This window comes from Phocoena sinus, chromosome X, assembly GCF_008692025.1.
Source record: "Phocoena sinus isolate mPhoSin1 chromosome X, mPhoSin1.pri, whole genome shotgun sequence".
Lineage (NCBI taxonomy): Eukaryota > Metazoa > Chordata > Mammalia > Artiodactyla > Phocoenidae > Phocoena > Phocoena sinus.
In genome coordinates this window covers 126,188,614-126,254,703 of record NC_045784.1, presented here as the reverse complement: position 1 = coordinate 126,254,703, position 66,090 = coordinate 126,188,614, and the positions used below count along the sequence as shown (strand labels likewise).

At 47.8% G+C, this 66,090-nt stretch overlaps 1 protein-coding gene across 2 annotated transcripts; it reads left to right on the top strand.

Moving 5' to 3' along the window:
- Positions 1 to 9,108: 9,108 nt before the first annotated feature.
- On the top strand, positions 9,109 to 32,252 carry IDS (iduronate 2-sulfatase). Of its 2 annotated transcripts, XM_032619323.1 has the most exons (9): positions 9,109 to 9,340; positions 9,738 to 9,874; positions 10,468 to 10,645; positions 13,340 to 13,428; positions 15,081 to 15,281; positions 16,767 to 16,937; positions 22,219 to 22,345; positions 24,202 to 24,375; positions 27,306 to 32,252. In XM_032619323.1, exons 1-9 carry the CDS (start codon positions 9,256 to 9,258, stop codon positions 27,776 to 27,778), a joined length of 1,635 nt encoding a protein of 544 aa, XP_032475214.1. In that variant the 5' UTR covers positions 9,109 to 9,255; the 3' UTR covers positions 27,779 to 32,252. The 2 variants fall into 2 exon arrangements, with proteins under 2 accessions (XP_032475214.1, XP_032475215.1); XM_032619324.1 differs by lacking the exon at positions 24,202 to 24,375.
- The last annotated feature ends 33,838 nt before the right edge of the window (positions 32,253 to 66,090 follow it).

Genomic DNA, 66,090 nt, shown 5'->3' with positions numbered 1-66,090 from the left:
TCTTAACCACTCTCACCCGAACTGCTCTCTCACGGGCCCTCTCCATTCGCTCTCACTCCTGTCCTGCTGCTGCTACTGCCCGGCAAAAGAATAATAATAACAAAAACAATAGAATTATGCCAACTGGTACATGTAATTTTCTATCTCAGCTTACATTCTGCACAGCCCAGCAATCTCACTAAATTTTGAAATGTTTTTAAGTTGTATTTCTCTGCTAGGGCTGATGTGACAGTACCACAAACGAGGTGGCTTAGAACAACAAAAATTTATTCTCTTACAATTCTGGAAGCAGCAAGTCCGAAATCAAGGTATTAGCAGAGGTGTGTTCCCTCTGAAACCAGTACGAGAAGGATCCTTCCTTGCCTCTTCCAGCTTCTGGTGGTTTACTGGAATTTTTGCCATTCGTTGGCTTGTAGATGCATCATGGCAATCCTCCATTTTCACATGGGCATCTTCCTTCTGTGTGTGCCTGCCTTCTGAGTCCAAATTTCCCCTTTTTATAAGGACATCAGTCACATTAGATTAGGTCCCACCTTAGTGACCTGATTTTTTTTAAAGGTATTTTTAAAAATTTATTTATTTTATTTATTTATTTTTGGCTGCATTGGGTCTTTGTCGTTGTGCGCGGGCTTTCTCTAGTTGCGGTGAGCAGGCTTCTCATTGTGGTGGCTTCTCTTGTTGCAGAGCACAGGCTCTAGGCGTGCGGGCTTCAGAAGTTGTGGCTTGCAGGCTCTGGAGCGCAGGCCCAGTAGTTGTGGTGCACGGGCTTAGTCGCTTCGCGGCATGTGGGATCTTCCCAGACCAGGGCTCGAACCCGTGTCCCTTGCATTGGCAGGCGGATTCTTAACCACTGCCCCACCAGGGAAGCCCTAATGACCTGATTTTAACTTGATTACCTCTGTAAAGACCCTATTTCCAAATAAGGTCACATGCTGAAGTACTGGGGGTTAGGACTCCAACAAATCTTTTTCTTTTTTTGGGGGGTGGGGTGGGCAGACACAATTCAACCCCTAACGGAAGTCAAAGAGAACAAAAGGCATATAATACAAAGCAAAGGTCCTGTGCTCTGCCCCTCAGCACCCCATTCTCTTTGTAAATGTTTCTAGTTTCAGTTCGTCTGATAGTTTGCCTCTACCTTTGTAAATACTATGCTTATGTCTGTATCAACTTTTTTATGTTGTCAATTTTAGACATTATCTGCCGACTTCCTGCTATGCTAGATGAGATTATAGTTCAGTCATCCTTTCATCTTTTTGCCTATATTGTTAACTTTTGATTATGGTAATTGATCAAACATATACAAAAGTACAGAAAATAGTATAATAAAACTCACATGCTCATCACTGAAGTTCATCAGTTATCAACTCATGACCAATTTCCTTTCATCTCTCTCTACCATTATCCCTTTTCCTCATAATATATAGATATATCACTATTTTCAGGTCTTCTATTGGCTACTTTTATATCTTTAAATAATATCCCTATACCTCTCTTTCTCTTTCCCTCAACTAGGGACAGTAACTTGATTTTCTCCTTTGTAATGATGTTAATGTACCTCCATTTCCCCCCACTTCTCTTCCTCCCTTCCTCTTCCCAACTTTCCGTCAATTGTTGTTGCAGGTTGGATTCCCACAGAAGCAGGCTCTAAGGTGAGATTAATATGCAGGAGTTTCTTTGGGAGTTCTCTCAGGATCAACACCTGTGGAAGGGAAGGAAGGGAAGAGAAAGGAAGGGAAGGAATCAGGATTGGGTAGATGGAGAAGGTGGGCTGTAATGCCATCTCAGAAAAGGCTTCAGCCAACCCTACAGGGATTTCTGAAGCTGGGATGGTCTTTCAGAGATAATTTGGTTTTATATTATATTAATTATGTTAATAGATATAATTTCCTAATATATATGAATATATAAGTTATGGTGGGGATAGCAATGGTGGTGTTCTTCCATACTTCCTTTGGTTGCTAGAGTACATCCTTAAGTAACCTCCTAAGAAAGGGTCGAACAGGAAGTAAGTTTTTGAATTCTCGCATGTCTGAAAAAGTCTTTATTCTATTCTCATACTTATTTGACAGTTTGGCTATGTATAAAACTTCACTCTGAAATGTTGTATAATTTTTCCATCTCTGCAAGCTTTTAGAATCTTTCCTTATCCTTGGTGTTCTGAACTTTCACAGAACTATGCATAAGCTTGGGTGTGTGTTTATTCATTGTGCTAGGTACTCAATAAACCTTTTCAGTATGAGCTATTTTTTCTTTAGCTCTAAAGTTATTTTTCTACTATACCTTTAATTTCCTCCCCTCCGTGTTTTCTCTTCCATTTCTATAACTTAGGAAGATGTTAGTCTTCCTCATTGTCTCATATTCTGTTTGCCTATGTTATTGAGTAATAACTTAATTTGTTTTCGTATGTACTCACTCATATAATCACTAATCAGATAAAATACTAGAACATTTCCAGCATCCGTGAAGACTTCCTCATGCCCCACTCCTGTTCCATACCTTCCCCCAAAGGTAACCACTATTCTGACCTTATCACCACAGATCTGTTTTGCTGTTCTAGAACTTCCTATAAATGTCATTGCACACCATGTACTCTTTGATGTCTGGCTTCTTGCAATTAACATTATGTTTTTTGAATTTAACTATGTTGTTGCATGTATCAGTAGTTTGTTCTTTTTACTGCTGCATTGTATTCCATTTTGTGATTATATCACAGTCTATCTATCCAAATTATTGGATACAATTGAAGGACCTTTGGGTTGCTTCCAGTTGGGGGCTATTACGAATAATACTATGAACATCCTTGTCCATGTCTTTTGGTGGCTAGAAGTCTCACATCTGTTGGGCATATGCCTTGGAGTAGAGTTGCCAGTTCTTGGGGCAGGCACATGTTTAACTTTAGCTTCGGCAAATTCTGCCACAGAGCTTTCCAAAATGGCTGTATCAATGAATGCTCCTACAAGCAACGTGAGAGAGTTGGAATCGCTCCACATTCTTGCCAGCCCTTGGTGGTGTCCTTTGCTATATTTCTGTTCAACATTTGAAAAGTTTCTCTCTACTTGACTTTTCAATTCTTTTATTGAATGTTGAACTTTACAACCATAGTTTTAATTTCCAAGTGGTCTTTAATGTTCTGTTGGAATTTTTCCATAGCAATCTATTCTTGTTTCATATAGTCAATCGCTTCTCAAGTCTTTCTGATGATCTTAATAAAGGGTATTTTTGTTTGTCCTTTAAAAATTATTCTTTTTGGTGCCTTAGTCATCTCTTTCCTTTAGGGCCAGCTTTGCTATTTGTTTTTCTTGATATTTCTCTGTCATCTTGTATGCCACCTTCAAATGTTTGGCCTTTTTTGTTGTCCGATTACACTTAAGAACGAGGCTGACTGGCAGCTCTGAGTACATGGGCGAGAGTTATTGACTTGCAGGCTTTGTTTTTAAGATGAAGAGGCAGTGTGCTGATAGTTTTGTTGGGGGTCCTCAAAAATGTCATAATATGGAGAAATTTTTTTGGTGGTGGTGGTTTCAATACTGACTCCAGTTTTCCTAGCCCTCCCCCAGACAAATTATTCAATTTCTTTAGAGAAGAACCCTTCTTTTTTCCATTCTTGTGTTAAAGACTGGCTTTGGGGCCTTCTGGGGGAGGTTAACAGCCATATAGAAACCTTCAGTTAATCTGTCTGGGTTAAGTCCCGTGTCTTACACTGCCCACTGTCATACCTGCTGTCTCAGAATTGGGAGACTGTCTAAGCTAAGTTTGTTCCCTCCTTAGCTGAAGTCCCTTTGTAGGTATTCTAGGCTGTGGCTTCATCAGTCTCCACTGTGGCAGCTTCCAGGAATCTGGGGAAGTTTTTAAGCCATTGTAGGTCCCCCTCCGTTTTTTTTGTTTTTTTTTTTTTACTTTTTAAAAATGGAGATAAAATTCACATGATGTAAAATTAACCATTTTAAAGTAAATAATTCAGTGGCATTTAGAGTGTTGTACAACCACCACCCCTATCTAGTTCCAAAACATTTTTATCATCCCCGAAGGAAACCGCGCACACATTGAGCAGTTGCTCCCTATCCCCTCTCCCCGGACCCCTGGCAGCCACCAATTAGTGTTCTGTCTCTACAGATTTATCTCTTGTGACTATTTCAGATAAATGGAATCATACGATATGTGACCCTTTGTGTCTGGATTCTTTCAGTTAGCAGGATGCTTTCAAATTCATCCATGGTGTAGCAGCATCCATGGTGTAGCATGCGTTGGTACTCCATTCCTTTTATATGGCTGCGCGATATTCCATTGTACGTATCTACCACGATTCGTTTATCCAGTCATCTGTTGATGGACATTTCAGCTTGTTCTACTCTTGGCTATTGTGACGTGCTGCTATGAACATGCATGTACATGTATTTGTTTGGGTACCAGTTTTCAGATCTTCAAATCTTCTACCTAAGAGTAGAACCACTGAGTCAAATGGTCATTCTATGTTTAAGTTTTGAGGAACTGAAAACTGTTTTCCACAGTAACTGAATCATTTTACATTCCTAAGAGCAAAGGTATAAGGGTTCCGATTTCTCTACATCCTCACCCATGCTTGTTATTTTTAGTTTTTTGATATTAATCAGTCTAGTGGGTGTAAAGGCTACTTCACTGTGGTTTTGATGTACAGTTCCCTAATAACAATTGAATATGAGCATCTTCTCCCATCCTATCTTGCTGTCAGGTTATATTATTTTTGTTCCTTCATGATGATTTCAAAGGGCAGAAGAGATGTGAACACAGAGATGTGCCACTTAAGCCCCCTCTCAGTGAAGGCCTTCTTGCCCCAGTGGCTGAGAGGGCAGCCCTTTAGGGCCATCTACCCCTTCAGGGCTTGCCTCAGCTGCAGAGAGCCACTTTGCCCAAGATCACAGCCCTCCAAGGGTAGCCACATTCAGTGACTTATCCAGGTGATGTACAAATACCTGGCCATCTCGGCCTAACTCGAGAGAACTCTGAAGGCCTATGCTAGCTCTAGACTGCCCCGTGGGGTTGCCAAGGCCTGTAGCACCGCTCGACTGCTCTTTCTGTCCATTCTTACGCCCTTCCCACCCTTTCCACAGGTATTTCTCCTAAAGGCACTCCCTAATAAACATCCTGCACGCTTAACTCTGTTTTAGAGTCAGCTTTCTGACGAACCCAACCCATAAGAGACAATAAATGCATGTGTCTTGTTAGTCAATTTGAGCTGGAAGTTGAACCAATTATTATTTCTTTAATATTGCAGAAATATAGTTAAGATGGGCTTGTATAAACTACTTTATATTGAAAGATCGGGACTCTGTGCTCTGGATGCCCCTATTAAATCTCACGTAGGCATTGAGCTACAAAGTGGTGCCAATCTTGAGACATCCAAGGCCTGATTTTATGATGTTTCCAGTTAAATATTTTAGTTTTTAGTGAACTAGGTTACTCCCTTAACTGTTCAGTGAATTGGAGCCACTGTGTGAACGCAGCTGATCTTGAAGAGGGCATTCACATTCTGGTCTGTTGGGAGGTTTAAGTACTTTTTAAAAACTCAGCTTTGAAATTTCAATCGTGGGAGTCATTAAAGTCCAGGGTATCTAGAGCAATCAGGGCTGCTTTGTGTTCCTGAAATTAGACCACGTGTCCAACAAAGTCAGTCTTCAGTGTTTGTTTTCACTTCTCCTCCACCGTGATCTCCCTCTACTTCTGCATTTCATCTTTCAAGCCTCACCGGTTGCCCTCCAAGTTCAATCTCAGCTGTGCCTGTGGCCTCTTGGCCTTTGTTGGAACATTGAAGGCCTCCCCTCTTCCCTCAGTCTTTTTTAAAATTAATTAATCTATTAATTAATTAATTTATGGCTGCGTTGGGTCTTCGTTGCTGCACACGGGCTTTCTCTAGTTGCGGCGAGCGGGTGCTGCTCTTCGTTGTGGTGCGCGGGCTTCTCATTGCGGTGGCTTCTCTTGTTGCGCAGTACGGACTCTAGAGTGCAGGCTCAGTAGTTGTGGCACACGGGCTTAGTTGCTCCGTGGCATGTGGGATCTTCCCGGACCAGGGACCAAACCCGTGTCCCCTGCATTGGCAGGCAGATTCTTAACCACTGTGCCACTAGGGAAGTCCCCCCTCAGTCTTTTCTTTGATGATGGCCATAGCAAGGTTGAGGACAGAGAGGCCATCTTTTCTGTCCAGGATTGTGTGGCCTTCACACACCCTGGCGGAGCTGGTGGATTGGTGTTAATCGGCAGGGTTTCTGTGGAACCATTCCAACCTGCTCTCATGGACTCTTATGGCATCAATTCTTTCATAACCATAAGAAGACTCCCTAGGAAGGGATCTGACCTTGCAGTCAATGGTCTATTCATTTTGTGAATGAACAAAGCTGTATTCACCTTGCATTGCTTCATGATAAGTTACCACCAATTTAGTAGCTTAAAACAACACACATTTGTTAGTTCACAGTTTCTGTGGGTCAGGAGTCCAGGCACAGCTTAGCTGGATCCTCTGCTCAGGGTCTCACAAGGCTGCATTCCCTTGTGGAGTTCAGAGTCCTCTATCAGGCTCTTGTGGTTGTTGGCCAAATCCATTTCCTTGTGGTTCTAGGACTGAGTTCTCTTGGCTTCTCAATGACTGTTGGCTGGAGGCTACTCTCAGGTCCTAAAAACCGCCCACAGTTCCCTGCCACGTGGCGCTTTCTAGGGGGCAGTTACAATATGGCTTTTCCAAGACCAGCAGGAAATCTCTCTGTGCTAGCAAGATGGACCCTTATACACATCATAATGTAGTCACAGGTGTGACATCCTGTCTCGCCTTTGCCAGATTCTATTGGCTAGAAGCACAGGTTCCACTCACACCCAATGGGAGGGGATTATACACGGGCATGACTCATTGATGCTCACCTTAGGGGTGTGTACACCATGTCTGTCAATGGATGCTAGCTGTGCACCTTTATTCAAATTTAAACTCCTCCAGAAAGATGCAGCTGAGACTGCGTGCTCAAATGCTCATAGGCCTCATGTCTGGTCTCTCATATCTGTCATTAGAGGCCCAGCTGTTGTCTAGACGGGCCCTCCAGCTGCTCCTTCTTGGTGTACCCCAACACCTCGGCAACAGGTCAGGGGCTGCTTAGATCAGTGTTGGACTGGGTGAATTTGTCTTCACATCTGATTGCTTCCTCTGGAGAAACTCTCTTTTTGACAAATCAGAAGTCCACCTCTGTGATGGTGATCAGGTCGTGCTGCTGTCCCTCCTCCCCACAGGTGGTACATGCCTGGGGGACTGCAGGCAAGGACCCGTCTGCCTCCTGATTCCTCATGCATCCTTCCCACCTCCCGCCCCAGGGCCTGGACGGGATGGTGCTCCGGAAATGTTTGTCGACTTGAATGGAGTCCACAAGAGAACTACAGACATTTTTAGAGGTGGGAACTGTGTGTGGCTTTTGCCTCATTCCCTTCCTTGGTCAACCCTGGGGTTTACTGAATGATTTTGTGTTAATGGCTTTTTGATAATGACAAGTATGATATCATTTGCTCCTTAGTTCACAAGCTCGCAGGAGATACCCGTTGCTATGAGAAAGTATCACAGATGCCAAGGAAAGAGGAAATAAGGATGAGAGTAATTTTCTAAATAGACACTGGAGTCCTTGTTGAGGTTGGGCTCAGAGTTTCCTGAAACATTAGGGGCCATACTTTTGGGAGGGAAAAGGCAGCCACCAATACAAGGGAAGTGTCTGGATGAGGAGGGACAGCTGAGGTGCCTCCTGAAGCCTGGCAGCTTGGGCACTTGGCTGGGGCTGGCCCACCCCGAGGGACTCGTCCTATGCTCTGGTCTGGGGAGTGCAGGTGGAGGCTGGCCCTTCCCAGGGAAGGGAGCGTTGCCAGCCAGGCTGCGGTGTGAACAGCCAACCTGCTGGGACCCCAGGATACAGCAAATGAGGTGCAGCGGCAATGGCAGCAAGCCTCCTGCGATGACTGCGCTCTGGCTGCCAACCGAGGACGTTCCCTCTCACGGAAACCCACCCTGCACCTCCACTTCCTGGCTGTGTGCCAGGTCAAGTGACTTGGCCTCTTTGAGTTTTAATTTCTGGATCTGTAAAATGGGAATGATAGTAGCATCTAGCTCACAGTGTTGGTGGGAGGAGAAAATTAGCATGTTGCCTGGGTATAGGAGACCCTCAATAACTATACTAATATTTATGTGTTCCTGTATGCAAAAAAAGATCTCCAATCTGCCTGGCATTGTGTTAGGTTATTTCACTAGGAGGTGGAAGTGAGTCAGAGACAGAGAGAGAGGATTGTGAGGTCCTGCCTAACCCTCAGCCCCAGGCACCCAGTGAATGATTCTTGCCACCAGAAGAGTTATGACCCTCACTCCTCCCATCTTCTACCTGCTCCCCATCTCCTGTTTCCCCACCAGCCACACCAGCCTCTGTGCCATCAGCTAACACTGTCAAGCATGCTCTCCACAATGCCTGCTCCCTCACCTCCTTCAAGTTTTTGTTCACATATCACTTTACTAGTGAGGCTTTGCCTGGCCACCCCATAGAAAATAACATGAAATTCCCCATGTGCCACCCACGCCCCCATATTTTTTTTTCCAGACCGCGCATGCCCACTGCTATTCAATGTTTATTTGGTCATTTATTGTCCACAAGCTCCACAAGGGAAGGAACTTAGAACTCCCAGCCGCCAGAACTTCCAAGCTGCCAACCGTGCTCGGTATACATATCTGATGTACTTAATAAGTATTTGTTGAGCAAATGCATAGGAGAGGGGTCCCTTTAGATGGAGGAAGGCGAGTTCTCAAAGGGCCTCATGGAAGGAGAATGGCATTTGGGCTGGTCTGCAAGGAAAAGTATGACTTTTATAGAGAGAAGAGGGAAGGGAAGGGCCTCCAGGTGAAACGCATAGCACGAGCAAAGGCGAAGTGGCGGGAAACTGCTGGTTGAGGACAGTGGTTGCAGCGCAAATCTTTGGAGAGACCTGGGAAGACTCCCCAGGTACCTGCCCGACGGGGGAGGTGAGCCCCAACCAGTGAGTCGGCCCGGTGGGCGGGGCAGGCGCTGCGCGGGAGCCTCGGCTCCGCCCCCTGTGGCCCGGATCTCGCGCAGGCGCACTCGCGCTCGGGCCGGGGCGCCGGCCTCTGCGGCCGGCTGCGGCCGCGTCGGGCAGGGTGCCCGGGTTTACGACGCGCGACAGGCGGCGGGGGCGGCCCTACCCTCCTGCCAAAACCTGTCATCGTCTCCCCGGAGCGGCTGCGCCGGGGCAAAAATGCTGCCGCGAGGCGGGGGCCTGCTCTGGCTTGGCCTGGTCCTGGGCTCCGTCGGATCCGCGGCGCTGGGCAGCTCGGCCACAGGTGCCTCCGGCGCCCTCGCCCACATTGCGGGGCTCCCTCCTTACTTCCCTGCCTACCTCCATCCTTAACTCCCTCGCTCCCTCCCTCCTACCATCCCTTCTTCCATCGATCCTTCCTCCCTTCCCTCCCTCCCACCCACCCACCATCCTTCCCTCCCTCCCTCCCTCTTTTTTCTCTCCCTCCCTCATCCAGGCTTGAGGCCATGGCCAAAGCCTAACCCTGCCACCCCGGACTGGGGCTTCTTCTGTGCACCCACTCCCACCCTCCCTGGCGTAGCTGGCTGGGTTGTCAAGGTGCTGGGGCCAGCCTTGGACCTCTGGGTACCCTAGCACCTACCCCGGGTGGGGGTTGGGTGTCAGTGCAGGTGATCTCACTGAAGCCCCTCCTTCCTGTGCAGATGCTCTGAATGTCCTTTTAATCATCGTGGATGACCTACGCCCCTCCCTGGGTTGTTACGGGGACAAGCTCATAAGGTCCCCAAACATGGACCAGCTGGCCTCCCGCAGCCTCCTCTTCCAGAATGCCTTTGCCCAGGTATGTCTGGGCACCTCTGGGTGTGGTGTGTGCCTCGTGCACTGAGGGCTGGGGGATGGTACTCATTGTGCCAGGCATCTCTTTAGTAGAGGGGAGCACAGTTTGGAAAATGGCGGCTGAGAAAACCTGGTTGTCCACTGGCAAGGAAGCTTGTGCCTTTCAGGGGTGCTTCTCCTTGGGTGGAGGGTGTGCCCTGGTATACTGTGTTCAGGCTGGTCCTGCCCACCTTTCTTCCCCCAACTGGAGGTTGCCTGGTGCTGAGAAGGAGGGGATGCTGCCACAGCGGCCCTCCTTCCTGTGCCCCTTCATGGGGCCGCTCCCTAGACCTTTGCCTGCTCCGGGCACCCGTGAGACGCCATCATGCAGAACGACACAGTCATCTGCTGGATGGAGGGGCTGGGGCCTTCCTCTCTCGGGGAAGACTTCTTGCTGGCGGCTGGGTGAGGCCCAAATCCTGCTGGCTGGCTTTGAGATCTGCATGACTCAGCCGCCAAGCTGTTAGCCGAGGACCTGGGAGGTTGCCTGGTTACCTTTTAGCTCCCAGACTTTGTTTTCCTCTGAGGACGCGTCCCTCTGCTTCTGCTCCCTACCAGCAAGCCGTGTGCGCCCCGAGCCGTGTGTCCTTGCTCACCGGGAGGAGGCCAGACACTACCCGCCTGTATGACTTCAACTCCTACTGGAGGGCACACTCTGGAAACTTCTCCACCATCCCCCAGTACTTCAAGGAGAATGGCTACGTGACCATGTTGGTTGGAAAAGTCTTTCATCCTGGTACTGCTTGCCCCTCCGAGTCTGGGCTCTCTCCATTTTCGTGTCTGAGGACGGGGGTCCCCTCCTGGGGCTGGGGCTCGGTGGACACCTGGTTAGTCGCTGCCACCTTCGTGCAGGATATCACTTCTCAGCTTGGCTTTGTGTTCTCACCAAAAGTGAAAAAGGGTAGAAGGGCTTTTTCTTCCTTTTGGAAACTAGTCACGGTGCTGTTTGGTTCCTTTGGCTGCGTGGGGGGAAGGAAGGGCACTGGCTGCGGGGGAGGGGGAGTGGTGGCTGGGAGTCCAGCTCTGCGCCTGACCCCCTGTAACCCGGGGTCCCTGGCAGTGAAGTGAGACCAGGGCAGCTCTGCTGACTTGCCCAGTGAAGAGGCTGTAATTTGGCAGGGGTTGCCTGCCCGCTGTCTGTGAGTTAGGTCAGAAAGAGGAGGGTAAGCTGGTACCCAGGGTCTCTAGGGTGCCAGGGGCCACCCAGTCCTGACCTTCAACACTGCCAGCTAAACTGGCTCTCTTTAATGCCAGAATGAGGATGCTGAAGCAGGGAGTTTAATACTTTTTTGTTTTTAACTTGAAGTAAGGCATTATTATTTGACAGAAAGTTGGGGGAGAAAAAGGGAAGTATAAACTAGAGAATATAAATTGGGAATTCCCTGGCAGTCCAGTGGTTAGGACTCAGCGCTTTCACGTCTGAGGGTTAAATCCCTGGTCGGGAACTAAGACCCCGCAAGCTGCATAGCGCGGCAGAAAAGAGGAAAAAATATATATAAATTGCTTGTATCTGCACCACTAAGGAGAGCTGTATTGTGATGACGTCCCCTGGTTCTGGGCATGTTATTTTTCCGATTTGAGATTTTCCTGGATATACAACTTTATATTGTGCAAGGCAGCTGTGCTCACCACTGTACCACCAGTGGTGCACAACTACCTTGTGAGCGTTTTAGACATAAACATTTTCCCGCACGGTGACTCTTCGTGCCGTCATTTTTAATGGCAGCACGGTGGTCTAACAGAGAGACATGTACTGTAGTTTAGTCCCACTTGTTTTCAGGTCTCCTCTGCGCCGCATTCCGCCGGGATGAGCACCTCTGGAGGCAGAGTGAACCGCTGACGGGCAGTGGCACCGGGAATGCTGGCCCCTGGGTTCTAGTCCCAGTTCTGCCACTTCTTAGGTGTGCATTGGACCTGGGGCAAATCATTCAACCTCTTCGAGCCTCCGATTCCTCCTCTGGGAAGCTGGAGTGGCAGCTGCCTTGATTCCCTTCCCAGGGGAGGATCCCAGGGCAGCGTGGCGGGGTGGGGGGGGTGCCTTGAGAGCCCAAGCTCTGTCCCGAGAAGCGCTTATCACGAGGGGCCGCAAAGTTGGGCCCAGTTTGGAAGGCAGATCTGTCAGGCTGTGCGGCCGAAAGGTCGCCAGCAAGTGCAAGTAGAACTTTCTGCAGTTGGTGCTCACATCTTGACACTCTGGCCTGAGCACAGCTGGAGAGAGAGACGGAAGCAGCAAACACAGCAGAGGGGAGATCGTGCCTCAGGAAGGGAGGCCTGACGGGGCCCGAGGGGTGACGCCTGGCCTCCTTACCCCTGATAATTAGATTGTGGGGTTGTCTTAGGCCGAGAGCAAACACTTGGCCTGCAGCCCTCCTGGAGACACATTTTTCAAGCGGGTCTTTGTTCTCAAGACCCAGTTGTGTCGGGGAGGGGCCTGCTTGAGGCTGACGGCAGCCACCACTGATTGAATGCCAGGCGCCTGCTGGATGCTGTGCCAGCTGCCCCCGTAATCCTCTCCCCAGCAGCAGGCAAGGTGGGTTCTTCATCGGCGTCATTTCCCGAGGAGGAAACGGAGGCTCGCGGAGCGTGCCCGACATTGCACGGGCACGTGGGGCAGCGCGAGGGTTTGGACCAGGTCTGTCAGCCCGCTCTGCGCTTCCACTGTGCCTGCGGGATTGAGAAGCCCTCCGCCCGCTGTCCCTCTGCCTCCAGTCCTGCCTGGCCAGGTGCTCGTCATTGGAGTCCCCGTGTGTCCCCGTGCTGGCGACGCCCTTCTCCCGTGGCGCTGCCCACGCTACCCTCTCAGCTCCTCCCGACTCATCTGCACAGGCGGTTCCTCCTTCCAGAGCCCTCACCGCCAGCCCTCCCCGGACCTACGTCCCCTCTGTGCCCGGGGCTCCCTCACTCACACAGCACTTCTCCTGTCCGGACGGCTGGCAGTCCTTCCTCGGTGTCGCACGTTGTTATTTTGTCTTCCCAGGTAGACTGTAAACGGGTGGGTTTCTGCGTCATGAGAGAGCACTGAACCTGGCGTCCTAAGGCAGTGTCGGGGTTCGAACCCCGGCCCCCTTGTCTCGTGTCTGGTTGGCATCCGGCAAAGCACCCCCCTTCGCGGAGCCTCCCCTTGCCCAGCCAGCCATGGTTGTGCCCCTGCCTCTGCCGCCTCCTTTGTAGGGTGGGGAGAGGTGCCAGCAAGGGCTCTTTGGGGCCGGGTCAGGGGCTCAGTACTCAGATAGAAGCCCAGAGGGTCGGTTTTCGTGGGGACTTCTCATCATCTGGCCTAGGCTCCTGATTTTATAGATGAGGAAACTGAGGCCAAAAGAAGGGGATGGCCCTTTCCCAGTTGTGTACAAAGTGCACATTTTGGTGGGGGAGGGCATTGAAGGACTCGCCATGCTTTATTTAATGACTTTCCTTCTTTTTCCCCCGCAAGGAGTATCTTCCAATCACAGTGACGACTCTCCATATAGCTGGTCTATTCCACCTTATCATCCGTCCTCTGAAAAGTATGAAAACACCAAGGTAAGGCTGTGAAAGGGGTACTGGTCTGAAGAGGAACCTCTTCTTCCCTGTCTAGCAAATTAAGGTTAACTATTGTGTGTGCAGCCTGTGCGTCCTTTCCAGCTGGTTATATGGTGGGCTTTGTGGGTTTGGTTTGTGATCATGACCTGGCAGGGATGAGTGTTGGAATCTTGAGCATTAGGTCCAGTGGAGAGGTGGCTGCATTTTAGAAGCTGGCAGGGATGCCTTGCTCTAGAAGCTTATGCTGTAGTGTGCAATACTCACTTAATGACTCCTTCGTGCTCACTCTGGATAAGGCTCTGTGCAGAGGGTCCGTTATAGGAGATGCCGAGACACGGAAGGACGAAGAGAGACCTGTGCTCTAAGCACCTCAGCCCAGATTGGGAGAAAGGCTTTCCGTCTATCTGTCTGTCTGTCTGTCTTGGGCCTAATGGATATGTTCAGGTGTTGAGACCTTTGATAGGGGCTTTAAAATTTTAGAGCATTACGAAAAAAAGGAATCTATAAGGAAACTTAATCTCGGTTCAGAAGAGCCCCCGATGTATAAATGCAACTAAAACTTACATTTAAGAAATTCAGGAAAACAGCTGGAGTGTTGAGAAATGACATGTTTCTCAGAGGATTTTAGAGCCATCGTGTGGAGAAGGGTGTGGATTTGGGGAGGTTGGTGGGGTGCAGAAAAGTGTTCTCAATTCATGACAACTTTCATGTCAGAAAACAGTGAAAGCCAGCGGGCTCTGGCCCTTGGCTTGTGGCTTGAGTATTAAGAGAATGAGATCGGAAGACCCCATCTCAATGCTTCTGTTCCCTGAAGTCATCTTGCTACTTTTGGTAGCCTCACAAATGCCAGGTCCCTGTGCCCATGTCCCACGTCATTCTCAAGACGGTGGGTCTGACTGCACCAAATCCCTGGCGGTGCTGCAGACCATGTGAACGTGAGCAGGTACTGGGGGGCAGATGGCGGCTGCCCTGCCCAGGGCGGTGTGGACAGGGCAGAGCTGTGAAAGGATGCTCCTCGGTGAGATGCCCCTGGGTATTTGTGAGGTAGAAGTCGTGGTCAAAGCTGAAACTGGCCTTGTGGCTGACGTGGCCACTTTAAGAAACGAAGCGGTAGGTTCCATCCTGTGCATGGTGGAGTTGAGGATCTGGAAATTCTATGAACTGTCACTTTATCTAGTTAACTGTGACCCTGTCACTTATAAGCTTTAGTCTGTCGTTGAAATTGAAAACAGCTTCTTTTTTCCTTTCCCTAATGACTAATGATGTGAAGTATCTTTACATGTGCTTATTGGCCATTTGTATATCTTCTTTGGGGAAATATCTATTCAAGTCCTTGGTCTACGTTTTTTTATTGTTGAATTAGAGACAGATATTTTTTGATCGTGAGTTTACTTCGGTTTCCTTTAATTAATTATGACCTAGAGACAGAGAATGAACAACGAGAAGCGAACTAAGTTCTGCTGGATTTCCGGCCTCTGCCTGGAAAAGAAGAAACGCTTCTCTGTTTCACTTCTACTTCTATGTGCCCGTGTAGTCTGGATGACTAATACTTAATGTGCTCGAAATATAAACGTTAAATCCATTGTGGGGAACTTTCATGACTTCTATTTCTTGCGCTTAAAAAGCTGACTTCGTATGTTTTGTTTTGGAAGACCTGCAGGGGACCAGACGGAGAACTCCATGCCAACCTGCTGTGCCCTGTGGATGTGGCAGATGTGCCCGAGGGCACCCTGCCTGACAGGCAGAGCACCGAGCAAGCCGTACGGTTGCTGGGAAAGATGAAAACGTCTGCCAGTCCTTTCTTCCTGGCTGTGGGCTATCATAAGCCGCACATCCCCTTCAGATACCCCAAGGTGAAGAGCTGGCTGACGGCTGATCCAGCACAGCTGTGACAGCTGTGTCATAGTGAAGGCGGCCACGTCCTGCCGTCCCTTGCCACCAAGGACGCCTGATGGCACTAGTATACTCAGTGGTATGAAGATGGGTTTCAGAGGTCAAGGCTAAGAAGTAGACTTAGGCCACGTAAGAATCTTGTTAGAAACGCCTGGCTCCTACTTCCTCCACTGGAGGGTTTTTCCCTAGAAGTCAGTGAGTCATCACGGAAAAGGGATGCAGAGCTGGCCACCGAAGCCTGCAGTAAGTGGCGGTCCTTGGTACAGAATTCCAGGAGACGTGAAGCCCTCTTCAGTAACTGCCTTTCCCCCTGAGCCCTGAAACACAGGGCACCATGTGACTTGTTGGAGGCGCGAATCCTGCACTTGCGTGTGTATCATTTAGAGTATGTAGTCTCTTCTTTTTCAGAATATTTTTCAGTTTTTTCCTATCATGTTTTCCCCGGGCCTGAGCAGCCCACCCTTTTGACTTTGCAAAGCATGCCCGTCACTTGCGATGGGCGTGGAGACCAGAGACGCGCTCTTTGATGCTGTGAGTGTCGCGCTTTGATTGGCCCAGGGGATCTCACCTTCCTAGCAGGAGCTGTCAGCCCCGCTTGATGGAGTGAGACCAACTTCTGTCTCTCGTGCAGAAGGAGTTAACCTACCAGGCCTGACTGTGATCCGTTGAAAGGCCTGCTCCTGAGGTTGACCCTTGGCCTGGCCTCTGGGAACCTGGATCTCGGGAGTGTTCCCACCATTCCCAGAACTGCCAAGTGGCTCCCTAGGCCTGAACTGTTCACGGAAACCCCTCCTTTCCTGCTTCGAGTCTGGGATTTTGATGTGTGCAGGCAGAGGGTGCCTGCGTGACCAGCCCCAGTAAAAATCCTGGGTGCTGAGGCTTTCACGAGCCTCTGCTTCCCTGGCAGCAGCGTTGTACACATGCCGTCACACGGCTTGTTGCTGGTGGAATTGCGCGCATCCTGTGTGATCTCACCGGGGGAAGACTCTGGCAGCCTGTGCCTGGTTTCCCCCCAGATACCCCCTGTGACGATCCCCTTTGCTGACTGTGGCTGGTATCCTTTCTCTGCAGTAATTGCAGCCGTGAGTAGGGCTGTGTGTGGACTCCTGTGTGCTCTCCCAGCGAATTTCTGAGCGTGAGGCTGATTTGGGGAACTGGCCACACCTCTGCACACCTTTTCTAGTTGGAGGGGAGGTGGCAACGGGAAGAGGAGGGCATCGGTCTCTATGAGGGAAGAGAGCTGTCGCTGCTCGGTTTGTAGGAAACCAGCCGACTCATTTCATTACCACTGGCGTCTCGTGAGAGTGACTTTCAAGTGGGGGAGATACTTGTGTAAACGCATCACAGGCTTAGAGAAGGGGCAGCGTAAACACCAGTAGAGGCCCAGCCTTGTGCCTTTGCCAGAAGAGTGACGGCCTGGTGGCTTTGTGTGCTTTTCCCCCAAGGAATTTCAGAAGCTGTATCCCTTGGAGAACATCACCCTAGCTCCTGATCCCCAGGTCCCTGCCGGCCTCCCTCCTGTGGCCTACAACCCCTGGATGGATATCAGGCAGCGGGAGGATGTCCAAGCCTTAAACCTCAGCGTGCCCTACGGCCCGATTCCCGCCGACTTTCAGGTATCAAGGACGGATTTGGGGGAAGTATTGGGCACTTACGGCATGATGTCACGAGTGATGCTGCTTTTCTCGGTGGACATGCTCTGTCCCTTGTGTCTTGCTGAGAACTTTCTCTGTGTGAGGCGGCCTGTGGAGCACCAGGGTTGGGGCGAACGCGCTGGGTGGATAGAGAGTCTCCCCTTCAGCATCTCCGCTTCCAAAGAAGGGGGCGTCTGGAGATCTGGGGACTTGCGGGCTGTGGGCCCGGCATGGGGAGAAGCCCTGGGTGACCCTCACTAACTGATAGGAGATGCTGTTGAATCCAGGTGACAGTCTGTCAGGTGTAGGGTGGTTGGCGACTCCCGTGCCACCCAGAACTCTCAGTTTGCTGGTCCTGGCGGGTCCCCTGTGGGAAAGCCGACACGGGCATCCATTACTCTCAGGAGGTGGCTTGGTGAGCGGGGCCTTGGCACAGAGGGAGCTGGGGCACCAACACGGCCAGCCCCGTCCAGCTGCAGTGTCTGGGGTCCGTTTGCTGCGACGTGGGGGTGACTCGTCAACCCCACTCTCCCTGGCATGCAGAGCGCACGCTGAGCAGCACTCTTTCTGGAATATTCCACACGCAGCCCTGCCTTTCTGTTAGCACGCGAACACTCCAGCAGCCCGTCTACAGGGGAAGGAAGAGGACAGCGTTTTCACAGTGCTTCCTGGGCCACCTGCGTCAGAACCCCCACGAGGGCTCGTTAGAAGCACGGCATCCTGGTTCCACTCAGAGTCAGGGAGTTGGAGGCTGGGAGTGGGGCCCGAGAACCTGCATTTCCAAAACCACACACCTGGCGATTCTAATGCAGGCAGAAGTTTGAGAACCGCTGCCGTAGGCTACGTGTCGAGACAAAACAAAACCAGACAGACTGCCCAGGTGTCTCTTGCTCTCTGGCCCCTGTGTTCGGCCGGCAAGGGTTTGAGCGAGGAGGGCTACGCAACCCTGCGTCTCGGGTGGCAGTGGTGAGAGTTTGAGAAGCAGTGGGCCCGTCGGTCTGTTGGGTTCCTACTTCCCCCCGCAGGGGTTCTGAGAGCGGGGTTTGCTGGAGCTGCAGCCCCGAGGCTGCGCCTGGACATCGCGTTAGTGACAGTCACTCCCGATGACCCTTTACATTTTGGACTGCACACCGGGAAGGGTGCTCAGCGTTTTGTGTGTGCTCTTTGGTCCCCGTGGGACCCTAGCGGGGGGCCTGCTGTCTCTGTTGTCCAGGTAAGGACACTAGAGACTTGCCCAGATCACGCGTTACTGCGGAGGAGCGCCCCCTGGGAGGTGTGATGCCAGAGCCCCCGCGTTTGTTTCGCTGGCTCTGACCAGTCTGGGTTCGAATTCCAGTTACCCCACACCAGCTGCATGGCTGCTGACGAGTCATCCTATCTCCCTGAGCCTCGGTGTCCTTATCTGCAAAGTCGACACAAGATGGGGGAAGGTTTTCCGTGATGACAGCTGCTCTGGAGGTTTTCAGCGGGGACCACAGTGAATGTGGGGGGGCGGTGTCTAGGGCAGTGTCGGCTGCACGGCGAGGGTGCCTTCCCGGTTGTCTCAGCCCCTCCTCTCACCACGCCCACTGGTGGTGTAGCTGCCCGGTTGGACACACAGGTTCACAGCGACCCAGAGGACCTCCCTGGTGTACTCGTGTGCTGATCCCCGCCCCACATTCACCTCGCACTTGGCCCTGCTCATCATCTGCCCGTAGCTCTGGGTCTCGAGCCTCTGGGTCCTGCGCCCCCTTCAGCCGTCAGCCCTCTAACTCAGTGCCGCGTGCGTGAGCCTGGGGCCACGCGGGGATCGCTGGAGTGTGGCCCCCTCTCCCCCGTGTCCAGCTCCCCTCTGGGCTTTGCTCCCTCCCTGGATAGCTGAGGCCCCGTGGCCGGTCACTTACTTTTCCCGCCAGCTCCTGAGCACGCGCGTCCCTCTATCCTCGTCCTGACTGCAATACCCTGACCACAGGACAGTCCGGCCACCCTGTCTGCTCTCAAGCCCGCGTCCTGAGGCAGGGACATGCTCGCATGCCCAGTCCTCTGCTCGGCTCCCTCTTGCCCTCTGCAGCTGCTCTGAACCCTCACCACTCCCCTCCAGCCCCTCACGTCCCTCTGCCCCCCCGCCCTCCCCCCCGGCCCCCCCCCCCCCGCCCTTCTGCCCCGTCTCTCAGCAGATGACTGTACTTCCTGTTTCAGAGGCAGAGGCTGGTTACCAGTCTGAGGAAGGGGAAGGCACAGGCTGAACGTGGGTACACATCCTGGCTGTGCCCCTTGCCAGCTGTGTGTCTCTAGGCAAGTTAATCAACCACTCGGAGCCTCGGAGTCCTCCTGTGTAAGATGGAAGTGGTAATGCTCAGCTTCCGGGGTGGTTCGGAGGATCAGATGGCACCCAGCAGGTACTTGGTAAACGGGAGCTGTAAATAACCTCCCTCACTTGCAGCCAGAATTGTGCGTGCCTGTGTGCTGAGCCTGCGGCCTTCTCCCTGGTCTCAGGAGAAGAGCAGCAGGGACTCGGCCCCTCCCTACCCCGTTCCCCCTCCTTGCCGTCTCCTCCCAACTTCCGTGCAGCCTGTACATCCGCTTCCGTCCATCCCATCTTCAGAAGTACCGCCTCCCTGGGCCCTGCCTGTTTCTTCCCCTTCCTGCCCCTTCGCCCGCCCTCCACGGGGGAATGAGTGCGACGTGCTCTGTTCTGCTGCGTCTGTGGCCTCACTGCCCTTTCATTCTTCGTCCACCTCTGTGCGGCCTCCTGCCTCCCCATCCCACTAAGCGTTCTCTCATCTGGGTCAGCCCTGATCTCACTGGCAAATAAAATCCAGCCTCGGGGGTCCTGACCTTCCCTGAATCCCTGCTGCCCTCTCACTGTTGAGAGAGCTACGCCTTCTGGAAATGTCTGCTTCCTGGGCTTCCTTGCCAAGCCTCCTGGGCCCCCTCCACTGCAGGCCCCAGGGCAGGCGCCTAGTTCTGTGTCAGCTGCTTAGGAGGTGCTGCCCTCCGGGCTCAAGCCCAGGGCCGCCCCCCGTGTTGTTTATGCTCTTCGCGCCCAGCCCTGCCCGCCGAGCCTGCTGTGGATGAGACCCGGAACTGCCTCTCCAGCCCCACGCTCCTGATTCCAGACGCGTCTGTCTGTCCACTGGTTGGTAGAGGCCCCGTGTGGCTGCACCGCCGTTCCTGCTCTTCCTTTTCTCCTCCTCCTGTGCCCCCGCCCTCTCCGTGCCATTGAATCGTGCTGCCAGCCTAGCGAGAAACCTGGCGTTCCCTTTGGCGTCCTCAGCTCCTTTCCCTCCCCCGCTCCTACCCCATCTCCCTAAATTCCTCTTCAGCACCACTTTGTGGACCACCGCAGTGGTCTGGTCTTGGTTTGGCGCTTCAACGAGCGACCGTGGAGGTTGCCCCTTGCGCGCAGCGCTGATCTGTTGCTGGTTCCCCTCGAGCCCCTGGCGTCTGCTTCGGGCTCTCGGTGGGGGGCCCTCATTCGCCTGCAGCCCAGATTGTGTCACTTCCCCTCCTCGGGTGACCTCGGTGCCTTTGTTGGCCTCCAACCCGAGACCTCCACTCCGTGGATGGACCCTCTGGGTCCGTATCATCTGGCCGTGGCCTGCCTTTCCAGCGTCCTGTCCTGCTCCCGGGCGCTCCCATGTGACTCTCCAGCCACACTGGTCAGCTTGCTGGCCCAAAACGTGCCCTGGCCTGCGGTGACTCCACACTGTTCCACGCTCTGCAGCCCCTGCTTAGGGCATCCGACCCCGCTTGTCTGACTGCCAGCTCCTTTCCTCAAATGCTAACTCCTCTGTGAAGCCTCCCCCGATTTCCCCAGGCCGACTCGAGGGCTCATCCTCCAGGGTCGTCCCTGGGCCCCACCAGTAACGCACCTTTTCTTGTCTCTATTCCTGTCCTCACTGGACGGGTGGCTCAGTGAGGTTGACGACCACATCTGCTGCTTCTCCTGTCTCCAGGGGCCCGCATAGGAAGGAAGGCTTACCCTTGACTAGTACACAGCCATCCTGACAGGTGTCTTTGGTCCCCAGGAGGACCGAAGTTCCCCAAGTTACAGACTGGAGAGTTTTATCTACCAGAAGATAGAAGTAGCCAGGGTTCAGCATAATCCTTCTAGAAGGTTAGATGGATATCCATTGTCTTCACCACCTGGGGAGAGGGGGCGAGTCTCATGACTGTTCTCACCGCGGGTCCGGCTGGGAGGACCAGCTGGGACACACGGAAGCTGGGGCTGGTCTGATGGCTCGGCGGTTCCCTCGCTTCTCCCCTGTGGCAGGGGTAGGGGATCTTTTTCTCTAAGATTTGTGAACAAGGCGGCGGAAGAGTCAGCCCAGCAGAGGCTGCAGCTCTTTCACGGAGTCTATCTGCTCCGGAAGCCACTCTGGGGTGAGGGGTCCGTGGGGGGTGGGCTGCTCTCCCTCCTCCGCCACCGTTGTCCTGCCTGTGGGCAGTTTGTTGGGACGGAAGCGCACGTGCCAGCCACAGGCTGTGAGGGAAGCAGCTGCCATCCACTGGGTTACGAAGAGCTCAGGGGAGAGGCCCACTCACGGCCGTTGTTAGAGTTGAATTGCGTCCCTCAGAAAGATCCGTGGAGGTCCTGACCCCCAGGGCCTCAGAATGTGGCCTTGTTTGGAAATAGGGTCATTGCAGGTATGACTGGTCAGGATAAGGTCATGCTGCCGTGGGCTGGCCCCTGACCCAGTATGGCTGGGGTCCTTGTGAGAAGAAGCGCCAAGGATTGTGGCCACCACCAGAAGCTAGAATGTTCCTCCCCTGGAGCCTTCAGAGAGGCTCTGCCGACACCTTGAGTTCAGACTGCTGGCTTCCAGAACTGGGAGGCGATCTGTTTCTGTTGTTTGAAGCCACCAAGTCTGTCATACTTTGTTAGAGCGGCCCAGGAAATGAATACAGCTATATGGTATCTTTGGTATGACCCTCAGCGGACTTTGGAAGGCTGAGGGGTCAGTTTCTGTGTACATGGTTGTCTCCTGGGACCCGCAAGAGTATGTGAAGGAGACAGAAAGGAATAGTTAGTGGCACATCCATGTGCTGTGATCTGTGCCCTAAAGTGAAAACTGATTTGCTTAGCAAAGAATCCTCCTTGTGGACGTGCGGGTTTCGCTGTGGCTGTACGGGTTTGGGGGGGAGGTGAGATGGCAGGGAATGGAGTGTTCCGTTTTGGCTAAGAAGGTCATCAAGGGCACCCGAGGGCTGGGGCCCGGGAGGGGTGCTCAGGCGAGCACTGCAGTCACTCTCACTATTCTTCTTCTTCTTTAAATTGCAGCGGAAAATCCGCCAGAGCTACTTTGCCTGTGTTTCGTATTTGGATACGCAGGTTGGCCACCTTTTGAGTGCTCTGGACGATCTTCAGCTGGCGAGCAGCACGATTGTGGTGCTCACCTCGGATCACGGTAAGCGTTTTGAAATGCCCAGGTGAGCCGCTCAAAGCATTGGACCTTTTCTGTGGAAACTTTCCTAGACTGCCTGAAATAGGTGTGTATTCTCTTTTGTGAACCAGCAGTGCCCTGAGTCTGGAGTCTTGGGTGCTTTTATGGCCACCTTGTTAGTCCTGGGACTTCTCTCCACGGAGGCGGGCCCTCTTTCGGGTCAAAGAAGCATCTTGGGGGCTTGGGTGGTGGAGCTGGGTGGGTGGGGGGACCTTGTAGTAACTGTTGTTTCTTGGTGAGCTCAGCGGGAGCCGTCCATTTGTGTGGGGAGCCCCTTTGACCCATTTCTAACCTAGAGGGTTGGAGGAGTTTTAGTTTCTCTTACGAAGATACAGAACAATCCTGGCAGAGCCCAACAAGGCCCTCAGACCCGACTTACCCCTTCCACCCCCAGCCGCGCTGTCCTCTCTGCCAGGAGCCTGGGGTTCACAACTCTGTGTCTCTTCTAAGGCAGTTTCTCACTTTTTCCAAAAGTGGAAACATCTTCTTAAAAAAATTCTTTTTAATTTTGGCCAGGGTGTGTTTGAGGCCAGTGAGCCCCGGTTATCCTCCCTCACCCCCAAACTGTTTTGAAGCCAGTCTCAGGTGGTTTAGTTTTCTGAACAGTATTTCTAATAAGTTGAGCTCTTTTTTTTTTTTGCGGTACGCGGGCCTCTCACTGTCATGGCCTCTCCCGCCGCGGAGCACAGGCTCCGGACGCGCAGGCTTAGCGGCCATGGCTTACGGGCCCAGCCGCTCCGTGGCATGTGGGCTCTTCCCGGACCGGGGCACGAACCCGTGTCCCCTGCATCGGCAGGTGGACCCTCAACCACTGCGCCACCAGGGAAGCCCAAATTTGGCTCTTTTGAAGTTTAACCACACTGCCGTCATCCTACCTAGAAACAGGAAAACAGTTCTCTAATATCGTCGAATATGAAGTGGGACAGTGTTAGATCATAGCATGTGCTCGCTGCAGCAAGAAAGAAGTATGCAGAGCACGTCATGTAGGGCCAGAGCACCCTGCCCTTTATCCCACCTGCCCAGAGCTAACTGGTGCTGACAGTCGTGCATACACATGGGGCTATATGTCATGAGTGTGTATGTGCGTAACGTATCGTCGTGGAATGTGGCAGGATTGATTGTGCTTGTGTCCTGTTTTGTTGCCTGGCTTGTTTTTTCCACTTAATGTCATAGACAGTTCTCCGTGTCATTTCTCACAGGCCTACCTTGCACCTTGTAAAGACCCGTATTGTGAAGTGCGGAGGTGTAATTTTTCACCGTTTGCCTAATGATCTGCCATCCCCTTCCGGGCCGTCTTCTCAGCGCCCAGTTTTCTCCCCCGGTGCTTCCACAGTCCACTGCACCCCCGTGAAGGCAGGGTCACTCGAAGCTCGCTTTGGCTCGGAGGCAGCTGTAGCTGATTACAAATGGCCCTTCTCAAAAGGCCCTCCTGGGGCTGCCTACATCCGAACCACAGAAGCCTTCTTGAACCCATGCACAGCAGCTTTTTGTAGTTTGGGTTACTTTTTAATACGAAATACTCAACATACGGTCTCTTTTATATTTTTCATATCAAAAAGGGCACTCAAACATGAAGCGATTGGAAAGTTCCATCTTGGGGTATTCAAACTATCTTTTGCTTTAAATGAGGGTTGGGGGTGGTTTTCAATCAAGGTTAAGGGTCTGGAATCAGAAGTTAGGTTTTCTTGGTCTGTGGTATGCTTAAAAATTGAGCGATTGTGCCACAGTCTCCCAGGGAATGAAACGGCGTCTAACTGAAATGAGCAAGCCACGAGGTGATTATTCTTTTTCTGTCATTCTGTGTGCTTTTTATGAACCAGGGTGGGCTCTAGGCGAACACGGAGAATGGGCCAAATACAGCAATTTTGACGTCACTACTCGCGTGCCCCTGGTGTTCTATGTTCCGGGAAGGACGGCTCCGCTTCCGGCGGCAGGCGACAAGCTTTTCCCATACCTCGACCCTTTTGATTCCATCTCAGAATCAGTGGAGCCAGGTATGAAAATTCAGGAGTAATGCTGCTTGACTTGGCCTTCCTGTGCGCGGAAGGGGACTGGCAGGCCCAGAGCTAACGAGTATGGCCCCTGTCCACAGGGGCTTGGAGAGGGGGAGGGACAGAGGAGCAGCTGGCACCCCCAGGATGGGGAGAGCTGTCGTAGAGGTGACGGCAGTGTGTTCTGAGATCAGAGGAGGGGGTAGCAGACTCCACTGGGGCAGGGGCTGCCTGCTTACCGGTGAGCAGAACTCCGTTACCTGCTCACTTCTGGCCGGGACTCAGCTCGGCAGCGTCTCCATCTGCTGAAGCACCGGCTCTGTCAAATCAGTGCTTCTGCTTTTGCCGTCCCCAGGAGTGAAGGGCAAGTTTACTTTGACCTCCGTGTCCCAGTCCTCCCAAGCTGGTCCTCTCCAGGTAGCGTCAGGCCCCTGGCTATCCTGGTCTTTGTCTTCCAAACAGCTCCAGTTTGAGAAAGCACTTCTGGAAACATCACTTGGACAAGATGGCCGTCCCTGCCATGGGGGTCGACCTGTGTGGGTTCTCTGTGAGTTGTCTCCTGACTCGATCTGCTCAGCGCAGAGATGAGTCGTGTACTTCAGGCGGCATTTGCCCTTTCTGGAGCACTTTAGCTGTGACCTCTACTAGACCAGCTTGCTCCCTTTCGGGACTTCTGCATTTAATCCATCTTGTTAGCGTCTAAATCCTGCACTTTCTGTCGATTCTTGTGTAAATTTTTCCTGGTTCTGGCCCATCATTCTGGCCTTGCTGGATCTTCCCGAGTTTGTTTTTATTTCCCACACATTTAATTTCTGTGCGCTGCACGCACTGTCTTCTTTCACGTCACTGATAAAAATGTGAAGCAGTTTCAGGGCATGATTATAGCCCTTTATTTGCTGGGAGAAATCTTCTGACAGGTTGAGAATCCTTTTTGAAACTTCAGTTGGGAGGTGTTCAGGTTGTAAATTGATGTATGTCTTCCCTGATCTTCGGACTTGGATTTCCAACAGCCTGTCCCAGTTGGCCAGTCTAACGTGCCCAAAGCTGAACATTTGACCTTTGACCTTAAGCCTTTCTTTTGACGCTCTTCCCCGTCTCAGGAAATGGCAGTGGTTGCCCAGGCCACAAAACCATGGGGCCATCGGCCCCTGTCTTTCTGTCATAGTCTGTACGCGATTCGTGGTGTGTCAGCAAGCCTGTCACTCTCCATTCAGAGTATGTCCACACCACTTCCCCCCACCGACCGTCACCACCGTGGACCACACTGCCACCATCTCTTGCTAAACTCTCCTTGCGTGTGACCTTGATCCCTGGAGTTTTTCCTCAGTGATCCTGACTTTAACAGCCACAGTGAGCCTGATAAAACCCAAGTCAGGTGGTGTCACAGCCCTGCTCTGGGGCCTCCCACACTCCTGTGTCAAGTCTGAGTAAAAAGTCCTTACAGTGGCCGACAAGGCCTGTCGTCCTCTGGGACCCCACATCTCCCTGACCTCGTGTCTTTCAGGCGTCCGGGGCGGCTGTCTTGTACAACGACCCGCAGCCTGGATTTGTCTGATTGCTTTCTCGGGACTAGATGCAGGGTGAACACTTCGGACGCGTGCACACATGTGAGGCTGTGGCTCCAGCCGTATCCCATCGGGGGCACTTCATGGCGGCCTGTGCCATCATTAGTGATGCCAAGCTTGACGGCCTGGTTAAGGCGGTTGTGTCAGCCAGGTCTTGCCCTTGTAAAGGTATCTTTCAAAAAAGCTTTCTTCACCTTTTTTCTTTTTCTTTTACTTACAAATCAAATGCGTCAGAAATAAAATTGAGCCGCATAGAGCAAGCGCTTAATGGTCCAGAAAGGCTAGAATGATGGTCCAAGGTCACAATAAATTTTAACGGGAGTCAATGTAAAGTGTAGGATTTAGACTTTAAAGACAAGTCACCCATAATGAGATACCATTTCACACCCATTAGAACGGCTGTTATCAAAACAAACAGCAAACAACAGTACCAGCAAGGGTGTGGAGACGTTGGAGCCCTCAGACATTGCCGGTGGGAAGGTAAAATGGTGCAGTCGCTGTGGAAAAGAGTTTGGTGGTTCCTCAAAAGGTTAAACATAGAACGGTCGTGTGGCTCGGCAGTTCCACTCCTAGGTATATAGCTTCACAGAACTGGAAACAGGCATTCAAAGAAAAACGTGCAGAAGAATGCTCATAGCGTTAATTAATAGCCAAAAGGTGGGAGCAACCTGAGTGTCTAGCGACAGATGAATGAATAAGCATGGGTGGACTCTCTGAAGACATGCTGCTAAGTGAAAGAAGCCAGGCACAAAAGGACACATACTCTAGATGTGTCCGCATACACATGCCTAGAGTAGTCGACGCATAGAGACAGAAAGTAGCAGGTGGGTGCCAGGAGCTGGGGGGTGGCGACGGGGAGTTGTGCGAGGTGAAGAGAGTTCTGTGATGGATGGTGGGGCTGTACTTAATGCCACCGACCCAGACACTACAAAATGGTTAAGGTGGTAAACTTTATGTCGTGTGTATTTTACAATAATAAAAGGGCGATGGATCAAGTGCAGACTTCCGAAAAGGAGTGATCCGCGGGGTGATGCTACTGTGAGGCTGGGAATAGCCTGTCCTCGACAGACTTCTCCCCAGCGGCCTGGGCCTCCACCGATGACCCTTGCCTGAACCACTTAAACGCTGGTGGGTCCTAAATTCAAATCGCGTTTAAAAGTGCCAGCAGGCTGAGGGCACCTTCATTCTGCCCTGCTATCGGGTGAGGTGCCGAGTCGGCTTTGTTCCTAAAACTCTCGGGCTAAGAATAAATGCTGTAAGAGAACGGAAGTCGGCGTGTAGGGCCTGGGCGCGCGCTCTGCTCGTGTTGCCTGGCTGCAGCAGGCTTCTGCGCTGTAACCCCCTCCGCCGGGCTGCTTCCTCTTTCAGGCCGGCAAGCCGGGGACCTCGTGGAACTGCTCTCTCTCTTCCCCACGCTCGCGGGACTTGCAGGGCTGCCCGTCCCTCCTCGCTGCCCCATCCCCTCGTTTCACGTGGAGCTGTGCCGAGAAGGCCGGAACCTTCTGAAGCATTTTCAGGTCCGTGACTCGGAAGAGGATCCGTACATCCGTGGGAATCCCCGTGAGTTGGTGGCCTATAGCCAGTACCCCCGGCCTGCAGACTCTCCTCAGTGGAATTCTGACAAGCCGAGTTTAAAAGATATAAAGGTCATGGGCTATTCCATACGCACAGTAGACTATAGGTATACTGTGTGGGTTGGCTTCAATCCCCGGGAATTTCTGGCTAACTTTTCAGACGTCCATGCAGGGGAACTGTATTTTGTAGCTTCTGACCCTTGGCAGGATCACAATATGTATAATGACTCCCAAGGTGCAGCCCTTCCCCGACCGTTGACGCCTTGAGTTTTGCCAGCCGCAGAGGGCATATATAACGCTCTCCTGTCCAGCTGGTGAGAGAAGGAGTTACACTGGTCATTGCGTGCTTACCTGTAATATTGGAAGCCACCCCAGGGGTAGGCAGTCAAAACAGGCGTCAACAATTTGGCCTCAGAATACGTAACAGCCGAAACTTTTGATTTGTCTTTATAATTGGTAATTGGACTGGGCTGAACCTCTTCTTTCCTTTTTTTTGGAACACTCATAGCTTATTTGTTGAATGAATAAGTACAGAGTGAGCAAACTAACATTGTCATAAGTTTGGCTATCAAGACCATAATAACTGAACATAACACTGTACTCAAGAAACACTTTAAGTATTTGGGAAATTTAGTGCATTTCAAAAGGTAACCACATGTCAAATCAGGTGTGACACAAAGTTCCTAGTTCTTTCGTTTATAATTTAATAACATATCTTATTTAGCCCAATATATTCAAAATATTATATCAACATGTAATCTAGGTTTCTTTTTAAAATGTAAAATAATAATGCTAGATGCCAGTGCCTTAAAGTCTAGCTTCAGTTTTTCTACGATCACAAATTTTCAAATCCCAAAATAAAATATGCATGAAGTGAAGTGATTAATATGGAATTTCTACATCAAATAATAAATAATGCTCACTAAACTAGAGGCATGAGATGTATGAGAAATTCAGTTGAAATTTTTCAGAGACTTTCTGGCCCAAATAATAATGTGTTAGCAAGTAATATGACCTTTGAACCCAAAGGCATCTATTAAAAGGTATCTTTATTCACAGTGGAAAATAGTTACAGGCATAACTGTATCCATGAATTGAGTCATTCAAAACCATTAATGTTCTCCTTCTCTAGAGATGGTTGGTTGCAAACATCCATTTATCCCGGAGACAGTCTGCTTTTTAAGTGCTGATTAAAGACAACATTAATTTTGTTAAATTCTAAATTATTTGGAGAACTGTGAAAATTTTTCATTAATATAATATTAGGTGGTTTCTAATCCCCCAGAATGTGGTTCTGTATTCCCTAAATATGAAAGTAACCAGAAAGGCAGGTGGTAGTAATAAGCTTAGCCTACGTCATCTTAAAAATGCTGGCGTATTCACAGGTCATATTCACAGCACGTTGAAGCTGATTAATTATCAGTAGTCACCAGAAGAGTCAAGCACTCTCTTAATAGACATCTAATGTAGTCCTGTATCAAAGTAGCCTTTAGTAATTCTTTGTTTACAAGTGCTGCTTTGGTATTTAAATATTTGTGAAACAAAGTACGGCCAATTAAGTTACTGCACTGTGTTAAATTGTAAACAAAATGGCAAGATATTATAAGATTACTTCAGATCAGTAAAATTTCGAATACAGATTTGGTTTTACTAATTAGCCTACAGTGGAGGCATATACGGTAACACGACAATCTTCTAAGCGATTAAGTGACAGTGTTCTGGCAGCAGGTTCTGCTTGAGGAGTGGAGGGCCCTATTCCTCTCTCCTGATCCCGAAGCTCGAGTCTCTTCTGGGAAGCCTCAGCTTTGTAGATGGTTTCCTTCAGCCTTTTCTTGCTCCTTCTTCATCCTATCTTCTTTGTCACTCACATCGCTTCCACTAAGAATCTTACAATCCGGTCAGATTCCTCATGATGTATTTTCAGCGTATTTAGCTTCATCTCCTACTGCACGGTTACAACGAGAAGTTTTCACCCAGGCTTTTATTTTGCATTCATGGTTGACTGTTATATGTACACTTCATCATTTTTTTCTCTCTTTATTTCTTGAAGCACAGTTTTAGTATCAAAAATCTCCAAATTTGGGCTTCCCTGGCGGCGCAGTGGTTGAGAGTCCACCTGCCGATGCAGGGGACGCGGGGTTCGTGCCCCGGTCCGGGAAGATCCCACGTGCCGTGGAGCGGCTGGGCCCGTGAGCCACGGCCGCTGAGCCTGCGCGTCCGGAGCCTGTGCCCTGCAACGGGAGAGGCCACAGCAGTGAGAGGCCCGCGTACTGCAAAAAAAAAAAAAAAAAAAAAAAAAAAAAAAAAAAAAAAAATCTCAAAATTCTACTCTTGCTGAAGGCGTAATTTGAACCGTGCCAAAGAGAGCAAAGTGACATGCATTCTGGCCGTTACTCACCCACGTGACCGAAGCCACAGCTGGGGCTGGGGCTGCTTTGGGGTGTTTCGCGTGTAGATCTGGCTCTGCTGGAAGTGCTTCTGTGTCCTCTTTTCTCCGCGAGGGCGTAGCCTCAGAATGCTCCTTAGGTTTTCGCTTTTCTTGGCCTCTCTTTATGAGTCTCTCCTTTTAGAAGCGCGGCTGCATTTCATGTTCAGGGGCGTGCTCTTCTAAACCATCTCACGGGCGACGGCCGCTTTTTGTGTTTTTGACACTGAACCCAATTTAGAGCCACTTGTGCACGTCTGCAGCGTTCACTGGGATGAGCAGCTGCTCTCTGGTTTTCACACTTCAAAGCCAACCACATTCCTTATCTTGAATCGGCTTTGAGAAACCACGTCTTCGTTGCATCATGTAACTTTTCTCTGATCCTGCTGAGCTGGACACGTTTTATTAATGGTTCTCGAGTCACTCTTTGTAGACTTGAGCCGGGGGTTCTTTAATGCAGTTTAGTTGAAACCCGGACCAGTAATCTCAGAAGTTTTGAGTGGCCCTAATCCAGTGGCTCAGAAACACGAGGGTCCTGCCTGCAGAGCTTCTGCTTCAGGGTGTCTGGGCTGGGGCCTGAGAGTCTGCACTTCGGACACATGACACTGCTCCTCCAGAGAGCGCACTTGAGAACCACTGCCCCTAGGTATGTGCTGACCACTAGCCACTAGGCACATGTGACTATTTCAATTTCAATTAATTAAAATGAAATAAGCATTTCAAAAGCACAATCTCTGTCACACTTGCGATATTTCATGTGCTCAAGAGCCAGTGTGCGTCGTGGCTACCGTGTCGGACAGCACCGATCTACAGCCTTTCCGTTGTGCCAGAAAGTGGACGAACGGAGCTGCCCTAGATTAACTCTGGGCCGATCCACCCGGCTGTTGGCGGGTTCCTCCTATGGGCTGATTCTCTACTCTGTTTGCCCACGAAGACTTGTCCGGTAGTGAGCCACATACGTTTGGTTTAAGCTTAGCGCAGGGAGTTCCCTCTGGCAATCGGTCTCTTGCCCTCCGCTCCCACCGCCATCATCCTAGCCCTTCGCACCTCCTTCCCACGTAGTTTACCTCCCCCTCCTCTTTCCTCCCCTGCTCCCAAAGAATCCATGTGTCTTCCTGAAATCCTTCTTTGGTCCTGCCCTTTAAGAACACCGTTAGTGCCTACTACTGGGTCTACACAGACCTCCGCTGAGCAGTCAGAGTCTTCCCTGACTCCACAAAGCCCCTTTCCTCGGCTGACCAGTTTGCACGCTGGTCCCTGACTGTCCCTTGCCGATCCCTGCCTCCCTGCCCACCCTTAGGTTGTCCCGTCCTCCCTTCACCACCCACCCATCCATCCACCCACCCATCCATCCATCCATCCATCCATCCATGCATCCATGATCACTCTCCACCGCCCGCTCCCATGCCCCCACTTCCAAGAGGCTGAGGGGTTTGAACTCTCTAGATTGCATCATGGGATGAAATAAACATCGCTGAGGAATCTTGTGGGCACCTTACTTTAAAAGTATTTTTTTCTGATTGTAAAATTAACATGTTAATTTTAGAAGAATTGGAAAATGCAAATGTAGTAAAAGGTAAGAAAATGCATCAGTATTTTACACCAAGAGTCACTTAATATCTTGTCTTTTTTGGGATGTAAATTTTTTACACTGTTACGATCATACCGTGTGCCGTATCGTGCAGTTTTATATTCCTATTCTTTCACTGTTACGTGTGGTTATTACAGGTTTTTGCAAAGATACTTTATACTGGTGGTAGTATATTTTATTGTGTAGTTTCATCATAATTTACTTAACCTTTCAGTTATTGGGAATTTAGTCAATTTCCAAATTTTCAGTATTGTAAATAGTGTTGTGATGAGCAACTTCGTGAGTGAAATGATTTTGTGTATTCACGTTACTCCCATAGGACGGGCTCTCAGTGCCAGATTGCCAAAAGCATCTCGATTTCAGTCCTTGCCCCACTCTCCTGCTCCCTTAAGGCAGTAAAACTGAAAATAAAGCAAACAAGCATACAGAGTATACAAACCTTAAAAACAAACAAAACCCCTAACCCTCACGATAATAGGTGAAAGTGGCATCCTGTATGAGCTTTGAATTCTTTGCTTATTAATGACCTTGATCCCTGTTCTCTCTGTACGATTGTTGGGCATTTGTATTTCTAGTTGTGTGAATTTGCCTTTACATTTTAGGTTTCACTTTTATAAGTAATCAAACAAATTGCTCTTTTCCTACGTGATTTTTTTCCTGTCTTTTCCTATTAAACATGGAGACCCTTGCCGATCTAGAGATTTAATAAATATTCATATGCCTTAGCTTTTCTTGTGGTTGGTTTTTACACTTAATTCACCCTGTCTCTCCACCCCATTATCAGAATAGTATATGCTCATCTTGTAAAATTTGGAAGACGCAGGAAGTGGTGAGGATGAACAGAAGCGCGCATCCAGAGCGTGGCCACTGCTGCCGTGGGGACGTGGCTTTCTGCTCTTTCTCCTGCCCACGTCCACGTGCACAGATACGAACACGTTCACCTTGACATAGCTCACATCTACCATGTAGAATCCCTTGTCCAGCTGTTTTGGTCTAAAGTAACGTTAGCCTGCTTTTTCACGTTGTTGACAGTTCTTGGTTTGCAGTTGTCATGACTGCACCACCATTCCTACGTTAATCTCTTTTTTTGACTGAAATTCTCAAATTTTTGCATGCATTTTATAAAAATTGTGGTAAGATACACATAACATCAAATTTACCATCTCACACGTTATTAAGTGTGCAGCTCTGTGGCGTTAAGTACGGTCACATCACAGTGTCATGCCGCTGCTGCCAGCATCCATCCTCAGAACTCTTCCTCTTGCAAAACCAAAACTCTGTCCCCGTCCAACAGTCACTCCCCATTCTTCCTCTCTCCCAGCCCCTGGTAGCCACCATTCTACTTTCTGTCTCTCTGAATTTGACTACAAACCTCGTATAAGTGAAATCACACACTTATTTGCATTTTGTGTCTGGCTTCTTTCACTTAGAATATCCACTAGGTTCACCCACGTCATAGCAGGTGTCTGAACGTCCTTCCTTTTAAGGCTGAATAGTGTTCCACGGTGTGGATAGACTGCACTGTTTATTCATTCATCCCCAATGGGCACTTGGGGAGTTTCTGCCCTTAGGCTATCGCAAATAATGCTGCTCTGAACATGGGTGTACAAATACCTGTTCGAGTGTCTGCTTTTCATTCTTCTGGGCAGATACCCAGCCCATGCTCATCTCTAATCACTTAAAAATGGTGGGGAGGGGACTTCCCTGGTAGTGCAATGGTTAAGAACCCGCCTGCCAGCGCAGGGGACACGGGTTCGAGCCCTGGTCTGGGGAGATCCCACATGCCGCGGAGCAACAAAGCCCGTGCGCAACAACTACTGAGCCTGCGCTCTAGAGCCCGTGAGCCACACCTACCGAAGCCCGTGTGCCACAACTACCGAAGTCCGCGTGCCTAGAGCCCGTGCTCCGCAACAAGAGAAGCCACCGCAATGAGAAGCCCGTGCACCACAACGAAGAGCAGCCCCCGCTCGCCGCAACTAGAGAAAGCCCACACGCAGCAACGAAGACCCAATGTGACCAAAAATAAATAATAAATAAATTTTTTTAAAACTGGTGGGGAGTGTGCTGAGAGATGAGCAAGGTGACTCACCCCGGCTACAGAGGGCAGGATTTCTCTGAACTCTAGCAAGGGGCTGGCCCTTCCCCCTCAGGCCAACCTCAGTGATGCCGGCCAGGCGCCCCAGCTGTCATACCTCACTGTGTGAGAATTTGGGGGCACACTTTCCTAAATGAGGCTCAGCCCCTTCTTGCCCAAGTCCAACCTGCAGGTTATAGCTCCTCTGAGGAGTCTCAAGCTCTGGCCTGGGCTCGGGTGTTGGGCTAGAACCCGGCTGCTCCTTTCGGCCTCCACCCAGTGTCTCTTTGGGCCTTAGGTACAGCCCGTTGTGGTCGAACCTGCTCTCAGCCTAGCCCCTTCCCACCCCGATGCACTCGGTGTCCCCTTGGCTCTTCTGTGAACGAGACCTTGAAGCTGAGAGGGCTGTCACTACTTGGGGCCCTCGGGTCACCCACACTGTTGCCGTGATGCTCAGAGCCCTCACTGCTGTCAGGACTTGCCCTCCATGTGCTAAGGAAGCTCCTGCTGGGGCAGGGGCTGCCTTCCTGTCGAGCGTCTGATGTGGTAGGGAGCCCACCTTCAAGGGCTTTTCTTTGGGACAGAGTTTCCTGCCCAAGATCCCTGGCAGCCAATGGCACCAGTCACCGGAGGATGTCCTTGTTTAGCGCTGGATTCCAGGCGATGGTTTTAGGCCTCTGATGGGGAAGAGTCCAGGCTGGAGGAAACAAACGTGGCTTGGGTTGGCTCTGACTGAGGTGTCTGGGAGACCACCTGCGGGTGCCCGCACAGGATCACAGGCAGGGGAAGCAGAGACCCCCTGCCGGGGGGAACAAAGCCACGAGGTCCAGTGTACTTGGCACCTGCTAGGAAGCAAGAGTTAGGATGCGGACAAAGGGAGGGGCAAAGGCCAAGGGTTAATAACCGCTTTTGCTTTTTCCTGCCTGTGACAGTCAGGGACTGTGATTTATGCCGGTAAGATGGTTTGCAGCGGGACCGAGGCTGACATTTACAAAACCCTTGTCCTAATTTATCGTCGTTTCGAGTGTGTTTTGGAAAGAAACTTTTGCAGATGATTTGTATTCAAAACGCATTATTTACTTAACAGGTTTTATCAATTAATCTCTTCCACACTATTGAAAAGGTGGCCTTGTATGTGTGTTAAGTGCCACATGAGTTATTGTATGAATAAATCATATACATTTGCCATTATCAGTGTGTGAAATTCTTGCTGCTACTTCAGGACTGCTCGCTGCTGCCTTAAAATATCAATAAATGGAGGCTTCTAGCAGGTCTTAGTGCCGCAGTCCAGGTGTGCAGCCGGGTGAGGGCGGTGCAGGTGCGCCGTGGGGCGGGCGGAGGAGCTGGGTTCGTGGTGGTGAGGGTGAGTTGCACTAGAGCGTAGAAGCGCCTTTCCGCGTGGTGATCCTTGCCCTGCAGTTAGAGACTCCCCAGAAAGGAGGAGGTAGAGTGGCCAGTCAGGTGAGCCTGTGTTTAGGGAGACCAGATACACAATAGCGACTGCTTAGAGGAGGGCTGACCTGTCTTCTCGAAGAGAATGGGTGAGTTCCTGGGGTCCCAACTGGAAAAGTCACCCTTCAGTACCTTGACTTAAAAGTGCCTTGGTGAGGCTTGCCTCGTGGACGGCCTTCAGTGAAGATTTGGAAGGTCTTTGGGGATGAAAGTGAGGATACTGGAAGACACGTCATCCATTTCCAAATGGGTCAGGACAGGCTGGATGGATTGGGTGACCCTAAGCAGGTGAAGTATGTCCCATGTATTTATTTGCCGGCTTGTTTACTGTGACCAGGTAATACACGTGTGCGGTACAAAGTTTTAAAGGCACAGACGTGTGCAATGAAGAGTCATTTTCTCTTCCATCCCGTCCCCAGCCTCTCCCCCCCACCCCGCGCTGTCCTCTGAGGCAAGCATGGTTACAGATTTCTTGTGAAATGGTGCAATTTGAGAAGGATGAACGTAGTTAGTCCTAACAGAGGGGGCGGGGGTGCAGATCCAAGGTGCTGGGTTGGGGGGTGACCCAAGAAAGCAGTCACACAGGCAAACCTTCAGCATTTTGGCCAGCAGCTTGGTATGGGGACCTGGTGTGACATAGCTGTGGGCTACGTAAATGGGCGTCCAGGAAGAGGGAGGTGGTCACCCCACGGCCAGCCAGCACCTGGAGAATCGTGTTTAGCCGGGGACCTGCACCAACAAAAGACACAGCGTGTCCTGTGAGGCAAACAGCTGAAGGAGGAATGTTCAACTTGGGAGAGAAATGACTTGGGAGCAGGCGGAGGGGGGTGATGGGGACCAGTGCAGGGCACTGTCTTGAAATCTCTGCAGAAGCGTCATACGAAAGTGAGACTGGACACGCTTGCTAAAGGAAGGGGCCCAAAGGAAGCAGCAGCACTGACGCTGGAGGGAGACAGATGGCGGCTCAGTGGAAGGCTGAACTCTCCAACAGCGACTCAGGGTTGGAAGAGCTTGCTCCTAGGTGTGGTGAGCTCTCTGTCACCTGAGGTATGTAAGCAACACCTAGGCCGGTGGTTCTCAACAGGGGCGATTCTGCCTTCGGTGACATTTGGCAATGTCTAGAGTCACCTTTGGTTGTCACAACTGGGGGCGGGGTGATAGGACGCATGCATAGGACAAAACCCAGCCGGCCCCCCAGGGCAGGAGTGTCGAGGTCCAGAGACCCCGGCAGGCAGTCATTTGCCGGGGCAGGACAAACTCCCAAAACCCCTTCTGTCTCTGACACTTTTATGATTCGGGAAATACACACTCAATTATTAAAATAATGTGCTGACTATATAAGGGGAGTGGCCCTTTGCAAATAACCCTGAAAACAATCTTTCAGGAGGGCAAGGAGCTTTCAAATACAGATGAAGATTTTCAAACAACAAAAAAAGTTTCTCTGGTAGTAATTGATTGAATTTCTCCTTTCTTCCTGTCCAGAGAGATTTTTCCCATCTCAGTTTTCTCTCTGATCGCAGAGGAGTTATATGTACTAGGTTAATTTCTTTTAAAAAATAAGATTGGATTCCTCCCCTATTGCGAAGGTATTTACATATTCATCACAGAAAAATTAGAAAAATGTACAAAGCAAAGACAATCTAACTCCACCGTTAACTCGGCATAGCCCTCCCTTCCTGTGCACAATATATGCAACAATTGGACCCTGTTCTGCATCCTGTTTTTCTCCATACTGTCTTACAACCTGCTTTGCACACTGCATGATTTCTAAGGTCTTCCCCAACCCCAACTTTCTATGTATAACACGATGTGAGCACGTGATGCTGTCTCCTGGAGGACAAAGCCGGAAACCTTGGTGTGTCCTTCGTCTCCCGTGGCACCTAATCCATGTGAATATTTCTACAAAGGTTAACATCAAGACTGCTGCTCTTCCCAGCCTTGACGTTCGTACCGTCCATGCCACCATCTCCAGTCACTTGGACGCGCAGCCACTTCCTAAGGGATCTCCCCTTCCTGCTGCACTGCAGTCCAGTTCACACAGTTCTGATCTTTGCAAAATGCAAATCTGATCGTGTCACTCTTTTCACCTCCCTCATCTCCGAATGTTTCAGTGGCTTCCCAAGTGAAACAAGGACATGCAGAAAACACTTCAACCTGGCCTTCGTGTAGACCCTTCGTGGTTTGGCCCCTACAGACCTGCCATGTCTCCCCCGTCCTGACTCCTCTGTCCTCAAGGCCAGCTGGACCCTCCCGTCCCAAGAGCATCCTTCCCTGCTGCATCATACCCACCCCAGTCCCTCGTAGCCCTCAGCTCACTTGTACTTTCACACTCATTTCGGGAATGACTTCATTTGTATCTGTTTTCACAGGAAGCTCCATGTGGGTACAGAGTGTCCATTTTTGTGCCCTTATCTCCTAGCGCCTAGCACATGGTAGCACACACAACAAATGTTCGTGGGATAAATGAGCACCTGTGTAAGTATTAATGTAACACTAAAGGATTAACTTGTAGAAATGGAATTTCCAGGTCAAAGGCACGTGTGGAAGACATCTGTCATAATTTTGGTCACCAGCATAGTAAACGTCTTCCTCTGCTGCGGCAATTCCCCACGCTCTTTTTTTTTTTGGGTGGGAGGCACAGCCCACTTGCCATCGGAGTAGCAGAAAATATCCTCACCTTCCCTGTGGCTTCCTTGTGGCTAGAGAGCGGGTATACAACGTCTACCCAGCTAAGCGGACACACTTCTCCCCACCTTGCCATAGGAGGCGAGGGTGGCATGGCACAGCACACAGGCTCTGCGCTCACAGCCGGCAAGCAGCGGCCACCCGCGTCCCGCAGGGACAACAGCAGTGTCATTGCCAGACTGCTCTGTGCTGCGATTTTGGTTATGGTCATGGCAGCTGCCTGGTCACCTACGTCCCTACCTGAGCCTGAGACAGCAGTCTTCCCTGGGACTCAGTGAGTTGCTCAATAACCTGGAAAAAAGAAAACGAGCCAGAATCTTTTCTGCTTAAGTTAACCAGAGCCAGCCAAGCAGCTGGGGCTCCTGACTCATGCAGTCTGTGCACGTGACAATCTGGAAGCTGGTGCCAAACTGGCCTCCAAAGAGGTGGCCCAAATTTACACTCCCATCAGCAGAGCAGGGTACCCGAGTTGATACCTCTCCCCTGGTACACCTTCTGTCACTTTGCAGTGACCTTGTTCTCAGGAAGGGGGCATTTCCTATTCACTTCTCTATGCTAAGCTTCTAACCCAGTGCCTGGCACATTTTAGGCACATACATGTTTGCGAAGTGAATGAACGAAAGGAATTTCTAAAAAAGAATTTGAGGAAGACCGCAGGCGTCTTGAGGGCATTGGGAGAGACTCCGGGTTGGGAGGACGCCCAGGCAGCTCCTTATTCCACGAGGGGGCGCTGAAGTGCAGAGCCCGGAAGCCGCTGGGCCAAGGACTCGCAGGTACCCGAGCGGGCAGGCCTCAGACCCAGGTCCACGCGTCTCTCCTCCCGCCACCTCCGATCCGGTTCTCCGTGGCCCCGCTGCAGGGGCTGCTGCGTGGGCATTGTTCCTCTCCTTGGGTCTCCCCACCCAGGAGGTAGATTTCAGCTGAAATAATGTGCAAACGAGCCAACTCAAAGCTGTGGAGCTGCCAGAATATCAACTTGCGAAAGGGGAAAGGCTGGTGACCCACCCGTTCGGAAAATTGCCTTTGTATGTACCTGGAAGGCGCACACGTGTGTGTGTGTGTGTGTGTGTGTGTAAGGATCAAGCGCCGGCCCCTCTATGGCCATATTTTTCATTTCCCTTTATTCTTTGTATTGCTTTCAAATCAAAGGGAAGCTGTGGCAGAGAACCTCTTGCCCCGAGCTGCATATATGAAAATGAACAAGGTTCTGGGAGCCGTGTGTTTTCAATAATGGATCGGCCGTGCCGCCCTTGCTCGGAAATGAAGCGAGACTGTTGCTAGGTTGGAGGTGAGAGGCAAGGGCTGGGGGTGGGAGTACTAATTCCAGCGGTTTTACCACATCTCCCCAGCTATCCGTTTGAGCATCACCACCTGGTAGAATGAGAATCAATTCCAAGCCCAACCTTCTCTCTATTTAAAGGATTTTTTTTGACGTTTCCATCATCACGGCTTGATAAAGAAAAATATTCACAAAGCCGAGTCCGTTTTGAGGAGAACGTCTGTAAAATTGGGTCAGCAGACACGTTGCACGTTGGCACACAAGATGAAATATAACCCTGGTCTGGTCGGAGCTTCACAGCCGCAGGGAAGAGCTTTGTTTCCACGTGGCGCGCTCGGATTTGTGCCTTTCGGCTGCGATCCTCCCACCCAGCCGGGGCCCCGGGGCCTCCGGCGCCGCTCCTCCCTGCAGCCGCCTGGGCCTGGCTCGGGCTCTGGCCGGCGGTGGAGACGGCGTGCGGTTCCTCGGGCGACCACCGGAGGCCGCTGTGGCACCAAGAACACGCGGAGGGCGCCCAGCTGGCGGAGCGGGCTTCTTCTAGAAGTAATGACTGTCACACTCGCACACCGACTGTTCTCGAATTCTAGTCCAGGATTTAAAAGACACTGTTATGAATTAACGAGAAGAAAAGACTCGGCAGATGAAGCGCGGGTCTCGGATTCCCTGGGGTTGTTTTCTAACTACTCTCTAACTCATTTTCCCCCCTCTGGGACTGGGTCTCATTTGCATGCCATGAGATGCAGGCTTTATATATGGTGAAAATCCCCCAATACTTTTGCAAAGCAGGATATCTTACTGTTTTCTCCCTCAACCAGTTTTGGCGGCAGGTGCCAGCCACCAAGTGGGCTGCAGGAGTAGGGTTGCCTGATAAAATCCAGGGCGCCTGGTTAAATACCAATTTCAGATGAACAATGAACACATTTACTATCAGTGCGTCCCAAACATCGCATGGGTCATACTTAACTAAACAATGATTTGTTGTTTACCGGAAATTCCAACTTAACTGGGAATCCGGGATTATGATTTGCCAATTCTGGCCACCCTCCACGGGCAGGGTGACTCGGGTCGGGTAGCGGTGAGCTGCCCTGAGGGGACTCAGAGCCTGGGAGCGGTTAGGGCTGAAGCCAGGCTCCAAGAGTTCTAGTCCAAGGTGAGTGGTGATAAGTCCATGTGTTCAGACAGAGAACAAATAGGTCCTTAGACCCGCCTAGCGGTTAGGAGTCTCGGAAGCAGCAACTGGAGGGAATACTCTACTTTTCTCTTTTTGTTTACTGCCCTCGCTCTAACACCTACACGGGCACACCAGTTTCGGGGGACTTTATTCCGAGCTCCATTGAGTTCAACCATTGGTCACCGGGTTTGGGCTCTGGGAGGCCCTGTGCATACAGGATGCACTGATACAGGCCCTGCCCCTGGCGTGGGCACCCAGACCCCTCAGTGGAAGGATCAGCAGTGATTTAACTCTGGGAAGCCCAAGAAGGAGGTGAAGCCTGCCAAGGGGCATTTGCCTGGTATTATAGGTGGCAACATAGGGCATTTTGAACGGGGGGCTCCTGAAATCACTGGGGTCCCAACACATTCATGTCCACATCTCCAGACTCTTCACAAGGCTCTCCCACCTGGTTGGAGGGCTCCAGGACTCAGTGGGGATGCGCAGCCATGGAATTTCTATCTTCTGGTCTTGACAACTAAATCAGATTTCCCAATGAGCCCCCCACCTCTGGTCCCCTTTTTTGGGAAGGGGGTCTCTGGTCAGGGGATACTTCTGCTAAAAAGAAGCTACTTAATGGAATAATGACTTTGTAAGTATTAAGGTCTCTGACAGTTATTTATAACATTTCTTCATTGTTTGCCTGGAGGTTAGGGACTATGTTCCCATCTCTGGCCTCCCAGTCCTGAGATTGAAGCCTTGACCCTTATCCTGCCCGTGACCCATGGGGTGACCTGGGACAGATCTCCTTCCTGGGCCTGGGTCTCCCCATCTGGGGCCAATCCTTCCCAGCTGTCACACTCAGGAGTCCTGCAAAAGGCCTGCTCTTGTCCGCGTGGGAGCTGTGTTTGCTATTAGCAGCAGCGTAATCTCCTGGGTTTATTTTCCTTCTTTCTTTATAAACTAGACTTGGATGAGTTGAACCTCAAACCAAACTCACACACACACATTTCCCGACTTCCTGGGGCATAGCTTCCTTGTCATATCTTCTTTACCACTGCCCTCTCACACTCAGCACTCAGATCAGGGCCTCACGAGTGCTTGAAAAAGTATTTGTTGCATCACTTTTTGTTTGTTTGTTTCTTTGCGGTACGCGGGCCTCTCACTGTTGCGGCCTCTCCCTTTGCAGAGCACAGGCTCCGGACGCGCAGGCTCAGCGACCATGGCTCACGGGCCCAGCTGCTCCGCGGCACGTGGGATCTTCCCGGACCGGGGCACGAACCCGTGTCCCCTGCATCGGCAGGCGGACTCTCAACCACTGCGCCCCCTGCATCACTTTTTGATCACTCTCTGAGAGCTTGTAAGGGAAACCATGGCAGGTAAGGGTGGGCCCAGATTTGAGAGTGTGAATTCTGACTCCACCGCTGACTAGCTTTGTGGCCTTAGGTAAGTGCATTAACCTCTCTGAGTCTTAGTCGCGTCATGTGTAAAATGGGATGATACACCTGCCTGTCTCACTGGGTTGTTTTCAGGATTTGCTCAGACCAGTGAACTGTACGGACGACTGTCCAAACACAAAGCCTCAGAGTGGTTATGCTACCGCAATATCACCCTGCGTGTGGACGGCCCTTGACCTTGGGTGTGTCACCTTGGGGGTCGGTGGTCATGCTGACACTTGGACCCTGGTCTCCTAATCTCTGATCCAGATGGCTTTTGGTTCACTATTTGTGGTCTCATCAACGTGACCTTGACAAACTATGTACGCACGTAGGAGAAAAGGTAGACTGTTTTCCCGCTAGGAATTGGGAGCCTCGGCTTTGCTAGTTCCCAGCATCCTTGCTTTTGCCACTGGCTTGTGCTGATCAAAGCAGGCCAAAGGTGGGGGTGAGGGCTCAGAGGCCAGGCCTTGTTTGCTAAAGCATCTCCTCTCGTGGAAGGTTCCTGCTGTCTTCGTCATCGTGTCCCCCTCAACCTGCAGCCTAGAGCCCTTTCATTTTCTCCCTTTTGTCCTGATGCGTGCTGCAGACCCGCAGCCTCGAGGGGGGAGGGGCCCGCTCTTTCCACGCCTCCATCTTCCAGGAGCCGCCCAGACCAACATGGGCAGCTTTGTCTCCGGGGACAGTCGGAAGATTCCCAGCTGGGCCAGGGGTCCCTGCACCAGCCCCCTTTGCTGCTCTTAACCCACTAGGGTTTGCCATCTCTGCTGCGTTTATCTTGCGAATCCACTTTCCCAAATCTGTGGCCTTAGATTCCATAAGAAGAGAAGTTGCAGCCTCTGCAAGCACTTTGGCAAATACGTGAACGAGCTCTAGGCTCATGTGTGAGGACTCGTGAAGGACAGGATCAGCTCTGGGACACTTTTTTGTTCTTTTCTTAGCCAGCCGCTCCCCCAAAGGCCACTGGAAGGAGAGACCGAAATAACTCCCTGTGTCTAGAGGAGTTCATTCCCTCCTGAGTTGCTTTTCTCAGCCCATCAGCAGAGAGTACCACCTCTTCCTGGCCAGGCCCATGCTAGCCTCAGCTCTGGGTGGGCCATCAGATCTGGGCTCTGGGAGTGCCACAGTTCCCAGCTCAGTGCCTGGGCGTGGGTGCTCGGGGGGAGGGGCGCTGTCAGGAAATGGAGCAGGCTTGAATGGGCATGGAAGTGTGTGGAGCGGCGGGCAGGGTGGGGTGTGGGTCTGCAATGCACTTCAAGTTGCTGGTCAGGCGTCAGAGGTGGGAAGAGCTAGTCAGATTCTGCCAGCCGCTACCAAAGTCAGAAAGTATGGCGATGTGTTTCAGAGAGGTTCTCCATGCGGTCCAGAACAGGGGTGGCGAACGGGTCTCTTCTTGTACACCAGGCCCTACTGACTGCAAAAGGCTGCCCAGAGTGAGGCTTGAGAACGTTTCTGAGGATGCGACTGGGCCCAGAGGAAAAGATCAACTCACCATGTCTGCGTGGACGTGGGAAGAGGAGGGCAAAGCAAGTGTTTGCCAAATCACGTGCCAGTGAGGAGATGGGGCTTCTCGGCTGAACTCTATGTCGAGGACATTTTGGGACTTCAGTAAGTCACTTAGCTCTATCTATCTATCCAAATATATGCATCCAAAGATATATATACACATACACGTATGTTCTACTTATAATGCATATATGTATATACTTGTGTATGTATTTGTTTATGTATGCATTTCTATATGTATATTTGCATGTATATATTTGCATAGATATAGCTATAGATGTGGGGGGCTGGCAAGCCTGAAATCTGCAGGGCAGGCCAGCAGGCTGGAGATGCAGGGAAGAATTGACGTTGCAGCTCAAGTCTGAAGGCCATCCAGAGCAGAATTGCTTCCTCTTTGGGGGAACCTCAGTCTTTTTCTTTTAACACCTTCAACTGATTGGATGAGGCCCACCCACACAATGGAGGGCAACCTGCTTTACTCAAAGTCTACTGATTTCAGTGTTAATTACATCTAAACAATACCTTCACAGAAAATGTAGAGCGGTGTTTGACCAAACAGCTGAGCACCATGGCCTAGCCAAGTTGACATATAAAATTAACCATTAGAGAGGTGATCTCAGGAAACACCTACAGAGGAATACAGAAATGCCACAAGGCAGAAAGCAACCACCAAAGTGTGTGTTGTGAAGTCAGTTACCACTGTGGACAATGGCAGCTTAATCCCTCTGGAGATCTCTAGGTACCAAAGTAGAATACCTGCCTCCAAGTTGTCCTGCCTAAGGGATGAAGGTCTAGGTTGTTCATATACTGACTCCCACCAGTCACTGGTTCAGAGCTTCTTCCAGCACAGGGTTAGTTCCTCATCCTTCAGGCCTGCCATGTGGGCAGGGGAAGCAGACACTTGTGTTCAGAGATAGCGCTCAGGCAAAGAGACACAGATACTGGCGGCAGGAAGCAGGGCCAGTGTGCATGGATATGCTAAGGGCTGAGGGACGTGGATGGGACACAGAGAATATCTACAAAACCAGAGAGAATGATACGTTCTCAATCTCTCTCCTTGAGGGTTTATAACAGTAAAGTGAGAAAATAGAAATGAAAGGACTGCAATTTTAGTCTTTATAAATGAGGTATAATTAATTATTTAATTAAAAAGCTAGAACTTTCAATGAACCTAAATACCGTATTTCTTGAATATTCCATTTAACCAAGATCCTACTGACAGGTGCCATGTCAGGGTAATTCCTATTCATCTTTCTGGTCTCGGAGAGAATGTCATATTTTCTCTGTTCCCTCTGGCTAGGTCAGGTCCCATGTTATACACTCTCAAAGCACCCTGTTCTTTTCCTTCAGAACACTTCCCAGCTCCTTGAAGGAAGGAACCATATCTTTCTTTTTTACTATTGATACCCCATCACCTAGTAGAGTACCTGAAACATAGTAGGTGCTCAATAAATATTTGACCAAAAAAATGAAGGGGATATAGCAGAAAGCCTTTCTTGGAATCCATTACACATTGGCAAATGCTGTAAAATAAATTCATACAGTGACTCGAACCGGGATCAAGAGGTATCTTTGAGAACCCGCTTTAATGAAGAGACAATAATGGGGCTTCCCTGGTGGCGCAGTGGTTAATAATCTGCCTACTAAGGCAGGGGACACGGGTTCGAGCCCTGCCCCGGGAGGATCCCACATGCCGCGGAGCATCTAAGCCCATGCGCCACAACTACTGAGCCTGTGCTCTAGAGCCCACGAGCCACAACTACTGAAGCCCGTGCACCTAGAGCCCGTGCTCCGCAACAAGAGAAGCCACCGCAGTGAGAAGCCCGCGCACCGCAACGAAGAGTAGCCCCCGCTCGCTGCACCTAGAGAAGACCCAACGCAGCCAAAAATAAAGACATAAATTTAATAAACAAATAAAGTTATAAAATAAAACCAAGAGAGACAATAATGACTTCTCAACATGGCAATTCTTGGTTAGTAAATGGGTGTTTTTAAAGTACTTCAGTGAAGTCCAAAGCTTAGAATTCTTAATTCCAAAGAATTAAAGTCCAAAATTTCTTCTCTCTAATTTCTTAGTCCGCTCAGTCTCAGCCACAGGTATCCTCCATGTCTGGGTAGAGTAGGGCTTTCTTCAGCAGCTGCCACCGGGGCTGCCTTCACCCGGAATGGATATTGCTCCTCGGAAGTTGAATTGGCCTCTTGTGTGCTCTGCCTTTAGGAGTCCCGTCACTGCGGCCATGCTGGTCTTCTCAGCACACATTTAATCGGCCACACCGTGGTAAGGAGTTGGTCTTTATCCCAAGTGGGCACTGGATCCACCGAAATATTTTAAGAAGGAGGCCGTCACGATGATTGGATATGAATTTTAAATAGATTCTTTTGACTGCGGAGTGGAGTGTGATTGGAAGGGGCGTTGAGATAGGTGGAAGAAAGACCAGTTATGAGACTTGAAGAGGCCAGGTTAGAGTGCATGACAAGATGGTGGCAGCGGTGATAGAGGAAGTGGAGGAATGGCTTTAAAGATGTTGGGAAGTAGGGCTTCCCTGGTGGCGCAGTGGTTGAGAGTCCACCTGCCGATGCAGGGGACGCGGGTTCGTGCCCCGGTCCGGGAAGATCCCACGTGCCGTGGAGCGGCTGGGCCCGTGAGCCGTGGCCGCTGAGCCTGCACGTCTGGAGCCTGTGCTCCGCAACGGGAGAGGCCACAGCAGTGAGAGGCCCGCGTACCACAAAATAAACAAATAAATAAATAAAATAAAGATGTTGGGAAGTAAAATCAGAAGTACTAATCTGATGTGGAGGATGAAAGTTCTTTTTCTCATGCAATGACTATGTAGCGCTTTTTCTTTCTTCTTCCTTCCTTCCTCCCTCCCTCCCTTCCTTCCTCCCTCCCTCCCTCCTTCCCTCCCTCCCTCCTTCCCTCCTTCCCTCCCTCCCTCCCTCCCTTCCTCCTTCCCTCCCTCCCTCCCTCCCTCCTTCCCTCCCTCCCTCCTCCCTCCCTCCATCCTTCCCTCCCTCCCTCCCTCCCTCCTTCCCTCCCTTCCTTCCTTCCTTCCTTTCTTCCTTCCATTCAGTCATTGAAAAACATTTACTGAATGCTGCCTACATTGACTCTATCTTTCAGAAACTGTGCTCTGTACAGCAGGGAGAGAACAACAGGCATCTGCTCTCAAGGAACTCAGTCCAGTTGGAGAAGCTGGGAACAGTTTCAAACAACTATGTGATCATAACAATTTCTTCCATGTGCTGACTCCTCTACGCTGTGCCAGGCACTTGACAAATTGAGGAGTCTTTTGACCTTTGGGTGTGTATTTATTTTATGTGGTTTCAGTGACTGTTTCAGAACATGTAGCCATTTGTAACTCTGATGGAGGCACTGGGAGGTTGGTACACAGGAAGGAGTCTAGCCCAGCATCTAGCATCTGCAGATTCACATGGTTTTGCCCTTCTCTACCCATTCCTGCCCACAGAAAAGCTCTAATTAAGGATTCGAACGTGCCCATTAAATTTCCCAGTGATACATCTTTTTTGTGGGAGCCCTTCTCTGAACCCCAATTCTATAATGGCAAGTATTCTGGGAATCGTAGGTGTCCATCATCACCTCTGACTTTCTACTCGTCCCTCATGGACTTGAGACCGCTCTTCCAGGCTCCCTAGCAATAATGCACTGCTTTTTTGGGGTCTGGACCCCCGTTGGCCCAGTCGCTGGGAGTTCTGGTGCCCCCATCTTTCCCCCAGCTTCCTCTCAGCCCCCCTTTCTCCCCTCATCTCTCAATGCCCTGAAACTTTGATATTTAGAACTTAAGTCTGAGTAATGAACTTTGGTAACAACCAGTCGAGGGTGGACTCAACCCAGTGACCTCAAGGGGAAAGAAGTTTTTCTAAGTGACTTTTTTCTTTTAGGTTTTCAAAGGAATGGGTACTGGACTTTTCATTTCACACGTCACAAATTTGCATCTTCAAAAGCTGGGAAACGTCAACACCTTGGGAAAGTAGAGTGGAAAATCTGTGGACATCTGCTCTCATGGACCAGGCCATCACTAGGCTTTAGGGCCCACGACCCGACTTAGGGCCACCTTCAACCTTCTTAGCCTCGCATAACACACAAGGCAGCACATTCCCTGAATTAGGCTGCTAGTAAAACCAGAACCTTGTTTCCACAGAAAGTCAACAATGAAGCCTTTGTGTTTTACTGGAGCGAGACAGGCTTGGAGGAGCTCGGCTTCCCACGGTGGGCTAACACCTTCGCTGGGGCCTTCGTCTCCAGCCCAGGCCCACAGAGATGGGCGTCAGCATTCCTCAGGTATTTCCTGAGGGCCCCTCTCACAGTTCCCTCTCAACGTGTGCATTCACGGCCAGGTCATTTATCCTGCCTGCCACCTTGGGCTGATGAAAATGTTGCTTTGACTTATGGCTTGAGCACTTCCTCAGAAAGTTGGGGACCCCAAGTGAGTTCCACTCCTAACTTTCTTCATGGAAAGGTTTTCATTGTTTATAGCCTGTGAATTTTGGCTGGCAGCCAATGCCGAAGCCAAGAGGAAGGCTTCCTCTGTGGGATTCTGCCTGCGTCCACCACCATGATAAATATGTGATGTTATTATCAGTATATTTGACATCTGTGTGGTTTGCAAGTTCATACATTGTCCTCTGCTGTTCATTGGCAATCATGGATTCATTTAATTATTAGGAGATTAATGCCACCGCTTTCTGAGCTCTAATACATCACGTGGTAAAGAAAGCCCAGGCATTTTTGGATTAAGAAGGACTACCCTTCCACCAGACCTCCCTTATAATTCCTGGGGAATATGAGTCAATTACACTAAGACTTAGCAGTACAGAAAAGACGAACCTTCTGTGGGGTGAGGCTTGGTAGCAAATAATAGAATTATTATTTTACTTTGAGGACAGTTGTCCTTTGGATTATAACTGAGAGGCGTTGTAAAATCTTTTCTGACAATCTTTAGAAATAATAGAAATGGTCCTGCCTGGTATGGTTTAGGCATTGCACTGTTGCAATTTAAGGGGATGCAGTGATGCTGTCTAGATACCTAGGTGCCATCTAAGGGTGATGGTTAGTGGTGGGCAGGGTTTCCCAAGAGCAGCTTCTTGGTTGGGTCACCACATTCTAGAGAAGTGATTAAAAACAGAAACTCACTATTACTGGTTTATTATAAAGGGCACAACTCAGGAACAGCCAAATGAAAGAGATGCATAGGGCAGGGTATTGTGGGTGGATAGGGGGTGGCACGGAGCTTCTGTGACTTCTCCGGGCATGCCACCCTCCCAGCACCTATGTGTGTTCACCAGCCAGGAAGCCAGAGAAGTGGTTTTTAACCTTTTTTGAGTCATGGGCCACTTTGGGAATCTTAATTTTTTTTTACTTCATAGCCCCACATGGTCATACACACCAGTGCACACATTTATACATATAACTTCGTGGAATTCCTTGAACTCCTAAAGACCTATCCTAAAAGGCCATGAACCCCAGGTGAAGAACTCCACTTCTGCAGGCTGGTTCTCAGTCTTAAGCTGTGTCATGTCAGGGTGCCAGAAGTGAGGACAGACTCATGCCAACTGAAATACTAGGCAGTGACATAGAAAGCAAGAAGTCAAAGAATCTATAACAGTTCTTCCCTCTTTCCAGTAGCCAGAATGTTTTTGTGTCTCCTTCTTGGTATCCAGAGACCTGGGAAGCAGAATCATTAAGCCAAATATTGCTTGGAGAGGTGGGTGGCCTGGGGGTGGGCATTTTTTACTCCAGCACTGAGGGGGCTCGGTGCTCTCTTCCTGTCTTGAGCAAGGATCATCTCCTTAGCAACCCCAGATCCAGGATTTCTCTCCTTCAGATGGTGCCGGATATGCATGACAGCTTACACTTCTCTGAACTTGGTTTTCCAGGCTGGTCAGCCCCCTTGATGGACTCACTCTTTCTTTAGACAGCACCTGTGCTCTGGAACCCTGGAGCCATGTCTGACTGTGAAACGGTGCTCACAGTCTTAGCTTAAAACTCACAGGTATGGAGGGTTCGTGAGAGCAGGGGATGGACCCAATCCCCGGTTCACAGCTAGAGGTTCACAGCCTCTAGCTGTCCTAGGAGCTTGCAAGAAAACTGGAAGGAACTCCTGACAGTTTGATGTGGTCTGTGGCCTTCATGTTTCCTTTGTGTCTACCTCAGCCCTGCAGTAGAGTTGCACTTGAGACGGGAGAGGACGGCAGTCTTGTATAGTCAGAGAGCCTGTGATCCACCATGTCTCTCAAATGACTGATTCAGAGCATATATATGCATATTCTAATACAGTGTGTTTGTACTGCAGACCATAGTTCCAGCCACTTTGCCAAAAATCCATCTGTACAGTGTGCCCCATTGGCTTCCATATTTGAAGATCCAAGGTAGCCTACAGAATGAAGTGGTTGAGTGCCAACTTGGGGGGGGCGGTTCCATGGTGTCTTGAAACATTGATATTTGGGTACTCTCTGATATCCAAAAACATCTTCATTGACTAATGTAACCTAAGACGGTAGAAGGATACCTTCCTAAGCCAACATGAAGACTCCGTTGGCCTTTTCTGAACCCTAATGGGGCAATGTTATTTTGGCACGCAGGGAAACCTGAGAGAATTGGTATAGTAGTGATGCCTGAGAAGGGAACCTGCAGCCCAGGCTTTTATTCACCAGTAGGATGAACTGGACATCTGGAAAGATGAGTATCTCAGAACAGTTATTACCTCCCTGTCAAAAGTTTGATAGTTGAGCTGAGGCCTAATATTTCTAACAATAAGAGCAAAATGTTGCAAACTAATGACTGACTGGTCCTGGAGAAAAAGGAGTGTCTGTGCCACAGAGCACTCGTCCCTGGGGCACTGCCTTGTATTTTCATTCTTTAGACTAGCCTTACACCTCATAAATCTGTCAGTCATTTCAAATAAAATTTCTGTTTGTGTCGGGCGAACCATTTCCAGCATTTTATCAGAACGATCTGGCAAACTGGTAAGGCAATGAAGACTGCATTCCACATTGAAATAAGGAGAGAAAGTGAGTTTTTATCTTAGCTGATCATTTCTTTGCTACCTCTAATGCTGCACACCTATTAAAAAGCTAGTGTCACAGTTCCTTCAGTTTGGAGAATTTAAGTTGAATCTTCTCATTTGGGTTGCCATCTGGTGTGCTACTAACAGTCTCAGAGAGTAAGAGGCCATCTGTTAATACTTTTTCCAGGAAGCTTTTTATAGAGCAGTGAAGTGGCAACTCTCAAAAACACATTGTAATGACTTACAAGATCTTGGGTGTCTGTACAAGTTGAGGCTGATATCTTATTTCTACCAACGGTATTTTCTTCCATGGAGGAGAGACAGAGGAATCAATAAATATGGCGTATTTGCATGCAAAAAAATGCTTATCCCTAATATGTGGAGAGCCATGAGGCTACCAAGTTATTGGTCTTATGGTATTTCAAAAGGAGGATTGTAAATATATACTGAGAAGTAATAACAATGATGATGGTGTTGGTCATCATTGACTGAACAGTCACCGTCTTCCGCCCACTGGGCCAAGTACTTTATATTCATTATCTTATTTTCTCAACTATGTTTAAAATTTTTGCTCTTAGAAGATTCCCAGTATATTCAAAATAGACTTTCTTTTTTGCATTTGAGGTAAGCCAGTGGTGGAGATATCAACGTCATGACAAAGTTTAAAAAATGACTTGAAGAGCAGTTGGGACAAGGCTCAGGTGCCCTTTGTGTTCATCAGGCCACGGGAGGAGATGTACACAGGGACACATTTTAGGTAAGTCAGCTTGTCCTTGTTAGACAGTATGATTTTTGGAGGATTGGCTAAAGTAAGCAGTAATATTTAAAATATCTGTTTCATTTTTGTTATGTTTTCTTTTACATTCACTGTTTATGTCTTTTTTTTAAAAAAAAACCCACTTCATTAAAGCTGTACATATTCAATATAAACAACTTGATGAGTTTGGAGACAAGTATACACCCATGAAACCAACACCACAATCTATGTCATAAACACACCCAGTACCTCCAAAAACTTTTTACCACCATCTTTATTCACTATTATTTTTTATGATAAGAGCACTTAACAATAGATCTATCTTCTTAGCAGATTTTTAAGTATACAATACAGTACCGTTAGCCTCTGGAACTGGAGAAATCAATGTTTGTTGTTTAAGCCATCCAGTTTATGGTACTCTGTCATATCATCCCAAACTAAGACAACCACCTTTTCTTTGTCCATTCATCCGATAATGAACATTTAGGTTGCTTCCATGTCCTGGCTATTGTAAATAATGTTGCAATGAACATGCGATTACAGATATCTCTTTTTCAATTCCTTTGGATATACACCTAGCAGTAGGATAGCTGGATCATATGGTAGCTCTATTTAGTTTATTGAGGAACCTTGGGACTTCCCTGGTGGTGCAGTGGTTAAGAATCTGCCTGCCATCCAGGGGACACGGGTTCGAGCCCTGGTCCAGGAAGATCCCACATGCCACGGACCAATTAAGCCCGTGAGCCACAACTACTGAGCCCACGTGCCACAACTACTGAAACCCATGCGCCTAGAGCCCGTGCTCCGCAACAAGAGAAGCCACTGCAATGAGCAGCCCACGCACCGCAATGAAGAGTAGCCCCCGCTCGCCGCAACTAGAGAAAGCAATGAAGACCCAACGCAGCCGAAAAATAAAATAAGTAAATAAGTTTATTAAAAAAATAATTTATTGAGGAACCTCAAAACTGGTTTCTATAGTGGCTGCACCAAATTACACTCCCTCTGACAGTATGGAAGGGTTCCCTTTTCTCCACATCCTTGAAAACACTTGCTATCTTTTTTCTTTTTTTTAATAATAGCCATCCTAACAGGTGTGAGGTGATATATCATTGTGGTTTTGATTTGCTTTTCCCTGGTGATTCGTGATGTTGAGCACCTCTTCATGTCCCTGTTGACCATTTGTATGTCTTCTTTGGAGAAATGTCTATTTAAGTCCTTTGCCCAGTTTTTAATTGAATTATTTCTGGTTTTTTTGATGCTGAGTTTTAAGAGGTCCTTATATATTTTGGGTATTAACTCCTTATCATATACATGGTTTGCAAACATTTTCTCCCATTCTGTAGGTTGTCTTTTCATTTTATTTTTTTTTTTTTTGCGGTACGCGGGCCTCTCACTGTTGTGGCCTCTCCCATTGCAGAGCACAGGCTCTGGACGCACAGGCTCAGCGAGCCCGCTCTGCGGCATGTGGGATCTTCCCGGACCGGGGCACGAACCCGTGTCCCCTGCATCGGCAGGCGGACTCTCAACCACTGCGCCACCAGGGAAGCCCTGTCTTTTCATTTTATTGATTGCTTCCTTTGCTGTGCAAAGACTTTCTAGTTTGATGTAATCCTCCTTGTTTATTTTTGCTTTTGTTGCATGTGCTTTTGATGTCATATCCAAGAAATCATTGCCAAAACCAATGTCAAGAAGCTCTTTTAGGAGTTTTACAGTCTCAGGTCTTACATTTAAGATTTTAATCCATTTTGACTTTACTTCTGTGTATGGTGCAAGATAAGGGTCTAATTTCATTCTTTTGCATGCAGATATCCAGTTTCCCCAACATTATTTATTAAAGACACTATCCTTTCTCCATCGTGTATTCTTGGCATCCTTTGGAAGATCAGTTGACTGTATATGTGTGGGTTTATATCTGGGCTCTTTATTCTGTTCCATTGGTTTATATATCTGCTTTTATGCCAGTATCATACTGTTTTGATTACTGTAGCTTGTAATATATTATGAAATCAGGAAGTGTGATGCCTCTAGCTTTGTCCTTGCTCAAAATTGTTTTGGCTATGTGGAGTCTTTTGTGGTTCCATATGAATTTTAGGGCTGTTTTTTCTATCTCTGTAAAAAATGCCACTGGGATTTTGATAGGGATTGCACTGAATCTGTATATTGCTTTGGGTAGTATGGACATTTTAACAATATTGATTCTCCTAATCCATGAACACGAGGTAGCTTTCCATTTACTTGTGTCTGCTTTAATTTCCATCATCAGTATTTTATAGTTTTCAGTGTACAAGCCTTTCACCTCCTTGGTTAAGCATGCTCCTACGTATTTTCTTCTCTTTTGATTATAAAAGTAATACAGGTTCATTGCTGAAATTTAGGGAAATATAGCAAGCGTTACAAAAAGGAAAAATCGCTAATGATTACTAATGGTCCTATTAAAATCATCATCACTTTTAACGTTTGAAAAACAACTTTCAGTTCTTTTTCTATGCTCTTCACACCACGCCCACCCTCCTAACAAATGAGTCCCTCTTTATGTGCCATTGTAGTAACCTGTAATATTTCTTCAAGACACTTACTGAAATCTGTAGTTATATATTTATTTGTGTATTTGTATGCTGAATACATGTGCTGTACCGGAGTGTAAATGCCACAGGTCAAGTTTGTGTTCTTGTTCATGATTGTATCCCTAGAACCTACTAGAGTGATTGCTACGTAATCGGTGCCTGATTAATATTTATTGAATAAATGAACTTATATATATGTGATTTAAAATCATATAATTCAATTTTCTTTTATTAAAATATCACACTGTTTCAATTTCAATTATGTTTAAAATTTTTGTACTCTTAGTGGCTTCCCAATACATTCAAAACAGACTTCCTTGTTATATTTGAAGTAAGCCAAATGGTGGAGGTACTTATATACTTAAAATATATAATATATATAATATAAATATATATTTAAATTGAGATAATACTTTAATACTATTTTATAACATGTCTTTATTACTTTACCCTGTATTGTATTTTACTTGACAATATATTGTATTTTGTAACTATTTTTATAATTCTGATATTTTTGTCAGGTAATTTTTGATGTGTGGTATTCTATCTTATAAGATAAACGGACCAGGATTTTTTATACTGTTTTTAATATTTTGTTCCTGTAAGTACGGTTGTATGTTTTTTTCACTTTTTTCACTTTTTAAAAATTGAAGTATAGTTGGCTTACAGTATTGTGTTAGTTTCAGGTGTACAGCATAATGATTCAGTATTTTTGCATATTATATTCCATTATAGGTTATTACAAGATAATGGGTATAATTCCCTGTGCTTATCTGTTTTTTTGTGGTATGCGGGCCTCTCACTGTTGTGTCCTCTCCCGTTGCAGAGCACAGGCTCCGGACGCGCAGGCTCAGCGGCCATGGCTCACGGGCCCAGCCGCTCCCCGGCATGTGGGATCTTCCCGGACCGGGGCACGAACCCGTATCTCCTGCATCCGCAGGCGGGCTCTCAACCACTGCACCACCAGGGAAGCTCGCTTATCTGTTTTACATATGATAGCTTGTATCTGTTAATCCCATACCCCTAATCTGTCCCTCCCCTTTTCCCTCTCCCATTTGGTAACAACAAGTTTTTTTTTTCTATGTCTGTGAGTCTGTTTCTGTTTTGTATATACATTTGCTTGTTTTATTTTTTAGATTCCACACATAAGTGATATCATATAATATTTGTCTTTGTCTGACTTTTTTCACTAAGCATAATACTCTCTATGTTCATCCATGTTGCTGCAAATGGCAGTATTTCATTCTTTTTTGTGTCTGAGTAATGTTCCATTGTGTTCCATATATATACACCATATCTTCTTAATCCAACTGTCTCGTTTTTGGTTTCATTTTTAGTGTATTTTTTATTGAAGTGTAGTTGATTTACAGTGTTTCAGGTGTACAGCAAAGTGATTCAGTTATACATACATATATATATATTATTTTTCAAATTCTTTTCCATTATAGGTTATTACAAGATATTGAATATGGTTCCCTGTGTTATACAGTAGGTCCTTGTTGTTTACCTATTTTGTATATAATAGTGTGTATCTGTTAATCCCCAATTTCCAATTTATCCCTCTTCCCCTTCCCCTTTGGTAACCATAAGTTTGTTTTCTATGTCTGTGAGTCTGTTTCTGCTTTATAAATAAGTTCATTTGTATCATATTTTTAGGTTCCACATATAGGTGATATCATCTGATATTTGTTTTTCTCTGTCTGATTTACTTCACTTAGCATGATAATCTCTAGTTTCATCCATATTGCTGCAAATGGCATTATTTCATTCTTCTTTATGGCTGTGTAGTATTCCATTGTGTGTGTGTGTGTGTGTGTGTGTGTGTGTGTGTATATATATATATATATATATATATATATATACACATATATACACCACATCTTCTTTATCCATTAATCTGTCAATGGACAGTTAGGTGGTGTCCATGTCTTGGCTATTGTAAATAGTGCTGCTATGAACATTGCAGTGCATGTATCTTTTCGAATTACAGTTTTTGTCTTTTCTGGATATATGCCCAGGAGTGGGATTGCTGGATCATATGGTAGCTCTGTTTTTAGTTTTTTAAGGAACCTCCATCCTGTTCTCCATAGTGGCTGAACCAATTTACATTCCCACCATCAGTGTAAGAGGGTTCCCTTTTCTCCACACCCTCTCCACCATTTATTCTTTGTAGACTTTTTGATAATGGCCATTCTGACCAGTGTGAGGTGGTATCTCATTGTAATTTTGATTTGCATTTCTCTAATAATGAGCGACATTGAGCATCTTTTCATGTGCCTGTTGGCCATCTGTATGTCTTTTTTGGAGAAGTGCCTACTTAGGTCTTCTGCCCATTTTTTGATTGGGTTTTTTGTTTTTTTGATATTGAGCTGTGTAAGCTGTTTGTATATTTTGAAAATTCCTTGTTGGTTGCATAGTTTGCAAATATTTTCTCCCATTCCTTAGGTTGTCTTTTCATTTTGTTTATGGTTTTCTTTGCTGTGCAAAAGCTTTTAAGTTTAATTAGGTCCCCTTTGTTTATTTTTGCTTTTGTTTCCATTACTGTAGGAGAAGGATCCAAAAAGATACTGCTGTGATTTATGTCAAAGAATGTTCTGCCAATGTGTTCCTCTAGGAGTTTTATTGTATCTGGTCTAACATTTAGGTCTTTAATCCATTTTGAATTTATTTTTGTATATGATGTGAAGGACTGTTCTAATTTTGCTCTTTTACATGTAGCTGTCCAGTTTTCCTGGCACCACTTATTGAAGGACTGTCTTTTCTCCATTGCATATTCTTGCCTTGTTTGTTAATGGACCATGGATGTGTGGGTTTATTTCTGGGCTCTCTATTCTGTTCCATTGATCTATGTGTCTACTTTTGTGCCAATACCATGCTGTTTTGATTAGTGTAGCTTTGTAGTATAATCTGAAGTCTGGGAGGGTTAAACTTCCAACTTTGTTCTTTTTTCTCAGGATTGCTTTGGCAATTTGGGGTCTTTTGTGGGTCCATATACATTTTAGGACTATTTGTTCTAGTTCTGTGAAAAATGTCATGGATATTCTGATAGAGATTGTATTAAATCTGTGGATTTCTTTGGGTAGTATGGCCATTTTAAGAATATTGATTCTTCCAATCCAAGAACATGGGATACCTTTCCATTTCTTTGAATTATCTTCAATTTCCTTCATTAATGCTTTATAGTTTTAGGTGTATAATTCTTTCACCTCCTCAGTTAGGTTTAATACTAGGTATTTTACTTTATTTTTTGATGTGATTTTAAATGGGATTTTTTTTTACTTTCTCTTTCTGATATTTCATTATAAATGTATAAAAATGCAACAGATTTCTGTATATTATGCTTGTGTCCTGCAATCTTTGCTGAATTTATTTATTAGTTCTAACAGTTTTGGGGTGGAGACTCTAGGATTCTCTTTTTTTCTGTGTGAGTTTTTTTTCTTGCTTATTTGTAAGCACTCTTTGCATATTGAGGTTACTGACCCTTGTCTGTCAAATATATTACAATTTTTTTCCAAATTTGTTATTTCTCTTATTCTTTTTTTTTTTTTTTTTTTTGTGGTATGCGGGCCTCTCACTGCCGTGGCCCCTCCCACCACAGAGCACAGGCTCCAGATGTGCAGGCTCAGCGGCCATGGCTCACGGGCCCAGCCGCTCTGCGGCACATGGGATCCTCCCGGACCGGGGCACAAACCCGTGTCCCCTGCATCGGCAGGTGGACTCCCAACCACTGCGCCACCAGGGAAGCTCTCTTATTCTTATTTATGGTCTTGTTGAAGTAAATAAATTTAAAACTTTTATGTAGTCAAAACTAGCAGTCTTTTCCTTTGTATCTTCTACCTACTTATGCTTAAAGAATTATTCCTTGCCCTGGGATTAAATATTCACCTCAATGATGTCTAGCTTATTTTCCCCCAATGGTTAAACATTTCACATTTAACTATTTATTTCATAGGGTATTTATAATGGTGTAAGGAGGAAAAATAATTTTGCCTCTGCCCTTCTAGATTCTTGGATGAGACCCTCCTGTAATAAGAAACAGATTAAAAGGAGGAAAATGATTTTAATTATGTATGCACATATGTAGGTACAGGAGCCCCACAAAGATATGAGTCTCAAAAAGGCAGCCAGGCAATTCAGGCTTATATACCATCCTGGGCTAAGGAAAGGGACAGGGCTCTGGGGTTTCAAAGGGGAAGAAGGCCACTCACAGGAAGGTGAGAAGAGGAAATATATGGTAAACAGAATTTTCCCTGCCATGTAGGTAAGTGTCTCAGATAAAAAAAAATGATCTCTGGTAATAGCTCCCTTCCTGGTACAGACCCCTTTCTAATGTAAATGTCTCTTACAAAAGGGTAGCTTCTACTCTGTTTTTAGAGCTTCTCCTGTGTCTGCAGTTTCTCAAGATAATCAGCTCAAAATAATCCTTAACAAAGAGTCATATTTTGGGGTGGCATATTCTGCTACTCTTCAATGGCCTATAGTGCAAGAATACTGATTCACTTTATTTTTCCCCATATTGAACCAATTCTACCAGCTCTATCCAAACTGTTTACTAGCTTAGATTTCAAATCCCTCTTGCTAAAATCTTAGTCTACCCTTAATATTCTAAAGGTTTTGTTTGTGAATGGGATTTTCTTTTAAAATTGTATTTTCCAACTTGTTATTGCTGGCATACAGAATACTCTAAATCCTGTACATTTATTTTATAACCACCTAATTGAATTATCTTAAGAGTTCTTATAGTTGATTCTCTTGTATTTCTAAGTAGAAGTGGAGTGTGATAACATCTGAAAATATGATCATTTTGTCCTCTCCTTCGCAGTATTACCTTCATTTTTCTTGCTTTGCTATGTGTATATCTATGAATAATTATACAGAATTGGGATCATATAGAACATAAAATTTACATACAAAGTATATCTTCATTTAATATAGTGTGAGCATTTCCTCATTGGTACCTTATTACTTTAAGAAAACCCTAAATTTAATATTTGCATAAAATTCCATTGCATGATATACACTAGAATTTTAAAAATTTGAGAGGCGCTTCTTTAAACTTAACTTTTGATTTTGAAATAATTTCAAATTGACAAAAATTTGCAAAATAGTACAAAGGAGTCTCATACTCCCTTCATCCAGTTTCCTCAAAAGTTAACATCTTACATAACCATAGTATAAGTATCAAAACCAGAAAATTAACATTGATACAATATTATTAACCAATCTACAGATGTTACACAGATGTTAACAATTGTTCCACTGATATCTGTTCTTTTTTGGTCCAGGATCCAATCCAGGATCACGCATGGCATGTAGTTGTCATGTCCCCTGCGTCTTTTACGATCTGGGATGGTCCTTTAGTCTTTATCTTTACCGATTCTGAAATTTTGAAGAGAACTGGCCACTTATTTTGTAGAATGTCATTCAAGCTGGGTTTGTCTAACATTTCCTTGATTAAATTCATATTTTGCATTTGGGGCAAGAATGCCTCAGAAGTGATTCTGTGTGCTTCTTAGGGCATGATATCAGGAGGTGCGTGACGGTGATACGTCCCATGCTGATCATGTTAACTTTGATCATTTTTTGCTGGCTTTCTTCACTGTAACGTTAGTATGCTTCCCTTAGTAATAATAAATATCTTGTGGTAAAATATTTTGAGACTATGTAAATATCCTGTTGCTCATCATACTTTCACGCACCAATTTTAGCATCTGCTGTTGATTCTTCTTAAAAACGGTGGCGTTTGCCAAATGGTGATTTTCTATGTCCATTATTCTGCCTATATGTATGAATTGAAAGAGCTTTTCTTTCTACCTCATTTATTTATTCAATCAAGTATGTGTATGTCAGTATGAACTCATGTATATTTATTTTATACTTCGGGTTGTACTCCAGTACTACTTTATTTCGTTGCTCGAATTGTTCCAACTTTAACCATTGACTGCTCTTTCAGGTTGGCTCCTGAATCCCTTTGGCATATCCTCATCCTTCTATTCTTTGAGCATTTCCTACTTTCTGGTATACAAGATGCTTCAGGCGCATCTTGTACATTTACTGCCCCAGTCCATTTTTCCAAGGAGAATGGTATTCAGAAATCAAGATCTGGGCACTAGGTGTGGTCATTGCCATTGGGGTCATTGCTTCTAGGTCCTCTCAGTGGATAGAGCTAGGAAGAACATGTGTGTATACACAGACACACAACATACACACATTCAGATGCATATTGTATGTCCCGCTAAGGAAATATGTTCATGATCACATGTTATTAAGAATGATTATTAGGAACTCATGTGGATTTTAACAAATGCCCTCTTAACACCTATTAAGATGGTCATATGGCTTTGATTCTGATGTGATGAATACTAACCATAGATTTTTCTAATAAGCATCTAAAATAAAACCTGCCTGGTCCTAGTAAACAAGTCTTAAAAATTTATTACTTTTCAGGAATTGCTTTGCTGATATGTTATTTAGAATTTATACTTCTATATTCACAAATTAGGTGGTGTATCAGTTCTCACTTTTGATGCTTTGTCATGTTTGGATATAGAAGTTAAGGTGGTTGGTTGTATTTGTTTCCGATGGCTGCTGTACCAATGATCACAAACTGGGTGGCTTAAAACAACAGAAATTTGTTGTCTTACAGTTCAGAAGGCCAGAAGTCTGAAATAAAGGTGTAGAGATGGTTGATTCCTTCTAGAGGCTCTGAGGGGAAATCAGTTCCATGCCTCTCTCTCCTAGCTTCTGGTGGTTGTCGGCAATTCTTGGCATTTCTTGACTTGCACATACATCACTAATTTCTGCCTTTGTCTTCACATGGCTTTCCCCTGTTTGTCTCTCTGTGTCCTCTTGTCTTCTCATAAGGACACCAGCCGTTGGATTTAAGACTCACCCTAAATCCGGAATGATTTCATCTTGAGATTCTTAACTCATTGTAACTGCAAAAACTCTATTTCCAAAGAAGATCACAGTCTGAGGTTCCAGGTGGACATGAATTGGGGGGTGAAGGGTGACGCTATTCAACCTGCTACAGTGGTTCAGTAAAATTAAGTGGATAAAGTTTTTATTTTATTTTTTTGCAATTTGGAACCAGTAGCCTGAAAGCTAAGTGTGAGGTCTTTATACACAGCATTTCTCACTTTAAATCACTGATGCTTGAATGTACCATAGTCTAATCTTTGGCATTCCTTTGTTGTTTAGGCTGTTTAGTGCCTCAACCATCTTTATAGTTTCTTCCTTGGTTAATTGTGTTTTCTCATATATAAACCTATACACCACATGTAATCATGTAATTCAGAAGTGTTTATATGTTAATCAGTGCAGCAGGGTATATGTATGATATAGATAGATAAGGTTATAAATATTGGCATCTGGCAATAAGCTGACATCTGGTGTGTAGTACCACCAGATACTTTTTATTAATTGATTTATGTTCATAATTGGTTTATGCGTACTACATAAATATCACTCTTATTTTTATTGAAAAATTAACCATACATTTGTGATGGCCTTAATAGGGATTAAATTCCTCTCATCAGCTCATATCGTATTAAAGAGCTGCCGTTCTCACCATATGCCATAGAATGGTGGCCTCAAATGTCAGTCCTGATAGTGTCCCCAGAGGGGCCATTCAAACTCGTAAGATGAGTTGAATTTCAATGGGCATATAAGTCTCCTGCCAGACCCAGGGAATAACCTGAAGATGCCAAGAAGATCAAAGAGTGGGAGTCTGGCAAGGTCTGCAAGGAGCATGTGCGACAGACGGGGATGTGGGAGGGAGAGTCAGTGGACCGGGGCCAACTTGGGGAAAGGCCATTCTGTGCAGGAGGGGGTGCAAGCCCCTGCCTTCTCTTGCAGAGACCACTTGAATGGCCCAAATCTTTTCCGCCTCTGCTTTGGTTTCTATCCAGCCTCATCAGCCATGCCAGGGATGCTTCCTCCACGACCCCACCCCCACCAGAGGGTCAAATCCCAGTTTGTGGCCCTGAGCTCTGAACTAGGAAATACGGGAGAGAAACCTAGGACACTTGGAGGCTATCTGGCCAGTAGGGGTATTTAATCCAACCTCATCCAAACCCTTCCTAACAGAAGACCACCAGTCAAGATTGAGAAACTGAGTTGTGTACTTTCTCTGAACGTTCTCCCTCTACATGGTAGGTGCTCAATTCATGTTTAGTGAGTAAATACTTCTTGACTTCCTCTATCGTACCTGGCACAAAGCTGAGCACACAGAGGTAACTGGTCACCATTTTCTTGAGCACCCTACTGCATACTGGTTGCCCACCTGAGTTATCTCACTTAATCCTCACAATAAAGGCAGATGACGGCCAACTCAGAAGCTACTGTGAGCATTAAGGGATAGAATCCATGTAACCCACTTACCGTAGGGTATAGCTATTATGAGACTGATTTTATAGATGAGGAAATGGAGGGCCAGAAAAGTTAACAACTTGCCCAGAGTCACACTGGAAATAATAGATTTGGGATTACAGCCTGACTTTATCAGGCTCGAAGCCCGTGTCCCCACTGTTTTATCCTAGAGGGAAATGAGTTAGCTGCTATGGAATAAGGAGCCTCTTTAAAGGCTGTCTACCCCAGGAGCACATTAAGCTGGTTATCTGGCTGTACTATTTTGCTGATTCATTTAGTAATTGCTTAAAACCAATAAAAATGATTATGGTAAACTTTTAAAGTTTCCGGAGAAAAGACGGTTCAATTTTGCCACAGTGGAACAAGTAGGGGAGAAGCAAAGAGATGGAGATGAAGGGAAGCAGAAGCCTTCATTGGCTTGCCACGTGCCTGTTTTTCAAATTAGACATTCCAGAGTCTCCCATCCGGGTGGTTTGGTGTGTCCATCTAGGCAGTTTTCCACTGCTTGGAGGAGACACAAAAGCTTTTGTTCATCATGAAAGAATTTTCTCCTTCCCATCTACAGTAATTGCCAAGAATGAGCTCTGTTACAGTCATTGCAAAGAAGAACGATGACCTTTCTTTGCCCAATGCCACGTCTTAGAATTCAGGACCAACGTGAGACACTGCAAAGGCAGCAGCCTCCTGTGTGGGTCAGTGGTACTGTGGTTTGAGTTGCCTTTTAGATCATTTGTCTCCGGGGAAGGTCCAGGATGCTTCAGCCACTATAAAGAATTGTGTGCTTTTGCAAAGGGCCATACACCTCCCTTCTTTTTCAGATGCAACATCTGAAACCCAGAGAGCAGGAGGGATTTGGTCCATGTCGCTCAGCAAGAGTGGCAGAACCAGGACTTGAACCCGGATCTCCTAACTTCTGTGGGGAAACTGAACTTAACCCAACTTCACTGAGGATGTCAAAGGATACAACTAACCATACGTGCTGGATAAACTGTCAGGGGAAACTGGTAAGGAACTGTGAAGAACAAACGTCAAAGTCAGCCTGATAATTATGAAAAACTACATCAGAGTAACTACTGTCAAGGTAACTACTGATGTGAATTGAGTATGTGCTGCTCACTAAAAGTAGGGTGATGGATAACGACTATAGCTTTAATTCCATGTAAACAGACCTGAACAGCTACTGTAGCTTTGGAGCTGCTTGCTAGCTCCCTGCAGGCGTTCAAGGTATTCGCTCTGCTCAGCGGTAACGGTTACAAGCAGCTCATTCTATACTGAGGAATTGGCATGCTCCTTTGGGTCTCGAATTTTTCTTTTCTTTTCCTCCAATACTTCCAGGCCAGCAAACTGCACTACAGATGGCCTTTTCACATCTTGCCTGATCACTATTAAGGATCCAAGAGTTTTTTTCAGGTAATGAGGGAGTAGTCCTGTGGGCAGAAACAAAACCAAACAACACATCTTCCCTCACTTCCCCAAGCTGCTCCGTTCCCTCATTCCAGTCATCTGTGAATTGGGAATAATATTGCTGTTTTATTTGGGAGCCTGCTATCCCCTGCTGGATACTGGACGGGCTTCTTCCACACAAGGATGCGCCAATGCATGTGTGGTAGGCTGAAAAATGGCTCCTTGAGACATCAGGCCCTAATCCCTTGGACCTGGAAATGTTACCTTATTTGAAGAAAGGATCTTTGTGGATGTGATGAAGTTAAGGATCTTGAGATGAAGACATTACCCTGGATTATCTTTAGGTGGGCCATTTAGGTGAGCCCTAAATGCAGTCACGTGTATCCTTATCAGAGGGAGACAAAGGTGACACACACACACAGAGGAGGAGGCAATATGGAGATGGAACAGAGAAAGATTTGAAGATTCTAGTTTTTTGAGGATGCAGCCACAAGTCAAGGAATGCTGGCAGCCACCAGAGGCTGAAAGATGCTGAGGACAGATTCTGCCCTGGAGCTTCCGGAGGAAGTGTGGTCCTGCTAACCACTTAACTTCAGGCAAGTGAAACTGGTTTCAGACTCCAGAACTGTAAGAAAATACATTTCTGCTGTTTACGCCACCAGGTTTGTGGTAGTTTGTTATAGCATCCACAGGAAACTAACATAGTCGATTACTCACACAGTGAACAGCACAAAGATTCCCCAAGGTGAAGGGCTCAGGTTCAGTTTAGGGCAAAACAGCAGTGAGGTGATGGTGGATGGCTTCAGGTTTTTATTGTGGTGAGAGGGGGTGGAGCTGGGGTGGGAATTTGTGTGCGGAGGCTGGGCCTTTCGTGGTTTGAAATTCCCACTGGTGCCCAGGACAGAGCACTGAACTTGCTCAGATGTGGGGCCAAAGGGAAAGGAGGAGGAATGGGGCTTGAAAGCTCTCAGCAGTCAAAAACCATGGGACTTCCCTGGTGGTCCAGTGGTTAAGACTCTGCTCTTCCAATGCAGGGGGTGTGGGTTCGATCCCCGGTGGGGGAACTAAGATCCTGCATGCTGCACAGCTCAGCCAGAAAAAAACAAAACGAAACAAACAAAGCAGTCAGAAACCAAAACGCAGTTAGACACTGATCACAACGACCTAACTCATGGAGTTGTTGTGAGCGTTGAGTTAAAACAAGTAAAGCCTTTAGAACAGGGCTCTGCACAAATTAATTTCTAATAAAGATTAGCTGTTATTATTTTGACCATTTTTTTTTTTTTTTTTTTTTGCGGTATGCGGGCCTCTCACTGTTGTGGCCTCTCCCGTTGCGGAGCACAGGCTCCGGACGCGCAGGCTCAGTGGCCATGGCTCACGGGCGCAGCCGCTCCGCGGCACGTGGGATCTTCCGGGACCGGGGCACGAGCCCGTGTCCCCTGCATCGGCGGGCGGACTCTCAACCACTGCGCCACCAGGGAAGCCCTATTTTGACCATTTTTAAAGGCACTTCTTTTTTTCAGTTTCCTAAGCCAGTACTGGAGTACTCAAGAAGCTGGTTCTGAGCTCTGTTTTCTCTCTCTACACTTCCTCCCCAGGGTGATTTCATCAATCCCAATACCTTTCAATGATACACAGATTTACCGCTGCCCTGGACCTCTCCCCGAGCTCCAGATTACAACATCCAATTCCCTACGCACCATCCCTACCTGGACCTCTAATAGGCATCTCAAGCTCCATAAGTCTTCTCCTAACCTGAATCCATGGTCTTCCCCTGCAAACACTGTTCCTCTAGCCAGTCTTCCCTACCGGATTGATTCACACTACCATCTTTCTGTTGTTCAAACCAGGAACCTGGAAGTTACCCTTGACTCCCCCGAACCACTCCAATCATCACCAAGCTCAGCTGATTCTACCTTCTCTCTGTCGCCACTAGCTACTTCATTTCAGGCCCTTAAAGTGCATCAGTCCTGGGAGCCCCATCACAAGTCCCCAAGGAGACCAGCTCTGAATCTCCCTAGATCAGTGGGCCTCCATCGTGGCTGTATTTGAGAAATACCTGTTTTTGGTTTTGTTTTTTAAATTACCACGCCATACCCTGGATAAAGTAGGTCAGAATCTCTAGGGTGGGGCTCAGACATCAGAACATATAAAATCCCCTCAGGTGATTCTAACATGCAACCAAGATAGAAGACCACTGTGTTGGACTTTAGGTGAGAAGCTGGACCCTGATGCCAGAGCAAATAGACAGAAGAAACTTTAGTGCTGGCTGTGTTGGTACCACATGGCTTCCCAGCTGCCAGCTCTTCTGGCTCTTGTGGCCCAACAGCAAATATTTCTTTTCTTTTGAAAGTATTTTATTTTATTTTTTTTTAATTGTGGTTTAAAACCCGTAACGTAAAATTTACCATCTTAACCATTTTTAAGTGTGTAGTTCAGTAGTGTTAACAATATCATACCTTTGTGCAACAGATTTCTAGAATTTTTTTATCTTGCAAAATTGAAACCCTACTTTCTGTCTCTATGAATTTGACTACTCTAGGGACCTCACAGAAGTGGAATCATGTAGTATCTATATTTGTCTTTCTGTGACTGGCTCGTTTCATTTAGCATAACGTCCTCAAGGTTCATCCACGTTGTAGCCAGTGTCAGAGCTTCCTTCCTTTATAAGGCTGAATAATATTCCATTGTAGGTGTACTGATTGCCAGCCAGTTGTCCAAAGTAGTTGTAACGCTTTACACTCCCTCCAGCAGTAATGAGAGTTATAGTTGCAGTGGATATATTCTCAAGGGGGTTAGGGTCAGTGAGTTCTCTATGATTTTGATGAGTAAGTATATTCTGGATGATCTTGGGGACCACA

Bases quoted from the DNA above. Each gene is read 5' to 3' on its own strand.
- IDS (XM_032619323.1), top strand. From the start codon at position 9,256: ATGCTGCCGCGAGGCGGGGGCCTGCTCTGGCTTGGCCTGGTCCTGGGC. The intron at 9,341-9,737 runs GTGCCTCCGGCG...CTTCCTGTGCAG, and splicing joins GCTGGGCAGCTCGGCCACAG to ATGCTCTGAATGTCCTTTTA. The intron at 10,646-13,339 runs GTACTGCTTGCC...TTCCCCCGCAAG, and splicing joins TGGAAAAGTCTTTCATCCTG to GAGTATCTTCCAATCACAGT.